Here is a 62,879-nt window from a genome sequence, read left to right on the forward strand (position 1 = left end):
AATTTGCTCGATTAACATCGCAATTGCCAGCCGGTCGCCCTATACACTTGGTCAATTAACATCGCAAGTGCCGGGCGGCCCGACTGCCCGCTTGCTCGATCATCATCGCAAGAAATGGCCGGCCGCCCCTACACTTGCTCGATTATCATCGCCAGGACCGGCCGCTCACTACCCTTGCTCGATTATCATCGCGAATACCTGCCGCTCTCTACGCTTGCTCGATTATCATGGCAAGTACCGGCCGCCCACTACACTTGCTCGATTATCGTCGCAAGTACCGGCCGATTACCACCTACACTTGCTCGATTATCATCCCAAGTACCGGTCGACCGCCACCTACACTTGCTCGATTATCATCGCAAGTAATGGCCGACCGGCCACTACATTTCCTCGATTATCATCGCAAGTACCGGCCGCTCACTACGCTTACTCGATTAAGATCGCAAGTGCCGGCCGCCCAACGCCGGCTTTCTCGATTAAGAACGCAAGTGCCGGCCGCCCAACGCCCGCTTGGTCGATTAAGATCGCAAGTGCCGGCTGCCCAACGCCCGCTTGCTCGATTAACATCGCAAGTTCCAGCCGAACTCTCACCAAATTTTCTCGATTAACATCGCAATTGCCGGCCGGCCCTTGCGATGTTAATCGAGCAAGCGGGCGTTGGGCAGCCGGCACTTGCGATCTTTATCGAGCAAGCGGGCGTTGGGCGGCCGGCACTTGTGATCTTAATCGAGCAAGTGTAGGTGGCGGTCGACCGGTACTTGCGATGATAATCGAGCAAGTGTAGGTGGCGGTCGACCGGTACTTGCGATGATAATCGAGCAAGTGTAGGTGGTGATCGGCCGGTACTTGCGATGATAATCGAGCAAGTGTAGTGGGCGGCCGGCAATTACTTGCATGATAACTGAGCAAATTTGGTAAGCGTTCGGCCGGCACTTGCGATGTTAATCGAGCAAGCGGGCGTAGGGCGGCCGGCCCTTGCGATGTTAATCGAGCAAGCGGGCGTTGGGCAGCCGGCACTTGCGATCTTAATCGAGCAAGCGGGCGTTCGGCAAATACTTGCAATGTCATCGAGCAAGTTCGGTGGGTGGTTGGCCGGCACTTGCGATGTTTAATCCAGCAAGCGGGCAGGCGATCGGCCGGCACTTACGATGTTAATCGAGGAAGCGGGCGTTCGGTGGGCCGGCACTTGCGATGCTTAATCGAGCAAGCGGGCAGTCGGTGGGCCGGCACTTTCTGTTATATATTTCCTTTTTAAAATCTGTGATATGAAGCATTCTGAATTATTTTATATCATGAACTATTTTAAAATTTCATGAATTATCCTACATTTTTTGTTGTCATCACTTTCTCGCTCTATCTTTTAGTTTTGTTTTGGTTTTGGTTTTTAAAGTTCCATCGAGTCCCTCAAATATTTATCTGTTTTGGTTCATATTTTAGAAATGACTGAAATCTTTTGGAATTTAGGAAAAAATATTTTTGACACCACAAATAGTAGAAATACGTATTTGATATTACATTATTTTTTTTTTTGATCAGCAACGAATTAATAGAATAAAATGAAACACTTTAGGGGTGTTCCAACCCTTATACATAGACCTCCTAATTAAGCATTTAGCAGTTAAAACAAAGTTAAGCGGCTCCCCACTTAACTCAAAAACTTATAGCTAGGGAACATCATCACGTCTATGTGATAAGCCAGGGGTATCTTTTTTGCCTTTAGCAGTAACATGGCCAGAAACTGGTGGTTGACGATGTTGGACTCGACTTATATTGGATAGAGTACCGAGGTGTCGAGACCCTCGAGGACATGGCCGAACGACAGAGATGTTATTACATTATAATAATATTATAATATTTAAAATTAAAAATAAATAAATATAATTAAAATATTATTTTATTGATTTGTAAATTGTATGTTTTCTACTGTTTGTAATGTTAAAGCCGGTGAGAATTTTGTTTACAATAATAGGATGTAGAGAGAAAAATAAAACAAAATTTTTTATAAGTTAAAATTAATTTATATATTGTACTAATCAGTACTTGACGAGTCAATCACTTGTTCTTGGTAACTGATAGACTCTACCAAAACATATTTAAAGCACTTAATAAATGAGGGATAAATGAAGGTAACGATAGTTATGAGAGTCCTCTATCAGTCTCATTTATGTTTTAAATTGTTCCTGCTAGGGAGATGGGACCTAGAGAACTATTGAAGTCTTCTTCTCCTTCCTTCGGTCGATCAGGTGACTGGGTAGTGAGCTGGACTCAATTAACATCGCAAGTGTCGGCCGGCCCGACTGCCCGCTTGCTCGATTTTTAAACTTTCACACTTAGAATGTGAATTGTGCAGGCAGAAGAAATGCTTTACCATTTCCTTACCCGCCTCAGCCAACGCGGGGTTCCAGCGCCAATGACGTGTCACTCCTACCATGAAAACCCTACAAAAGAGAGAAAATAAATATAAAACAGAAAAAGTAGCGTATTCCATTTTCTATTCGATTCGAAACTAGCACTGGCTTCCTCTTTTCTCTCTCTGCTCCCTTCTTCCGCCCACAACGATCATCGCTCGAATCACTACAACGATATCAAACACGAAAATCTATAACACCATATTCGATTGGTATTTGATTTGAGTGAAATCAAACTAAGATATTAATGTTGCAACTGCGAAGATAATTCTCCAGCGGACTGGTTCATCAGTTGCTTCTGGGTTACTTGGGACGATATTTCAAAGATATCCAGAAAGAGCAGCTAAAGATTAGGCTCGGTACGTGATTTACTCGTTGTGCTTATTCAGTAATTATATTTCCTATGTTTTGATACTAAACTTTTGGGAGTATGTTAGTGCGTGTTGGAATTACCCTAGTGTTACGTTGATTTGATGCCAATGCTGCTTCCCCTCTTTCTTGTGAAGTTGATTTGAGTGCAAACTCAGCTTGGACTTCCAATAATATTTATTTGCTCCTCTAACAATATTTTCAACAAAATATTGCCTCAATGTATAACTTTTACGTCAAATTGCCCTTTTGAATAGCTGAATTTCTGTTAAAAGGATGTTGAAGGACCTATTTGATTTAAAAAATTGGTTTTGAAGAGTCGTTATGATGTGTTGAGCTGTTTGTTGTCAGATGACCAAACTGATAGCACTTGTATCTTTGAAAGGCGTTTACTTGTTAATTCTATTAGTTTGTGCATCAGTGCTAGCGCTATTGCTTCCTGCCAGTCTTTGAGTCTCTAAAGGATGTACAATTTCCTAAATGCAATGCTTTTTTCTGATATTTTTCAACTTCACAAACATTTGAATTTCAGTAGTGATGCATGCTTGATTAAGGATAAAGGTCAACTTACATCTGGAAATTTTGCACCTGGCATCTACCTCAAAACGTGGTTGATTATATGCATAAATACAATTAATTTTGTTTTAGAACTAGTTAAAAGTAAACAAACATGATTGACATATTTGTCAATATATGATTAAGAGTCATGAGGTTATTGAAATATTTAATGGTGGTTGAATTTGTTTCATAAGTGGTTAATAATGCCATGAGGTTATTGACAAAACAAGTGATTGATTTCATGCGTAAATATGGTTAATTTTATCTCATAGTAGTTAATAGTGTTTTGAAGTTATTGACCATCACACGTGGTTGACTACATATGTAAATATGGTTAACTTTGTTTGACAAGTGGCTAAGGGTGAATGAATGTGATTGTATGAAATACCAATATGTGGTTAATAATAGTGACATAGAGGTTATTGAAATGTCTAATGGTGGTTAACTTTACCTTAGAGGTGGTTAACCTAATAGTTTTGCGAGGTTATTAAAATGTCTAATAACAGTTAACCACTTGCCAATCAAAATTAACCATATTGCTGTGTTATTAACCACATGTGCCAGGTGAAATTGGGTGTACGATAATTTGTACTCTTTGTTTAATTCTTTTCAATGTGTACTTTGACTTATAGTATTAGCACCTTTTAAATAGTATGAGTTAATTTGATTCAGCAAGCTATCAATTTTTATTATATGATTAATCACAAATGATTTTTAATCTTACTGTGCATGAATAAATTAGTGTAATTTTGCACCCTTGATACGAATCAGCAATTCATCACCTTTTCTTTTTTACTTTTCTTTCACCAACTGATGAAAGAATTGAATAGTCACATAACCTTAAATTGTTAAGTGAAAAGGAATGGAAGGAGCACAATTAAACTTATCCCATTTGATTAGTCTACTTTCCACTACTTCATTCAATGGTTGCACTTTATTTGGATTTTTCATTGCTTCGTTTCCATTTTTTCAAAATAGAGGATATAAATATAAAAGCTCAAATATAGCTACAATATTTTTTTGTTAGACTTATGGTAAGTATTACGAAGTAGACTTTAAGCCTAACTCAACCCCATAATCTCACATCGACTAGAGATTAGAACATTTCATTCTATATAAGTGGGTGCAAACCTCACCTCATATGTAGATTTGAGAGCATCATGGAAGACCTAGGTAATTTGAAAGGGAAAATGTGCAAAATAAACGTACCGTATCATTCTGCATATCACTGTATAATATATGAAAATTCCTTATGTCTACTTGAATGCTGTCAAGGATCTGAAAGAAAAGCAATAAGGCATAAGCATATTGGGATAAAGCATTAGTCGCACCAAGTATGAGTGTCCTATTTGATAGGACGACAAAATATTTTCCATAAGTACACTACTACAACAGAAAAACCACAAAAACAGAACTCAATAGCAACTAACATGGCACAATGGCACATATCTTCATATAAATTTGAAATTGTAATTTTTCTTCTTTCTTCGTTTTTTTTTTTTAATTATTCTACACCAAGGTCCAGCAAAAGAAACTTAAAAAATGGAATTTACCATCTGTACAACAACAAAAAAAAAAGCAAAACAGTAGTCTCGTCCAATACAGCTATAAGAAGTTTATTAATCCCAAAAGATAAACTTAGAAACCATTTGTATGCCAATTCATAGCAACAATAAAGCTTAAATAGAGGTAGTCATTAGCATGGTACATGTGACCAAGTGTTTTGGTTCTTGCTGCCGACATTATTCTTAAAAAATCAAGTTTAGAAACAGATATAATATATATATGCTCTATTGCAATATTTTGAAAAATTAATCAGACATTTAATTAGTAAAGGCACTAGTTCAAGGTTTAATGGTTCAACCAATCTTGTCAAAATCGCAAGTAAACCCCTAAATTCGCATGATATTGGAGTTTTGGTGACCAAGCAAGCAAACTTGGTAGGCACGGAAATTTCGCAAGCCATTCCTAGATCATGATTTTGCTAGCAAAATTGGATGATCGTCAGACATGTTGATCTTGAACAGAGTCTGTGTGGACTTGGTTTTTCTAACACAATAAATATCAAATCATATTGGCCTTTTCAGGTTGGGTTCATTTACCCAACTTTAGAGTTAAAAAAAGCACAACCATGTTTCCCTTAGGGATCTCAAATGTGAATCAAAACCATATCTCCATCTCCGCAAACACAATCGCGACGAACCCATTGTTCTCCCATTGTTGGCTACCAACGACCCTAATATAACTGTCGGAGGTCATCATCAACCCCCATATCACCAACACTAACCCTCCCATAATTGTCCGACCCTCCCATCATTATTGTTAAACATACCATTACCATCCTCATTGTTGAGCTCCCATCACCATCAATTGAGTAATATATATATTATATCGGGCCGGCCGCCAAGTACACTTGCAGTCGGGCCGGCCGGCACTTGCGATGTTAATTGAGCAAGTGTATTTGGCGACCGGCCGGCAATTGCGATGTTAATCGAGCAAATTTGGTGCGCGTTCGGCCGGCACTTGCGATTTTAGTCGAGCAAGCGGGCTTTGGGCGGCCGGCACTTGCGATGTTAATCGAGCAAGCGTAGTGAGCGGCCGACACTTGCGATCACAAAGTAATATTACTTGTTACCTCTTATTATTGTATTGTCATTTTATCATTATTATCTTATATTATCTTTAATTTCAACTATATGCTAAATATTGTATTTGAGAAGAAAACTTAATGTGTCTAACTTCATTTATAGTTATAATCTCAAAGAAAAATAACACTATTTTTAACATATAAATAAAGTGCAGGAAGTGTTGCCGTTATAGTATAAATGTTGTATTATTAACATTGGAGGAGAAAATTGCTATATGATGAAATAACTGAGTATTGAAAGAAAACAATACAAAAGAAATTCAATTTATTGTTTATGTTTTGAATTTAGTACATACTTATACAAGTAGATTGTGAAACTTATAGATCCTAAAAGTTATCTATTATTTATGTCAATAAATACAATATAAATACATTTGTTCTTTGTATTTTTGTTGTTGTATAAACATATACACCCGTCTACCTTTATATTTTATTATAGTTCCTTTGCCCACAAATAAATAAAAAATTGTAAATATGTTTAAACAAATTATTCAGTATTGTATATAATATTAAAGTAGAGAGTAAAAGTTTTCATATAACATTATAACGTCATATAAAAAAAAGATTAAATACATGTACTAACAATATTATATAATAAAGTTACAAGATAGATCTAAAACAAACCACAAATAGTGTAGTTTGATTAAATAATTCTTATATCCAAAACATATCATTTTTATTCTTAGGGTGGTTCAAAAATCAACTTGTATGGAAGGTAGGAGGCGGTGAAAAAGTGAACTTCTGGGAGGATGTGTGGATTGGTAATATCAACCTCAAAACCCTCTACCCAAGGTTGTTCTCCTTATCCTTGGATCAGGGCCTAATGGTGAGTGAGGTTGGGGAGTGGGACAGTGCTGTTTGGAGGTGGGACTTAAGGTGGAGAAGGGCTAGGTATGAATGGGAATCACCGTTGGAAGCAAACCTTGTCCAATTCCTAACCCGTGTAAGTCCGTCCAGGGGTCACAAAGATGTTCAGACGTGGGGGTGTGATGGCTCGGGGTCCTTCTCTGTCCATTCTGCATATGAATGCTTAGCTAAACAGGATAGTAGTCCGCGCCACGAAGTTTTCGAGCATCTGTGGACAATCAAAGCCTTCCCCAATACAATAACAACTGCTTGGAGAGTCCTCCTAGGTAGGATCCCAACCAGAGTTGATTTGAGGAGGAGAGGAGTGTTGCTTAACACAACCTTATGTGAGCTTTGTCAAACAAAGGAGGAATCCTGCCAACACATCTTCTTAGAATGCCCCTTCGCCCAGAAAGTGTGGAGGTCTTGTTTTATATGGATTGGCATCTCTTTTGTGCAGCACAATGTTCTTACGATGCACTTTGAGAACTTCTCCTTGCCTCATCTGAGTAGCCAACAAAATCTCTTGTGGAAAGGAGTTTGGGCGTGTGTTGTTAGGAGCATTTGGGAGCATAGGAATTCGGTTGTTTTCAAACAAGGTGTTGTTGATGCGGAAGAGACTTTTTCGATGGCTCAACTCAAATCATGGCAATGGCTAAAGCACAGAGGTCACCACTGTGTTTATTCTCTGGCTGATTGGATTCTAAATCCCCTTATCTGTATCAGAAGCTTTAAGTGATGGATGCTGGAAGGTGTTCTTGAGGAGAGGTTTTGAGGCTGCAGGACATTCGGTCGTTCGTCCAAGACTTTTTGGTCGTTTGCCCAAGTCTTCGAAGGTCTCGATTCGTTCGGCTAAGTCCCGAGGGTCTCCACATCTGCACTGCTGTTGAAGGAATCTCCACTGCTGTTTTCTCTCTCAAAATATTACAATAATCCCTCTTGTCAGTGTTTCATCCTCCGAATCTCTAGTGCATATAGTTCATTTGGATGGAGCATACCATTTGCATCTGGTACAAAGGCTAGTGCAGTTTGTGCAGTACCCTGTGGCAACGAGCTGCTGATAGTTGTTCTAGTTTCTGTTATGGTTGTTACCAAGGTAGAGGTACTGGTTTTTGGGAAGATCTACTTAGTCTTGGTTGCTGCAACTTCAAATACACCTGGTGAAGTAATAGAAGTGGTGCAAGGAAGCAGCTTGTATAGAATTTGAATTGGTGTATAGAAGGACTAGTGCTAATGAAGTTGTAGGAAGAAAAACAGTTTTGGGGAATGAAGGTTTGGTGTGGATGACGGTTTGGGATGGTATGCAGGAGTTAAACCAGCATCGTATGATATGATGACTAGGTGTGATTGTTGGTTTGACGTGGAAGCTGGTGTTGAAAGCTGGATGCTGGTTTGTAGGTCAAAGGTGCTCTGAAGTTGTAGGAAGTAAAACAGTTTTGGGGAATGATGGTTTGGTGTGGAAGATGGTTTGGGATGGTATGCAGGAGATAAAACAGCATCGTTTGATATGTTGACTAGGCGAGTTTGTTGGTTTGATGAGGAAGCTGGTGTTGAATGCTGGCTGCTGGTTTGTAGGGTAAAGGTGCTCTAAACCAAAAGCTTCTTTTTACAAACAAAGTTTAAGACAATGCAGGCGTGCAGGTTTTCTTTAAGGAATTTTTCAAATGTGGATCCAAAATGCAGGGAGTTGGTCGTTGATGGAGCTGTAAGGGATTGCCTGACTGTTTAAATCAGTGTAGTGAGGAAAGAGGATGAAGAAGGGTATATGGAGGCTGGTGTTTATGCAGGATTATGCTCCAGTATCTCTGTTCTTCTTAGTAGGAAGCTGTTATGTTTAATGCGTACTGTTCTGTTGTGTGTTGTGAGGTTGCGAGGTAGGAAAGGGGAGGCCTGCATGTCTTATATGTTGATGAGTGCATGATGGCTAGGGAAAGGCAATCTGATGTAACTATAGAAATAGAATGGGGTTGCAGTAGGAATAGCTTCTAGAGGTGTGCTTGGGGCTCTACAAATCATCTCTAGGACTTGTGTCATGCTGGTGTTATGCAGTCTCAGGTTTTGGGACTGCATAAAAGACTTTGTTGGAGGTTCGAGCTTTGGAGAAAAAGAAGAAGGCTGGAAGTTTGCGCAGAAGGTCAAAGCGTAGGTCTTGACATTCGGTCGTACGGGATGGTCTTGACTTCTCGGTCGTTCGTCCAAGCCCTAGAAGGTCTCGACATCTCTGTCGTTCGGCCATGTCTCCGAGGGTCTCGACATCTCGGTCGTTCGGCCATCTCTCCGAAGGTTTCGACCTTTCGGTCGTTCAGCCTCGCCCAGTACTGGTACTCTATCCAATATAAGTCGAGACCAACATTGTCAACCACCAGTTTCTGGCCATGTTACTGCTAAAGGCAAAAAAGATACCCCTGGCTTATCACATAGACGCGATGATGTTCCCTAGCTTTAAGTTTTTGAGTTAAGTGGGGAGCCGCTTAACTTTGTTTTAACTGCTAAATGCTTAATTAGGAGGTCTATGTATAAGGGTTGGAACACCCCTAAAGTGTTTCATTTTATTCTATTAATTCGTTGCTGATCAAAAAAAAAAAAATTCTTAGTTTGTACATATTTTTAATAAGAAATCAAACCAAACAATACAGCCCAGATTAGTTCTATAAGGGGAATAGAGATTAAAACCTGCCGTTCATTTTAAAAAAAAACTAGAACTTTTCCTTTTAAAAGCAGTTTTTTTTTTCTTTTGTGAAAAAATATACTTATACTTTTTAAGAATCTTTCTCTAAAAAAGATTTACCTTTAAAAAATTGCGTAGTAGCTTAGGACAAATCTTCTTAGACAATAAATAATCTTATTGAACCAAGGGAGTTACTAAAAAATCTAAACAATAATATTTACACAATCGTTGGTAATATTAACATCGCCGAAAAAAATGGTAACGGCAAAATATACACAATTCTTTGCTATACAAATGCTTAACTAGGACAAAACATATTAAGTTGTTTGCTCATTGCTTTGATTTTCTACATCAAAATTTCCTTCCTCCTTCCATGTTTCCTTCGTTCTAGACCTGGAAGGTTTTGAGGAAGCAGAACGGCATGGAGGCCAAATGTAGGTAGGTAAGGGGACTCTGAGCCTAAAACTGTAAAGAGCCGCAAACAAATGTATTCGTTTATCAAATGTGAATGAAGACATGTATGTAAGTGCTTATCTTCTTTCCTCCCCAAAGCCAGAAAGCTTGGTGATTCCAATTTATGAAAAAGGCATGCCAATCTAGATTTGAATTTTAGTGGTAGAAACTACATTTCCATAATACAGACATAATAAACCTATTTCATTCTAGCACGATGCAGAATCCGCCCACAGTCCCATGCTTTACCTTTCTCTTTTTCGATAGCAGACAATAAAATCTGTAACAAATTGGCTGCATCTTCCTTACTTGCCAGTTCCAAATTTGTCTGAGGAAATGGAAGATGAGTGGCATATTGGTTCCAACGTACAGATCTTGTTCTGCCACCACTACCTCCCTTGGGAGAATGCTGATTTTGTCTTAATAAGGACTCTGGTCTACTACCAACTATGTGTACAACCCCTTCACTACTGTCCGCATGTATTATATTCTCCAATCCAATCTCCCATTCAACTATCCACTCCAAATCAACAGGGATGCCACAGAATTCAGGCTTGCCTAAGTTCATCAAACTCGCACTGAAAACAATCAGTACAAATCTTTCTGTTAAGACAACAAATTTTCCAGCTTCTTTAAGGGCTTTGCAAGCCACTAGCTTCTCATCTTTGAACTTCAAACCATCATCAGCTTCCACAAGTACGGATGTTCCAACTGCTTCTTCCCACGAATAAGGTTTTAATGGAAATTCACGGCACAGTGGCCTTCGAAGCCGAACCCTATAGTGTTGCTGTCTTAATTGACTGGGTTTACTACGGTTTCTAATACTGAGAGCAGTTTTTCCTGTTACTTCAAGTATACTAGCAGCAGGTTTAGCCACAAGTCCTGTAATCCCTAATGCAACTCCTTCAATAAAGAAAGAAGAAAAAGAAAACACGGTCAGTAGCCAAGCAAAGAGAATACTTCATCTCAAGCAACAATTGCCACTGGCAATTCTTAATGTTACTTTAAATATTTAAGAAACTTATAAACAATTCATTCAAATTGATTCACCAGAGAGGACACCAGGAAGACCATGCCTCTCAGCTCCTGTTACAGGAAACTGGAGAAGACCAGTGAGTCCCTATAAACAACATAGGTGAGCAGAAAAACATCAATATAACAAAATCATATAAAAAACTTCGAATAAATAGAATTAATGACAATAAATGGAAGCAGGAATAGATATAGTGGTGGAAATGCAGAATACCAAAATTGCACAGGCAGAAGACGCTACGTATAATAAGTGTCACTTCCTTATATTAAGTTAAACTGTTAATACATATAATTTAAAATGTCTTACTCAACCCTACAAAACCATATTTTAAGATGGTACCATAACCTACACTAAAGAAGTTTGTTAGATTTGTCTAGTCATTGGAACACTAACTGAATTATCTACAACCATGTCTAGTTTCATGTTAGAAATGTCCTATTATTAATGTGAGGAAATGTATTGGAAATTTTATGTCAACTAGAGATATAACCAAATTACAGAAGATAAGTAGATACTTACATCATCTTATGAACCAGTTTTGTAAGATTGAGTTAGACCTAAACTTAATTTCAAAGAATATGTAATTCACAAGAGATGTTGGCTAGGATAAGCACCATACTAAAATTAAAATGGCTCTTCTCCGAAACCTCAGATTGGAGCCAAGGACGCGAGAAAGAATGAACTTAGAGAGTAGACTGAAGCCAAACAAGTAATGTTTGGTCCTAAACTTCCCATGCTTTATATTCGAGATTAACACAATCAAGTGTACGATTGTTTTCAGTGAGATAACAAGGTGAAACCACAAGATTCACAACAGATCGCTGAAGCAGCTTGTGTGATTTGACTAATGGTTCAACATGTTGTTGCCAATGAAGATAATTCGAGTCATCAAGCTTTTAGCAATGGAGGTTGGAAATGATCACGAAGCGGAAGCCATAGGAACAGAGGAAGACGTCGTGAATGCAAAACCACGAAGAATTACGAGAGTGAAAACACAAGAGTCACGAGAGAAAATCACATGAGACGCAAGAGCAAAATCACAAAAGAAGGCAACAAAGAAAAACCCTAGAGTTGAAGAAGATGGATCCTCGAAAAAACATGTCTAGATATCATCTTAGAGGAAAACGAACAAGAGGAACAAATTGAAACTCTTATTATTTCATGACACTTGTTAATAATAGCTAATGTCTTACAGACTAATATATAAGCACCGCTAACATCATAGCTATTGTTAATAATAGCTAAACAGATGTAAAAGCTAACATCTGTGCAAACTAACTATATTTAATTATACTAAAACTAATAAAATAATAACCACAAATATCTTATTTGCTCAATTACAATAATTATGAAGAATAGGGAGAGATACCGTGTTAGGAACCAAGAATTAAAAAGAGAAGAAAAGAAAGGTTTTTAATGAATAGAAAGAAAAGAACAAGTAACTAACTTGCAAATCAAGTAACTAACTCATGACTATTCTAATTCTAACTAACTCCTCCTCTATGTGTAACCTAACCATACACTCTTCCAAAAAACAACCTTGTCCTCAAGGTTGGAACAGTGGAACCTTGTCTCCGTGGCTCATCTTCAACACCATGATCTTTATCTACGGTTCCTGGAAGTATTTTTTGATATTGTCTATCTTAGGGAGGGAACCCATTGGCTACTGCATGCAAATTCAGGTCTGGACGCTTAGGTGGTGGTGGGAATGAGTGGGGGTTTTGTATAAAAGTCTTTGCACCCAGTAAGTTGAAATTCCAAGATTCTTATGTCATTGATGTTCTACCCACCTTCATTATAAAATCTTGATCCCACAATGATTTCTTATGCATATGAAGTAAATCTGAATTTGGGAAAAAATGATGCTTGGTTGCATCTCCACCTTCAACTTTCTTACTGGTTAGCTCTATAATTGGACTATCAAGAAAAAGATCATTATAGCACATAGTCTTCACTTCCTTTATTGATGCATCCCCTTCTGCCCTTATCATTTCAGTTTCTCTTGTAAATCTCACTTCATTGTTGGTTTTTTCTTCGCTGCAGAGGGTGTGATTCTTCATATCTGGACCTTCTCCCACATCTTGGGTCTTCTTCTCTTCACCATTAACAGATTTCTCTCCTCCCTCCGACATTCTGTCCCTTTTCTTGATGTCCCGAAGCAATTCTTTAATTTCTTTCAAGTCTAGAAGGCTACTTGGTGTCCGTTCTAACAGATTTCTCTCCTCCCTTAGACATTTTGTCTCCTTTCTTGATGTCCTGCAGCATTTCTTTTATCTCTTTCAGGTCCAACATGCCTTCCTTCAACCCCAGAATTTCCGCTCTCATTTACGAATTCCATCTCCCCTGTTCGCTGATAAACTTCTCTACTCCCTCCATTCTCTGTTCCATCTTTTCTTCCTCACTCTCTGTTTTTCAGATCCGGCAAAGTATTATGAAGAGAAGAAAAGAAGGGTTTTTATTGAATAGACAGAAAAGAACAAGAAATAGGAGAGCACTCTCTCCTTCAAGGGCTTTTCCTTCACAAAGAGCTAAAGCTCAATCTACAAAAATATTACACACTGCCCCTCCCCCCTCCTTCTTTCTTATTTATATGTAACTAGCAAATCAAATAACAAACTCGTGACTATTCTAATTCTAACTAACTCCTCTATGTGTAACCTAACAATCCGTAACAAACACTTGGAATTAGTTATTTTCATGTATTTGTTGGGAAATCAATTCTAAATTCCAAATGCTAATTCAAGTGAGTATAAATTTAATAGGTGCATTCGAGGAGGTACTGGAGTGTATCTTGAAGAACTCCACTACAAGTACGAGAGGTTAGATAAGATCATTAAAGCCCGTACTCTCGTTCATAAATGGACACACATTTTTGGGAAAGATTAAACATGAAATAATTGACATACCTCTAAGACTTCATTAATTACACCTTTACTGTCAGAAGCTACAGTTGTCTGGTGTTTTTCCATCCTTGAAACTGCTTGATCATCATATGTAAATGCAACAATACCCTACACAAAATAGACTACCAATGATTTAAAGTAAATAACTAAATCTTACAAGTCAAACATTGATTAAATCAAACCAAGAAACACCTTGCGTGCAGCTTTGCTGAATTGAGAAGCTGCATCACTAATAGCATACACTGTGTTGCTTAAAAGACTAGTGGTGCCTTGAGCCATGCCCATGATAAGTGCAGTAGGGCTCTGTAAATTGATCCAATAGTGCTAGAATAGTTATGCAAGGATATCATAAGTAAATAAAAAGGGGCAGCATATAGGACATTTACCCTCACAATGCTCTTTGCAGGCACAGACAAGAAATCTCTAATGCCAAGGCCCATGCTCCTTGCAAAGCCCAGGGGATTACCAATGACACCAGCCGAACCAAACAACTTCAAATTTAGGAAACAGTGGAAAGTTGTGTTATACAGATATGAAACTGGACTGCTTAATGCAATACATTAAGACATAATAGTAAGTAATAATTTTAAAAAAATTAGCTCATTATGTTTCATTGGAACCTTACAATTCAATTATAAGAAAATTAATCATTCCAATAGGAGCTAAAATATTTTCAACTAAAAAGTTTCAATCCCAATTTAAATTTATCAATATATGAGATACATTAATAGAAAGAATGAACATGTTACAAAAGTTAACAGATAATTGACAAGATTTTAATGATTTTGGGAATTCATGCATAATTAGCATTTCTAATCTGAATAATGAAGATACATGACTTTGAAATATAAATCATTTTTATACCTTGTAAGTCTCATGAAGTAGTTGGCGGTTGTAATGCCTAATTAGAATCTCCTGAATGGATTCCAAACTAGCCATATGATGTGAAATGATTAAATCCTTTAAATAAATATGTGCTCCCTCAACATCAGCAAGAGCCATAAGACCTCTCTGTAATTATTAAAAATAAGCTGTTAAAGAATAACCACTTTATGTGTTAATCACCCCCCCTCATGCCCAGGACTAAATATTTGGTACAAGAAGTTTCCAGAACTAGACATTTCTTGGTGGCCAGAGGAAAGCATTACCCAAATCTAATAAGAACTACTTTGGTCATATATTCTTAACTAGGCCTCAACTCTCATTGGTACTTTAACAGTGCAATATTACTTCAAAAAGAAAAATAGAATACTACTTACATGGATGAGAAATTCCTTGGGTGTCAGGATCCTATTTCGAAGCATCCATGGGGCACTGGAAAAACTGCATTTGTACAATTTATGTCATTTTCTCAGAAATAGTACACGTAGAAACTGAATACTGCAGTTGGAAAAAACCTAAAATGAGCAAGTGACCTTAAAGTCAACTTGATTGGTGATAATTCAAGCATTTCAATATAAATTTTCTTCTGGGTTCTGGCCAACAGATAGATCTCCTGCCATGGGGCTCCAATTGGAACAATGGAAGGCAAAGATGCAATCCTTTTATGCTTTCCATTGAACATCGGAGCAATTCTTGGAGGACATTGGTCAGCACTTAATCTGAATTTCTCACTAGTTTGAACAAATGAGGATGAATTCTCTAGAGATGCTCCATCATAGTGATCTGAAGATGGCATGATTCCATATTGCAGCACTGAACAGACATTTGTGAAAAATTCAAACAAGCTCAATATGACTTCTTGTTCAATCTCAAGACGGAAATCTTCTATTCTGCAAAAATTAAGCATAATATGTAAGAATTGACTTCAAAGTACATAATCAACAAAAAATCAAAGCAGTAACAGTAAACTGTAAACATGCAACAAAGTTAGAAAATAGAAACCTCAATTTTACGTATTCATATGAAATAAATGAAATGTCTTTTTTCCTCCACTTTGATATTTCTAGGCATAACACAGGAACAGAAGAGCTGCTCATTTGACTCAAATTTTTTGTTCTTGTAACATCATCCCTAGACTTCAAATTATCAACTTGGCCAGATCTGTATCCACCATCGAAGGATAGCAATACTGGATATGGAGTAAAGCGCAATTGGTTGTCAATTTGTAAGAATGATATCATCAAGGAAAGACATTGCCTATCCAAACTTTGCAGTAGATTCATTTGAACATCCTTAATGTAGGCAAAAAGCACTTCCTACATAAATAAAAGTATAATTAACAGAGATAGTGGAATAGCAGAGATCCTGAAAAGAAAGTTGTCAGTTCAGTTACCTGTGAGTATGAATCAATCAGTGAAATCCCAATACATGGAACAAAAATTGATATTTTCTCCTTGTATTCTGATGCCCCTACTACATTTTGATCATACAACCTTTTCTCTGTAGCATGCACAACACTTGACTTCTTCACGTCATTAAAGATGTGGTAATTTGAATCAAGAACACTAAGGACCTGAAAATATATGCATAAATAACCATGAGGTCAAGAAATGTATTTTTTAAGGTCGGATAAGATGAAATCTAACTACATTCTAGTCACCTTTGTTGCTCCCTCTGCGTGTACTGATAAATAGAAAGTCCTCTCGGGCTTCTGAAATCAATATTTGCATATGCTAACATTAGAAAATCATATTTATGGAACCTAGACATCAGTGCAAGAATTTTGTATCTGTAAAATTGGTAGAATTCAAATGTGTATTTAGACCAACTACAATATCATTCTTATCAACAAAATAGCTTTGATCAGCTTGTTAAATCAACTTTCAAAAACTCTCCTATAATTATTGAAAACAGGTGTCCTTACGAACAACTCTTTGTGTTGTTTTTTCATTGATAAGAGATGCTGCAAAGTAGGAGAAAAAGACAAAATACTGGTGTTTTAACATGGGCATTGCACCTATTTTAATAGAAATAAAATAAAGATGGGTTATAACTAATTTCCTAGTTACCATAATTATGTAAATTTTAGAATTGCGTAATTACCAAGACTAAAAATATCTAACAATATAAAAAAATCTAAATGTAGAATTTTTCACTATGTAAATCACAAGGAATGAGTGCATTACATATTAAGAGCTGATAAGCACAAAGAGAAAAAAAAAATGATACCATGAAGAGAGAATGAAGCAATGAGTACTATTACTTAGTACCAATTAGCATAATTAGAAAATACGATATTAAAATTTTTGGATGATATCTCATAATATAGGATTATATATTAAAAATATTCTCTATTCTTGTGAATTGTGTGTTTAATCACACATGTAAATCTTTTATTTACAGTCATTCAAAGTATAATAAAGGTAAATCTAATAATGGCTAATGATGGAGAGTATTAAAGGAAAAGAAAGAATAGGATAAATCCCTTGTGCATATTAAACACATAGGATTATGTTTATATAGGAAAAGAAACATATGGGTTAAGCCCATTACATAAATATGAAATATCTAACAATATCTATAATATCTAATAATATCTAACACTTCCCCTCAAGTTGGTGCATATAGATCATATGTACTCAGCTTGTTACAAATGTAATCAATCCTAGGTCCTCGTAAGGGTTTAGTAAAAATATCTGTTAATTGATTATTTAAATTAACAAACCCACTCTTGATATCTCCCAATATAATATTTTCTCGAATGAAATGACAATCAATCTCAACATGTTTGGTCCTTTCGTGAAAAATTAGATTTGAGCTAATACGAAGAGCAGCCTGATTATCACAAAGAAGTGTCATTTAAGTGACCTCTCCAAATTTCAATTCTTTAAGTAACTGTTTAAGCCAAATAAGCTCACAGGTAGCTGAGGCCATAACTCTATATTCTGCTTCTGCACTAGATCTCGCCACAACACTTTGTTTCTTCCTCTTCCAAGAGATCAAATTATCACCAATGGAGACACAATAACCGGAAGTTGATCTTCTATCAGATGGAGATCCAACCCAATTAGCATTTGAATAACAAACGACTTTAGTATGGTTATTATGACCATATAACAAACCTTTTCCAGGAGTGTCTTTAATGTACTTCAGTATACGAATGACTGCATTCCAATGATCTTCACATGGAAAATTAAGAAATTGATTCACCACACTGACTGCAAAGGAAATCTCAGGACAAGTAACAGTGAGATAGTTCAATTTTCCAACTAATCTCCTGTACTTCTCAGGATCTGAAAGAGTCTCCTCCTGATTGGGTAGAAGCTTGACATTGGGATCCATGGGAGTATCAACAGATATCGAATTCATTAACCCAATTTCCTCCAAAATATCCAATGCATATTTTCTTTGAAAGATAACAATACCAGTATTGGATTGTGCTACCTAAATCCCGAAGAAATATCTGAGTTTGCCAAGATCTTTGGTCCGAAAGTGTTGACAAAGGTGTTCTTTTATTTGTGAGATGCCATGGTGATCACTGCCTTTAAGAACAATGTCTTTAACATATACTACAAGATAGATACATGCAGCACTTCAGTGACGATAAAAAACTTAATGATCTGCTTCACTGCGAGTCATACCAAACTATTGAAGAACATTGCTAAATTTTCGAAACCAAGCACTAGGAGACTACTTCAGGCCATATAAGGATTTACGAAGACTACATACCAATCTAGAAGACTCCTCCTGAGAAACAAAACCGGGAGGTTACTCCATATAAATTTCTTCTTGCAAATCCCCATTAAGAAAGACATTTTTGACACCCAGTTGATAAAGAGGTCATTGTCGAAAAGCAACCATAGCTATGAATAAGAAAACAAAAGCCATTTTTGCTACTGGAGAAAAAGTATCACCATAGTCTAAACCAAAAATTTGGTATAACCCTTAGCCTCATGACGAGCTTTGAGACGATCAATAGTATCATCAGGACCAACAGATTTCCTAGATGGTAAAGGAACAAGTTTCCAAGTTCCATTATTCTGAAGCACATTCATTTCATCAAGCATGGTATGATGCCAACCAGGATGAGCTAAGGCATCACTTAGAAATTTTGGAATGGAGACAGAAGAAATAGACAAAAGGCAGGTATAAAAGTGTTGAGATAGTCTATGGTAACTCAACAAATCAATATAATGGGGAAAGGGATTACGGGTAGAATGTATACCTTTATAGATAGCAATAGGAAGATTAGGGTTCAACTGTTGGAAGTGGAGGGGGATGAGGTGTTGGCACTAGAAGAGTCATCTGATGGACGATAAGACGTTTGACGATGACTATACACCTGAAGAGTTGGTGGCGGTGGTGAATCTTTAGATGCACTAGGCACAACAAGAAGAATATTAACTTAATTAGATGAAGGCATACAACGAGATGGGCAGGACTAAAAGTAAAGGGAAGATTCATTGAAGGTGACATCTGCTGAAATAAAATAACGGTTTAGAGAAGGTGAGAAACATTTATATCCTTTTTGTGATCTAGTGAACCCTAAAAAGACACATTTGTGTGACGTAGGAGATAATTTATCAAGACTAGGACTAAAATTATGAACAAAGCATGTGGACCCAAAAACTTTAGAAGGTAAAGACTAGAGAGAGTCGTGTGGAAATAAAATAGAATGAGGAATTTTGTCATCTAAAATTGAAGATGACATGCGATTAATGAGATAACATGCACTAAGAACAACATCACCCCAAAAACGCTGAGGAACATCACCATGGATTAAAATAGTACGAGTTGTTTCAACATGTCTATTCTTGCACTCAGCTACCCCATTTTGTTGAGGTTTATAAGCACTTGAAGTTTGATGAAGAATATCATGAGAAGACATAAATTTTTTAAAAGAACGAGAAAGATACCCACGTCCATTATCACTACGCAAAATTTGAATGAAAATTCCAAATTGATTTTTAATTTCATTGTAAAATATTTGAAATATAGGAAACAACTCAGAACGGTTTTTCATTTATAAAAGTAACAAAATACTGAAATCCTAAATTAGACTTAATACGACTTGGTCCCCAAATGTCAAAGTGAACTAGGCACGTTGTGAGACACTACTAGGAAAAGAACTACGAATGTGCTTCCCTAACTTACATGACTCACACGATAAACTAGACACATTAGACAAACTTGGAACAAGTTGCTGCATCTTGGCAAGACTAGGATGACCCAACCGAGCATGAATGAGAGATGGAGAATCCATAACCCTGCCAACATGTACAAAGATCTGTAGTTGATAAAGTACATGAGACTCACATCCAGTGCCAATCATCCGTCCCAAACTCCGGTCCTGTAAAGAAACAAAATCTTTGGTAAAAGAAATAACACAATAAAGGGAACGAGTGAGACGATTAATGGATAATAAGTTAAATGGAGACCCAAGGACATAAAGAACATTATCAATAGATAAAGAAGGAAAGAGATTAATAATACCCTATATCCACTGGCCATGGTAACCGAAAGTAAATATTCCGTAGTAGATAGGGAAGAGAAAAAAGATTGATTACCAGTAATGTGATTTGTGGCACCTGAATCTAGAACCCACGGGCCAAGGGAAGTACAGCGAGTGAGGCCAACAAAAGATGTAACTGAATGTGCAACAAAAGTCGTGGAACTAGGGTTCTTACGATCCTCGTACCATTTAAGAAATTCATTGAAAATAGCAGGCTGGCTTGGGGTATCAATTGAAGTATGGTCCACTGTAGAAGGTTGCACAGGAGCAAGCACAACAGATTTAGGAGGACGACCATGTAAGGCATAACATATGTCAATTTTGTGCCCAAGTGAACATCAATTTTCAACCAACGGGAAACCTCATTTTCAGCAACATTGGGATGGGTAAGATGATCAACATAACCTAGACTCTTAAGCCATAATTTAATATCTGAGGCCCAAGATTCATAATTTGTTCTATCCAATTTGTCAATGGAGAGATGAACATTGACATAATTAGTATAAATAGACGGATCCGAAATAATGGGAAGAAGCCATAGTGGCAGCAACAGTGGAAGAAGCCACAGTGGCAACGGAAGCGGAAGAAGCCATAGAGGATAAGGACAAATTCAGTCACCAGTCAATTGGCGGCAGTAGTTCTAGCTAGGGTCCGGCATCGGTTCCCACAAGGGTTCGATGGCAGATCCGGCGAGGAGGTGGTGGATCCGGCGAGGCGGTGGTTGGAAAATTCCAATGAACAGTGGGTTCACCAATAAAAATTGAACCTTAACCCTATGTTCTAGATACCATATTAAAGGAAAAGGAAAAAACTACCCCTTCTACACCTAAAATATTTTCAATATTAATGAGCATGTAACATGTTAAAATCATTCAACATAAAGGAAATAAAACACTCTTACTATTTAGATATTAAAAGAGATCATCACCAAAGATTTGTAACATGCACTGAATAAATGATGCACAAAAAGAACATATTGTCAAAAGAAAAACGACTTAGAAAATGTTAAATGGTTTACCTCAGAGGTTGATGGTAGGTAGACAGGCATATATTGTTTAACATCATAAAGGTCGTATGATCCCAAAACACGCTCTCCAGGTACCTTCAATTGTGGTTATCATTTTTAGGGTCAAGTAATTTGAAGTTTCTTTTTTGTGAAAAAAAAATTACCTCCACAATAAGTCGACGAGGATGGCAGGGTTCATCCCAAGTGTACTGGCAAGAAGTGTAGGAGTGAATGACTGTGTCAAACATTTCACACCTCTGTTGATATATTCGCAATCTCTAAAAAGTACCAAAATAACAAAAAGATTTCAATTGACACCAAAATAAGATTTTTTTTTGGTGCATATCTTTAGTAAGTGCACAAATACAACCAATACATTCATACTATTTCCTCCATTAATGCAATGTAAAGTGTTCTAAATTATGCAGAATGACTTCTGAAATTGTTTGTAAATTAAAAAATAATACATTTAATGTGTAATAATAATCTGATAGTGACATTTGTATTAATTCGTGAATTTTTTTTCTAAAATTAACCATTTATTTTATATTTCAAGAAGCATATTTCATTGAAATGATCAATTATTTCTACTAAACATGCCTCAATGAACTGATATAGAATAATAAATTTCTTAGGTTGAAAATCACAATACAAAAACATTTTGTATTTATTGAAATAATAATTTAGACGAAACAAAATATTATCTATTTATGCATCATTAACACAATAAAATAATGCTCCTTGGGAGTGTCACTTGGGTGACAATCAAGCATGCCCAATTAAGCAAAGATGTGAAAGGCATACTTTCGCTAAGAAACGACAATGTCAAGTGATGATTAGGCAACACCTCTAAAGAAGAAACACCTAAGCAAACTGAAACCCTTAGTTTGTAGTTGTTGTGATTGTTATAGGTAAAATTAGTTTTTGTTTCCTACGTATTTCAAGTTGGTTTCAGAGCTCCTGATCTTGGGAGTTAAGTTTTTGGTGCCCGCAAACAACAAACAAGAACATGTTATCGTTGCTACCATTGAGGTAGAGGTCAGGCCAAAGAGGTGACCCCAATGTTGGCAATCACACTATAGACGAAGATGTGTCATTGACATGTGAGTAGTGGAGGATGTCTGGGAATAAAAGGTGTTGTTGCAACCTGAGCAACAAGTTAGGCTAAAAGTACATGTGGAACATCTAGAGAAATATCTTTAACAGTGAAAAAAGAGAGAATATTTTAATAGAAAGAAACATCAATATAGGGATCAAATACAATTGAAGTTGTGGAGCGAAACATTTGTAGTCCTTATTGCTACAAGAGTAACCAAGAAAAATACATATTAGGGATTTTTGCACATGAAGCATGATGAAGAATATTGTGAGCTTAGAAAAACACTAAAATTGGGACAAATCTTCTTTTGCATTGTAAAATTTTAATTGATGAGTCAATTGTTTTATACGAGTATATTTACCTAAATGAAAAACATACACTAAAAGGACTTTGAAGCAAGCACAATCAAGGATCCAAGGTCCAAAAAATGAGGCATTGGATATGAAGGCTTGAGGATTATCAGACCATACCACTATAATTACTAGTCAAGAAACTCCATATATTTAGTGTTATCGATAGGTTGTGTTCCTTTTTCTTACATGAGATTTGGTTTGGTCCCCCATGTTTTGTATTCCTCTCTTTTCTCTTTTCTGTTATGTTTCATGTAATGACAAATGATTGGTGGATTTTAAGGTGTCAAACTAGCTCAGATGACAAAATTAATAGTGATGCTTAGCATAAGTTATTTTTTAAAACAAAGATAGGAGTGTTGAGTTGGGCCCATACTGATGGCTACTCCCTAGCTTCAATTTGACAGTCTTCTTCAACGTGTCCCCAATTCTTATAGTAGTTGCAATGAAAACTACCTTAACAACCACCATGTCCTCCAAGATAGGATGATTGTCAGACAAGGGCACTAGAATCCGAAAATATGTGGAGTTTCTTGGATTATGTCACAATTAGGAGCAATGTGTCTTGATAAAATCTAATTTTGAACTATAGCAAGGTTAGTTGTGAAATGTCTCTTTATCAAGGTGGAATATTTTGCAATAAGGTGTGAAGTTTATCGAGATACATTCGCATGTCCATGTTTTCAAATTTAATGCTTGTTTAGCTAGTGATGACATTATAGAAATGAACATCATTAGAATATGTCGAATTCGTGCCACTCATCACTGAAGTTTTTTGTTTTTTCTTGTAATTTTATTCTTTATTATAGGTGTATCTTGCTATTAATAATACTAGGATTATGTATTTAAAAACAATCCCATAATTATAGGGATTTGTTTCCTTAGATTATCTCTCTATATTTCCTAAAATAACCAACAGGCTCACGTATTTATAGGTCCAATTGCCTCATTATTGAAATACAAAAGAAATATATTATTCTTAATAAATGAGAGAGAATATAGTTTATCGGCCTTTGTCCATGCATCAACAAGAGTATTAAAAGCCTAGAACTATGTTTGGAGGTTGGGAGCAACACAAAAAAAAAAAGAATATTACATAGAGAGGCATTAGTCCACTTCCAACATTCATGATTTTGGTGGTCAAGCGGGCATCGCAGCCTTGTCCTTAAAACCACAATTGAACAGAAGCAGCAGCCCAAGTGGTGTAGCTGGCTTTTCCAGTGATTTTTCATAAAAAATAAGAGGAACACTGGTGAACATCAAAACAAAGACAACAAAAGTGGGGAGTAGCCATTAAACACACCAAAACAAACACAAATAGCCAAGGGAAACCACATTGAACCTAACAGCAACCAAACAGCCACAAAACAAATTCGTTAGAGAAAGGTGCATGTTGGAAAAGAAGCAGTGAACCAATATATTGGGTGTGTGAATTACATGTATCAGTTAGTAGCCGTGTGTAAGGCGATTTGGGAATAAAATTGGTCACTGGAGGGTGAAAGTTTTGGTTGTGTGGCTTATCAGCAGTAAGTCACACCGAAGAAGGGAAAAAAATCCAAGGAATTTGATACCATAGAGAGGATTGCTTGTAATTGTGTGATCTATACACAAATAAGTACTCTTATTTAGAATGAAGAAGAAATACAATAATAATGAACAAAATCAATACCTAATAATGGGAAAGATTTGTAAGATATTTCCCTATTAAACTAAATCATATCTCCCTATGTTATGTAATCACATCATATATCTAACATAATCAAGTCATATCTCTAACACAAACAAAAAGAGATTGATGTAGCATTTGGTCATACTACATGGTTAATGTGGTTTGGACACGTATGGAGAAGAGTAGATTGCATGGCTTTTTTAAACTGGACTAAATGGCATTGTGTGATCCATGTAACTAACCAAGAATGACTTTAGAGGAAGTTGAATAGAGAGACCACTTAGTCAATAATATTCCTAAAGCAGTGATTTTTAACAAAACCAAATGGCCCGTGTGATATATGTACCTCATGTCACCTGGTAGGTTAACACTATGCTGTTATATTAAGATAGACGCATTCAGATGAAAATCTAGAGAAGACTCAACAAACTCAACAGCATGCATATAAAAAGGGCAAACACCCTGATCTTATTATAAAAATGGTAATCCTTTAGTAATCATATAAAACAGTTCAACTATTTGAGAATTCCAACTACAGCAGTAATGCAACTTAAAAATTAGAGACAGACCTCTTTTGAGAAATTATCAATTCTGTATGGCATATACCCAGTGTCATCATCTGACAAAAGAATCAAGTTGGTCCCTGAGTTTCCCTTGATGTTTCCAACTATTTTTTCATCTCCCATGGATATGTCAGCATTCTGCACTTCAACCCGTATCATGTTTGATGTTCCATAAACAAAGTTCCTCATTTTCAGTTGTGTATCACCCAGATGATCTGGTAAAAAGCTTCCAGACCACTGCCATCCAGATTCAGCATAACAAATTGAAACAAGCAGTTCCCTGTGTCACATGTTAGAAGTTGAAGAATGAAATAAATAGAAGACAAAGTAAAAGTGTGCCAGTCTTATAAAGTGCTTTAGGCCTAAGTAAAGATTCAAAACCAGCTTATAAAATTTGTTTCACTTATATACTGTATTTTAACACTCTGTAGTATGTGGGGCTTCAGTTTTTCCCATTACACTCTCTCACTTCCAGCACTATTGGGCTGTATAACATGATGAGTGATCCTTTTAATGAATCTAAGATAAGTTATGATACCATCTTATGAAGTGGTTTAAACCTAACTCAATCCTGCAAAAATCAGTCTATAAGGTGAGGATTGCCCTCACTTATTTATTGTATTTTGAAACTACCTGTAGTCGTCAGTGTGGGACTTCGGTTTTTCACAAATACCCTCTCTTACATCCAGCACTACTGAGCTTGGTATGTGTATAACATCTTGAAAAGAACCTTCTTTTCTAGTGGAAACAAACAACTACACTTGTCCTAAATAAAGACACAATACAAACTATCCAATATACATACCTGGTTGTATCTGTCCAGTGAAGATGATCATGTTTTCCTATTCCTAAATAAAACATAACATCAGTGCCTTTCTGCTTGTAAGATATTTCCTTGCTACATGCGTTGCTGATTACATATCTGCACATTTAGATAACAACGATTACAAGAAAAGACACTAATATAAACAATTATGTATATTGTCTACAACTAAAGGTATTCACAACACGGCAACATAATGGTTTTCAACTACAACACAGATCCTAGCATGAACATCCTTTTTGAAATAAAGGGTGAATAATGCTGGTCAATACGATTTTTCTATACTAGTTTAAAAAAATCAAGAGTAAGATCAGACTCTTGAGCATTTAATCAAAGAGGCTTTACTGCCATGTCTAGGAACCAACCACATTCAAAGCCTGCACCGTCAATGGTAGGTCCACTAACGGATTTCATCAATAACAATATAAATGAAGATCAATATGTACCTAGGCTGGAAAGTGATTGCATTTGTCCTCCCAGCATATTGTTCAGCAACTGAGCTAGATGTCATAGCTAGAATGAATGCAGAATTTGAAGTCAACTGAGGAACAAGGATAGTGCTTGAACCACTTGGTGGTAGCAGAGAAAATGGATTTGACCAGAAGGAATGAGGCAACTGTTGCTTAACATCTTCAGCAAAACATCTACTGACTTTAACAAAAGCATCGCTTGCAGAGGATTCAGGGCTTGGAGAATAAATGCAGGGCCGAACCTTTTCATGATCATGATTACCAGAACCTGAATCCTTCCAAGTGGACTGGATCCTTGAGCTCAGTGTACTCTTCAATCTTCCCGAAGAAGGATTTCGAAATATAGAATCAAATTTTCTTTGATGCCTTCCCAAATCCTTATGGTAATTGCCAATAGAATTTGCACTACCATCCTCTCTGCAAGAAATGGTATTATTCTTCATATAACTCCTTGGATTATGAGGTAATTCCGCAGATAATTCATGGTTGGATGTAAGCAAAGAAAGGCCATCCTTTTTATAAGATAACATTTCCTTTCTACCCCTGTCACAATATGAAGGGATGACAAATCCCCTTTCATTCGTTTCACCAGTGGGTTCCATGACACACAGGGGAAATCCCATACAGTTATATAAAATAAAGGGAACGAAAAAGATGAGTTCCCTACAACCAGAATATGCATCCATCACTTTCTCTACAGTAACATATACTGGACCTACAAGGGCAAGAAAATACTTTTAAGCGTGAACTAACAAAACTAATACCAGACAAAAATTTACAGATAAATCAATTACCATCCGAATTATTTGGTTCAAATTTAAGGGTTTCAGAAAATGTAAACTTGGTTTCAGTGAGCTTTGCCATTGTGCAGAAAGTTTCTAAACGAGGAAATTTAAAATTAGAACATTTAAATCCATCAATGCAGATCTCCAGTCCAAGGTCATGAGAAGGATCAATATGATATACAGAAGTTCCCACCTACAAAAAAGATATGTTAAGTCTTTTAGACTGTTGCACCCCTGTAATGAAGATGAAATACACAGACACAAAGAAATTAAATGAACAAATAAAATGAAAACAACAATCACAAACCTCTGAAACTCTCACAGTATAGTCTACACCACCACTCTCACTTATCAACAAAATATCCTTAGGCAGGTAATTGTTAATTATTAGTGGAGCACTTAAGATCAAATGATGAATATAGTGCTTCTTTACATCATCGTCAGGGAACTTAGTTTTCAGCCAGCCAGATGAAGTCAAGCTAATATTCTTGAAAGATAGACAACACCGAAATGGTAGACTACTTGGATGAGATGGATAGCAGATGAAAGACTTAAAATTTCCAACTTTGCTGTTAACTGAAAGAAGATTGGAGAGATTATGAGCTTCACTCCACAAGTAAGAGTTCCCCATTGGTCGCCACCTTACACAGCCAGCTTCAGCCAAATGAAGTGGAAGTGGAAACTGCTGCCCAGGTTGTATTGGACCTAATATCTGAAGTAATGAAATGATACATCATAAAGTAACATTATATAAATATAACAAACCACTAACTGTGGAAATTGTTAAATAGCAGGAGAAAATTGTGTACCGTTGGTGATACACCAAATGGAATATCAAACCGCAGCTCAAGAGCTGTTGAGGTTGCATTTAGAAGTACAACCTGTATAATAAAAAGCTAATTAATAAGGATGGCAAAATGGATGAATCCTCGTAAACAGAAAAATTAGGCTCTAGAGAAAACGTTTAACCAATTAGTACATACAGTGGAGTATATTCGTATTAATTTGCTATGGCGCAACACCGAAACATCAAATACTACCGGAACAACGAAAGTTGGGGCTGTATTCAGACTACTATCCTCGGCAGTTTCATTATATGACTCGGAAAAATTAACCTCAAAGCATGTTAATCCCACTAAATCCATTGAAATTGGATCAGATGACCTTGAAGTTCCTTCAAGCTGTACAGTAATATAATGATGAGCAAATCCATTTGACCTTTGCTCATTTAAACTATCAGAAGAATGAGAAGGCCTGAAACGAGAAAGTTTCTTTTCTGTATTTTCATCCATGTATATCGGAATTGAAGAACCTGGTTGCACATATTTTGCATGAGTCTCATTAGAACCACGAACCCCATCAGCATTGCCAAGCCCATGATATACATGATATAAAAGAGGCACTGAAGTTAAGTTTTGCAAAACATAAGGAGCACCACATTTTCTAGCAGACATATATTCTGCACATGGTGAATGCAAAAGTTTGTTGCCTTTATGTTCATCCAATCTGACTAGACCTGGAGCATCAAAGAACATCTCTGTAGCACGTGAAAGACACTGCAAAAAGAAACACTCAAAGGCTAAATTTGCACCTTTTTTTATTGACAAATACAAGATATTAAAAACTACCAGACAAAACAATAATTGAAGATTATCAAGATTGCTATCTTACTTTTTCACTCTAGACCAAAAAACCATGCAAGCCAAAAGTCTAAATTAAATATGAAAATCAAAATTCCCATAAACAGCATATAATAAACAGTAGAATGTAGACTATCCTTTCAAGTCAAAATTGATCAGTCATTCAAAGGAATCAAATTAGTTGGAGTAAACAAGAATAGAAACATGACCAACCAGAACTGGAATCTTCACTATAAATTTGATATGCTAAGAAAATATATTTATATTTGTGGACAGAATTACATATTATAACTACAGGGCGAATGGATGGACTGATACTTCAAATTAGTTTTCCACTATCATAGAAAAAATAATAATAATTACATTGTAAGGCTATTAAAATGATCAGTCACCAAAAACAAAGAACCTGAACTACTTATTTCCTTAGTTTCCCCTAAACTGACTGGAAAGAAATGATTTAGAAAGACAAAATAACAGGTTTCTACAAAAACTGATAAAAAGGGACAATTTTATATACCTCAACTAAGGATTCTGTGATATTAATATTCAGCTGAGTTGTAGATTTGAGAACGATATTTGTCAAAACAGACCTGTTCGGCAGAACACTCATTTCTTGTTCCCTGACCAAAGTCAACAAAAACTGCCAAGGCTCAATAAAAGGCTCCCATGACACCTTCAATTTAGCAGAACACAACCACAAGCAAATAGTTAATGCAAAATAATTTAAACAATAACGAAGGTATGTATCAAGAGAGAATTTTTATTCAATACACCTTTTCTATGTTATTGTAGTTTACTTGAAGGTCCCCATTCACAGAACATTCCATCTGCTTTCCACTTGCAATTATATGAAAAAAGATGTTTCTGACAAGAACTTCAAGCTCAGGCCCATTATAGCTCCACTACAAGGAACACAAAACACTTAATAAGGTTTTTTGCCCAACATCAACTGTATTTGGATCCATGGTCCAATTTCAGTAAGTATAAGTCAGCGAATGTTAAAAAACTGTTTGAATATATAGGAACTAAAATTTTAGACTCTAAACCCTAAACCAAAATACGAATCAAACAATTAGTATTTAATGAACCAAATGTGAGTAAAATGAAATACAAAGTAGCATAAGGTGATATCAACATACCCTTCCATCAGTTATAAGAATAGAAACCTTCCTCATGCGAAATTTGAAAGTAATGCCACTAATTGAATTTTGAGAAGATCCTGATTCCAGAACATCAAATTTTACAGCACCCCATGAATGAATTGCAGGATGTGAAATCCATATATTGGCATTATCACATATAATCTCCACATTGAGTTTGCTGCTGTTTGGATGATTCTTACAGAGTACAGCGACCACATCAACCTCAATTACATCAAGAAGTGGCCAAGATGTATGCCTTCCATTCTCAACTATAATTATTACACTGCTTAGTTTATCAATTTTGGACTTCAGTTGAATACCTATGCTTCTTATGACTAATTCAAAAACATTCATGTTTAAAGAAACAGTAAGAAGCTTTGCATCTTTTGCTTCAGAATATACACTTGAAGGTTTCACATTGAGACCTTCAGCATGCTGTAATTCCACACAAGCTTCTTCGCCAACCCAAACAGGGATGTGAAATGTAATACACACTTTTTCTGACTTAATTATTAAGACATCATTCTTAATCTCTTGTGAGGTAAAAGGTACTGAGGTGCTTTCAGAAGCATTCACAGTCAAACTACTTGTTATTGCTTGCCCTGGAATTTTTTCAAAATTTGCATGAAAATCATTAAGGAATTTAACAACCTCGGTCCACTCAGGCAAATGAAGCCAAAAATCAGCAGAAGAAAGACAAAGGCCCAGTTCATTTTTCCCATCACTAGATTGAGAAAAAGAAATACCAAGTACGGACATGGCAGAGGAGGTTTGGTTGCATTTTGCTAAAACAGAATCATGTGGAGAGTAAAACACTAAGGTAGAGAAACGCAAGTCTAAGTATGCCAAGGAATCATTCAATATGCATGCAGAACAAGTGAACCCCAAGTCACACTTGGCTATTAACACCATAAAATCTTCTTTTCTGTGATAGAAGCTTATAAATAAAGATTGTGTGCAACATTTAACTTCTGTTGATATAGTTGAGGCCATCATGATTGGAGAAATAGTTTGAGTTGCCCCCATGCTTCTCTTTGAATGAAGGAATTGCAGAACATCTGATTTAAAATATTTGGATTGATCATCAATTGAGGAAAACTCATCAACAACATCACGTATTGCCATACATCCAGCAAAAAAATGGTCATCTGTTAATGAAGGAAAGTTCCTTTATTACAATTTCATGATCTAACAAATATAGTAGTGAAGTAAATGAATAAGAAAGTAGGAGGGAACGCAAAATAAGTAGAAAAAAAATACCTTCTGCAACAACATGACAACTGCTGATGCTTGTCATGAAACATATTGATGAAGTGCTTTTCAAGTCAGATTTGCTTTCATAAGGAATTCTAACCCAAACATCAGCATTTATGGGTGCAATTAAAGCACTTGTTAGAAATTCTGTATTCCGCTCAATTGTTCCTAAGCCAGGCAAATCATTCTTGTAAAGAAGGAATAATACAATCAAGTCTCGTCCAAACACATTTAAACAATCATTTCTTTTGGCAAGCTTATGAATAGGAACTGAACATTCAGGAGGAATGCTTTTTAAAACATCATCAACACCAGAACTCTCAGTGAAACTACAATAAAGCTGTGGCATTTCAATCTTTATAAACTGATGGTCATTACTTTCCACTGGAAAAATTATATTAGAGTCCAAGATTTCAAATTTATACATAATCTTCATTTCACTTTCAACATCTATATCACTGTGCTCTCCAGAGGAATACTGTTCACAAGAAGCACCATTCCAATCAGATAATGAGAAGTAACCAATAATAATGGAGAGATATTCAGAAGGTAACATGCAGTAGACATGCTGGATGCCAATGGTTATTTCCAAATCAGAAGTTGAAGAGATATTCTGTCCTTTCCTGATTCGTATATTTAAAATAGGAGACAAATTGGGTGAAGAGGGACCCCATAGATAATCTTGAAAATTTAGTGGGCCCCAAGATGATGTAAGAACCAATCCTTCACAAGAAGACACTATATCCATACTGTCTTCACAAAATAATAAAGAAGACTTACATGTAGGCACATTGATTGTCCCAATAATGCATGATGAGTCATGAAAATGTGTTCTTATTCCAGATAGGTGTAATTCAGTATGGAAAATATCACAGTTGCTCACAATCTCCGGTTCATGAGCAGATCCAAAATCAGATTTGGATTTTGAGGGAAAGACTTGGAACATTTTGGACCCTACCCTCATATTTATGTTGGAATTTTCTACTTTTCTGTCCCTCGCGGTAAAACAATTTCTCCAGTCACCACTGCCATGTATAAGTGCGCTCTCTAGATTACCAAGAGAACCAGAATTGTGAATTGTTACAAAAGGAAAGGAATCCATTGGAATGCAAGCAGAATCAGTGGAACCAGAATTAAAATAATTTGAGAAGCCAAACTTCTGTAACCCTAAACCCGCAAATTTTTTTGAAAAGTCAACAGTATTTCTGCCACAGGATTTCTCAAAACTGCTAGTATAGGCAGACAACCTATGAAAGAATCCAATGAGCAGTCCAGTAATAAGAGGGTAGCAGTGGATATCAGTATTACTTAAGTACATAAAAGTCCTATGACTAACCACATCAGTTCTGGAAGATTTATAATGCATAATAAAACAAGAATCAGCAAGCAAAGCCATATCAGAATGTTGATCAAATTCAATATTTGGTCCAGGAACACAGTCTTCTCCAACTGTAGAACCAGGCGATAATAAATTCCCAGATAAAAGCACATGGCTGTCTTCTTTCATTTTGTTAGCACCGATAACTACAGACTTCGTACTGACAAAAAACTCTTCAAATTCTGTAGAAACATACCTGCAAACAGTAAAGCAAAATGTGAAGATTTGAATTTTGAAAATATCTATAATTTGCTTCGTCGGGGCTATAATGGTTAAGACAAATTTCCAAATGCATTCAGATATCATAGATATACATAAACCAATCTAAAGCAACAAGAAAACAGAACACTGTCGTGACACTCAAACATTCTTAGAGCTGATTTACAAATCCAAGTATTAGGAGTTCAACTCTGCTTTCAGAGAGGACGAATTCATCCACCAGGCAATGCACCCGTCATTTGGAATCCTTTGCATGCTCTCTTCATTACTTTTTGCACAAAAAGGTATCAAAAGTTTCACAACAAAAAACACGAATATCCCGATATAAATAGTGAAGGTGAACAGTTTAAATTGATGATGGATGCTGTGTTACTCATTACCACAGTCAAAATGAAAAGTCTAGCTAGATATTGACAAAGTTCTAATCAAATGTAATTCACATAAAACAAGCACAAAAATGACATACAAGAATGGCCCCTCCATAGAGATTAAATAACAAAGTAAAAGTTTCAACAATCACAATTTAATATAAAAATATGGAGAAAATGGCAGTCAAATGCATTATGTTGAACGTACCTTACGACCAAATTTTGTAAGGAAACCATGAGCTCTGAGTGGCTATCTCCATCATATTCAAGGTGAACTTCCAAATCAACCAATTCAATTTTTGAAACAATAGATATGCCAAAAGTAGAATATGCTGGCACAACTGAAACAATATTGGGAGGATGTGAGGAGTTTAAGACTCCAAATTCACCCATTAAATGCAATGTGGCCATATGGTTCATCAATTCTATGAATGCACCATATATTGAAGGAGAGAAGTGTGCTTTAAGTGATTCAATAGATACATAAACCTGAAATTAGGAAGTATAAGGTATCCAGAGATGGGGAAAGAACACAGAAAAAGAACAGAAAATTACTGCATGGGAGACAAGATTGTATTAAGTACATGTTCAAGTTATTTTACTCCATATCACAAAAAGTAATCACCTCTAATTGCTTCAAAATGGTCTCCTCTGGGATCAAGCAAAATGCCAAGAAGAACGAAACACTAAATTTCTCAAGAATAGAAATTCTTTTTGACTGGTCAGAATTTATCGCGGTGATCTGAAGTATTTAGAAGCAATTCAATAGTTACCAAAATAAAAAACGATGGATAACAAATGTAAAAAAAAAAAAAAAACCGCAAGAACATGTAGACTAACAGCCTTACCATAAAATCATCTAGTGTAACATCAAAAAACTGATATAGATCTTGAAGTTGGATGCCCATACAAAGCCCAAATGTGGATAATGAATTTAAAAATTTCTTCACAGAATAGGGTTGCTCCTCAACTTTTGAAGAAAAATATTCAAGACCATTTGTGGACTTAAAACATATAGATCTTGAATTCATTACCTGCTCAAAAACATCATCAATAAGAAGCATAAAATGAAAAATAATTATGAACCGAAGTGCAAGTAAAAAATTACTGATGATAAAACTTTCAGAGTTAGTATGGTGAAAAAAAAACAATTGTTGTTAGATTTCAACTTAAAATTAATTAACATTAACAGATGTTGTCCAATAGATCTTCTATCCAAATGGAAAAAGGAACTAACTTCCATGTATCATTATGTTCAAGTGTATGTATTTCAACATTCGTGACTTGTTGCCATTCAATATGATCAAACGCCTCTTTCACATTTTTAAGAAGGAGACAAACTGATGGCAGAGCCTCCAGCCACACACAACCACATGATAAGGAGGATGAAGACCTAGAGGTTGTTTATTGATTTAATTGCAAATATGGGTCTAATTGGGCTTTTGTTTATTTTTGTAGACCCAATCAAGAGGACAACTCTAGGATGAAGGAATGTACAAACATATCCAAGAAGATATGAGCCATCCAAGAAGTGACGCAGTGGGATACATGAGCCAAGAAGATATGAGTCATCCAAGAAGTGAAGAAGATCAAGGCTGCGGAGAGTTGTAGTGACTTGTTGTCTCCAGACCAAGAAATTATCTGAATCAAGCTTCAGGGGTATGGGTTTATGAAAAATGTGAGGAAGAAGAGTCTCGGGTTTTGAAGAAAAATTTTAAGAATTGTTTGCAGTGGTTGATGATGAAGCCATAGCTTGCTCTTGATACCATAAAAGATTGGAGAGAGAAAGGAAAGATTGAAAGAGAGTTTGGCATATTGTGTTACATGTTTCATTTCATAATTTTTCTTTTTTTCTTATCTCATGGCATAGTTTGAGAGCTCTTATATTTTAATCCCTTTCTATCTTGATTTATTATTACTTTGGATAAAGAAAAGAAGAGGATTACAGAGCCTACCAAGAATGTCTAGGGAAATAATGACAACTGAATCAGAACTTAAACAAAATTTTAATAAGAATAAGAATATGCAACTATGAATTAATGAAATATAAGAACTGGGATGAAAACAAAGAAAACAGTGGCAAAAAGAAGATCAGCCTTTAGACATTCCATATTTATTCTCTGCAGACTACATTTGCTCAGATATCTCGCAGTTGACATTTTTGTTTGAATATACACTCTCAACATAACTGATCCCTTCAATAGCTAACAGCAGGCCATTAATACTCAACCAAATTGTTGAAACTCAGTGCAAATTTTTGTTTCAATATACACTATCAACATAAATGATCCCTTCAGTAGCTAACAGCAGGCCAGTGATACTGAACTACAGATGAAATAAGTTTTTTTTTTTTGCAATTCTATGATTGCTAGTGATATGAAGTATTTAGAAGTGAACTTTAAGCGAAAATCAACCTTAAAAAATCGGCTTCGAAGATAAGGATTGCACCCACTTATATACTATGAAATATCCTTATCTCTAGTCAATGTCGGATCTCAAACACACACCCCTCACGCCAAGACCTATCAACTCGTGCGTAGGACTATATATTTATGGGTGGTCCGATGACGACCCGATAGCGGGTGGCCTAATAAGCCCTACAGACTCTTGCTAGGATAGGCTCTAAATGATTGTGAAACCATATTAAGAAGTGAACTTTAAACCTAACTACATCTTACAAAACCAACTTATAAGGTGAAGTTTGCACCCAATTATATTATGAAATATCAATATCTTTAGTCGATGTGGCATCTCTAACAAAATATACCATCTATCCTCCAAAACTATTATATGATAAATAGAAAAACAAAGGTCATATTTAAGAAATATCAATGAAATCATTTCATTCCAACAAAATTGCCTGACAACATAAACAACAAAATACACTGAATCACTATTTCATGATAAAATGTATTACGAAACCAAGAAAAGTGCCTCAAAGTTGAAGAACATCCATTGCTTACCATAACCAAAAAAAATGTTCAAAAATGCAGAGTAGTTTAACCATAGGGATGTAAAATTTACAAGGTTTAGATAATAAATAAACCATTAGTCCAATTATTATGTTAAAAACATATTATAAAATAATCCTATCCATCAATGACAAAAAAGAAAAAACCAAAATGCTTCCATTAAAAATATAGTTTTTTTCTTTACTACTTGTTAACAAAAATTTCCTCTCTATAAGTTCTCTCCTCATATAACTATTTTTGGATGAAAATGCAACAAGCCATTACTCCTATAACACCATTTTTTGTCCGATATCTTGACGTGTTGTTCTAACGAACATTATGGAGGGTTTACAGAGAAATGGAAGAGTTATGTGATAGAATCCCCTTGTATTGTATGTATGTTAGTAGACCAAACCTGAAATATAATATACCATACATCACATTACATAGGGATCAATTTTGTCAAAATCGCGAGTAAACTCACAAACTTGCTCGAACCCACAAGTATAGAGGAGGGGTCGAGCTAACATAGATGCCAAATTGAAAAGTTGGCGAGATTGCAATATTGCTATCCAAATCTAGGGATCATGCGCCAAATCGATCCTTCCCATCTCGAGAAGCTAGGTTTGACGATTGTGAACACCAATTTGTGGGGTCAAGCACCTCATGACGTTGACACTACCGCTGCCACAGTTGTCGAACAACCATCATCATTGCGACTAGCTTTTTGCCCTCTTTTTGCACTCATGTTGTTTTGCTCTCACTTTTGTTCTTCTGTTGTTTTGTTCACTATGTATTTCCTTGAAATTCTACACAGAAGATGACCTATTTGTAGTTTTGAACGGGATCTTACTAAACAACTTATTATGTTATTTTTATAATCTATATTAATTTTATTTTTAACTTGTTCATCTATATTCTTTTTCACACATGCACAAGTTTATGAATAGAACTTTTCTAACTCTTCCGAGTCGAGTTACAATCCTTATTGCCTTTATGATCCTCTTAAGATTCTTGAATTTGACAACATTGATAGGATGGGCCCAAACCCATACACAAAATATCTATAAAGCATCCAACAAATACACATATTGGAGGAAAGTTTTGTTCTGCACTTTTCCTTTATTAGTATAGCAGTAGTTCAGTAGGACATCTGTAATTAATCACTTACCAACTTAATGTTAGTTAGAGGTCTTGAAAGCTTCTGCTAGAAGCTAGTGCTTCTAATCTCTGAAACAGTATATACCTAATGACACTTAATTGTACATGGGTTGAATCATTTACACTAATTTCATAAACTTATATCAAATGTCTTCTCCTTCTCCCTTTGAAACTCAATAATAAATCATCTACTAGTAATTGTCGATCCAATCTATTAAGTTATATTGTTATGATTGCAAAGATTTGTTGGATTTATGTTGATTTGAAGGTTAGTGAATAAATGGATACAATTTTCACTACTACTCACAGTGTAATATCGCATGCCTTTTTATTCCACAGTTAAACTAATTAGTTCACTGATGTCATCAAACAATATTGGACACAATATATCTAGTTTGGTAATATACAGTAGTTACCAAGTTGCTATACTCCGATGTTGTATTCCTCCAAGGAAAATAAACAGAAACATCACCAATAGTAACATCCCACACAACTTTGTTATGGTTTACAGAAATATATCTGCAAATTGAAAGAAACCCAAATGTTACCATCATTGTTTGAGAGATGATTTCACATAAAAGTGTAACCTGACACTACAACTTACTCTGCTTTGGATAAGAGTCTAATATTGTCATTTTCAATTCCATTCAGTGACAACAACACCTGCTTTTCAACATAAACAACAGAAATTTATCACCAAAATACAAATAAAAATATATATCATCCTCAACATGAACTACTATTTGTCAACAAGGAATCAAACTAGGAAAAAGTCTCTATTTGATCCTCAGAAATATTTCTGTTAATATTTCGTTTGTGTTGGTTGATTTGTTTCCCTATATAGTTGGTAAATATGCAATTTTCTGTATGAATACTCAATTACCGTTTTTGTTTAGCTAATTTTTAGATAATTCATTATGGCAATAATTTCTTTCCTATTTAGGATTTAGTTTCCTACTTAATGATGGATGACCTAAACAAAGCTGGCGTGACCAGATTTATTTCTTTATTAGAGAGTTGTTTCTGACATCAAAGACAAGAAGTCGACTCTTAGAGCTACGCGACTTGTTAGCGTCCTCTGAAAGGTAGAGCCCCTTGTCTTGCTTAGCAAGTCCAATTACCTTGCACGTTTCCTAATCTTGAAATTGGAAAGTTGTAGGATTCAAAAGCCCCAAACAATATAAATCCACTATGAGCTTGTGAACAGAAATCAAATTGGCAAACAATTTGGGCACATGCAAAACAGCCTTCAGAATAAGATTCTTAGTGAAAGTTCCATCACCAAGTGCAATTTTTTGTTGCTTGGACAGGGTTTATATATAAACCCAATATATGATTGAGTCATATGGTCTATGGCTCCAGAATCAGCTACCCATACATCTTTAGAGGAGTTTTAGGCATTTTGAGTGCATAGGAGTAAGCAATATTACCTGTGAATGCTAAAGAGGAGTTGCTTCTGTTTGCAGGTTTTGTTAATGTGCAGAAATCCCTTAATTTTAGAAGCTCCTCTATTCTGAACTTTGTAGTGGATGAGGTTTTTGAGTATCGGGCAGTTTTTAGGTTTGAAGTATGCTAATGCAAGCCTAGAAGGAATACAGTGGAAGAAAGGAAGGGTTGTGGTGTTGCAACAATGTAGACTACGCAAATGAATACAACAAAAGAAAGAAAGGGGTGTGGCTTTACAGCAATGCTGCACATTTGATTATATGTGGTTCCCAAGGATTTTTTATCGTGGATACCATGTCAGAAAAAACTATTTTTGATATTATTCATAGAAGTGCAATTGCTCTTAAATAGAATACAAAGATTTAATAACGGAAAAAATCTTAATTTATGATGAATATCTACCCTACAGTTCAGCATCAATGATATTGTACAATAAATATAAAATATACTGTCAGCCTATTAATCCTCCTAATTATGAAATGTAATTAAATCACATAATTATGTAATTAAAATTGTACAAGGAAATATTCACTGCAGCATAAATTATGGGATTTTGACGCTCATAAACAACTAAACACACAGAAGTCAGTTGCCTCTTAATTCATGAAAATATTCAAGGACTGATACACAATGGACATTAGTAAAGAATAAACAGCTCACTTTCAAAAAGACACTTGATGGGAGTAGGGTTTAAGAGCTTGTTAACGTATACACAATTAACAATGATGATCCAACTTGAGAGGGTGTATTACGCATGTGATTAATGTGCCAATACCATCTACATTGCATTAATAGCCTAATTTACTAAATGCAAATAGAGACCTGAACCTACAATGGGTACAGTTTCCCCCAAACCACTTCCTATCTTACAAAGGCAAAGAGCATAAAACAATCCCATGTTCAAATTTTAAAAATATTTTTCTGTCAGAACTCTAGCAATATTAGAAACAAGGAATAAGGAAAATAATACTGATAACAGGACATCAATAAAAATAGTTCATACCCTTTCATTATGAAATTTGAAGGACGTAAAGACATCATAAAACTCGAACAAATTTGATAAAATGTTTGTATCAACTGTCACTTCAAGTTGTTTGACTACTCCCTGTTAACACAATTGGAAAAGAAAATTATATAACAGGACATTTCAGCTTTGAATATGCATACATACACAAGCATATCAATGCTCGCAACTTACTACACAGTGTTGGATACCTTCACTGACATGTCCATATCTCCCTGAGATGAAAATTTTACTCGAATGCTGCAAGAATTATCCAAATTGTCCAATAAATGATTTTCAACAGGCTGCAAATCAAAGTATATAACCATCGGTGTCAACAGAATTGAAATTGAAATAGTATAAGTAGAATAACTATTGGTTGAAGTTCCTAGCATTCTGTTCTATCTTTTTTACATTGAAATGAAATAATCTTAGGAATCCAGTAAAATAAAATTGGGAATAACACAATGTGTGTTAAATGGAAAATTGTCACAGCAAGGTTTATATCAAACTGGGGAAAACTCTATCAAATGGCCATAAAAGTAACACTACTCTCTGGCAATGAGTGTCGATCAGTAAAAATGCCAAGAGCAAAAAATATCTGTTAAAGAAACTGGAAGCTTACAAAGGTTCGGTGGATATAGAAAAAATTATAAATATTAATAACCACTGGATGCAGAAAGAAGTTGCAATACCACCAATTAAGGAAAGAAGAAACAAAATACCCAAATTGTTTTACTTGTTTATTCAATATACAGAAAAAATTATAAGAATGATACCCCTTGAATATGTACAACAACTTTCTTGTTGCTTAGATCAACCATTTTCCCAGATTTGAATTTGGATATAACAATTCCATGATCTTTGTAGATCTTAGACTCGATGGTTCCACCTTCAACAATTATTTCTGCAATTCCTTTAGCATGCCACCTTAGAAAATGAAAGAAAGATTGGGAAAAAAACATATTAGTTGACTACTAAAGAGTCCTAGTACATAGCAACATGTTCTATTTCATATCACACATAACAATCATCTCAAAGAGACGGAGTTTAGTAAATGAAAAACTGAGTAGCATTCTAAAATTGAGATTATGTTCTAATTCTTTTAAATAAAAAAATCATAAAGTGCTGAATTGATAAAAATCAAGGAGAAAGTGAGGGAAAACGAGTTTGGGGAGTTAAAACACAGATTTCACCATTTTGAAATTAGAAGGAATGAACCTCTAACAGGTTCCTTTAAATACAGTAAGTGATCTCACTCATATACTCCAGACTGAGTTCTAACTACAAGGCTAACAGCTGGGAAAGAAACATTAAATTAAACAGTATAAACAGTATGACACGTACTTCAGAACAAAGCATTACTCTAACATGAATGATGTGAGAAAAGTATCTTAAAATGCTTGTGAACAACGAATAGAGCACCATACTTGCTACATAACGTAGCAGAAATCTCATCAATCTTAAACATCATTGAAAAAATGTATAATTCATGCTTTACAGCAGCATCAGAGCTAGACGAAACTAGAGGATGAAATTCAGTTGCTTCAGACATATCCTGCAAAAATACAGAAAGCAACTGATAAGGGCCGTACTGTAAGATAAAAAAAATGGAATTTTTGGTTTAAGTGTTGGTGATGTCAAACAGAAATTACACAATGCAGTATGTGATTCTGATGTTCAAAATTCATTTGCATACAGAAATGTTCTGAGCTAACAGAAAAGCAAAAAAAAAATCAATTCTCTCACCAACAAATATAGCCAGCTTCTCATTGTTTAGAATTATGATTGATTATTTGAGATATTTATTTTAATCAGTTAGTCGTCACCCAACCTAAATAACATACTATTAAGGGGGGTGACAAAACACTTCAATACTCTACCAAGCATCTTATACAACTAGAAGTAACATTAGGTACCCAACAGTACTCAAGTCCCTATCATATTTTTTTAGTATTTATTTCTACTAGTTTCAGCCAAACAACAGCAAGTGCATTGACACATGCATGTACCTTAACATCATATGACACAACTCCAGAAAATTGACTTGAATCATCAGTTCCCCCTGCACCAAGCATACCACGAGAAAGCCAATTTAACCATCCCCGAGATTTAACTGTATGTTCATCATTGCAAGACTTCTCTGTAGGAATATCAGTGTTAAACTTGCCATCGTTAGGAGTAGAACACCTTGAAAGAAATTCCTGTAAACATTAAAGGAGAACATTTGAAAACAAATCACACATCTCAAAATGTCTTGAAGAAAATGAAAGATAGAAAACTTCGTTAACAAACTGAACTATTTACGATTTTCACTCTTATGAAATAAGAATCTTACAAGATTATTTATAGGCAACCGCTCACAACAAAAGCTATTGCCAGTAATAACTGACAGCTATAAAAGCTAACAGTAAAACACTCTTCAAGTGGAGATTTCCTTTAAGAAAATCAAAACAAGAGGAAGATATAGGTTAGGTCAGCACATCTGCCCATTGATAAAGAATGGGAATATGATAGAGTTGTTTGACCATAATCTTTTCTCACACAAAGAAAACATCAATATCCATGTGTTTAATGCCACTGTGAAGCACCGGATTGTGAGCAATAGAAAGCACTTTGATTATCACAAAGTAGAATAGGATTAGTTAATGAAACTTGCAATTCAGTGAACGAAGTAGGAAGCCATCTTAATTCAGTAGAACTTCGAGCCAAACTTTTGTACTCATTCTTTGTGCTAAAACGAGCAGTGACTTGCTGTTTGCGGAACCACCAAGATATTAAATTGGAACCCAGAAAAAATGGTCGCTCTCGAGGTAGAACGTCTATCATCAATATCACATGCCTAATCAACATTACAAAATGCTTTCAATGACAAAGGTTTGGCAAGAGATGTAAGCTAAAAATATCGTCCATGGAATGCGGGACAAGATAGACTTAGACATTGTTGATTGAAGCCAAAAAAGCAATATTTGATCTTGGACTTCCCATTCTTCATAGGTCAGATTCATTGTTCCAGAGGCACAGTCATCATCATAAAGGAAACGCGGAGGAATCACAGGATTTACAACAAATTTGTGAAGTCTGAGTGACTTTATGATAGGTTCAACTTGTTGTTTCCAAGAGTCATATGCATTTTCCTTGAATCTAAAAACCCACTTACAGCCAACAGCTTGTCTATTAGGAGGTAGAGATACTAAGTCCCGTATATTTTGTTGCATAAGTGCATCCTATTACTACTTCATAAGTGCATTGTATACATGCTGCATCGCAGCCAACCGATTAGCATCCTCATGTGCTTGCTTAAAATTTTTAGGTACGGAATGAGAGAGAAACAATGAGGGATGAATTCTGGACTACAGAATACCAGATTTAGATCTATTATGCTTAAGATGAGTGTTAACCATTGTAGTTATATTACGAACAGAAACAAACTCAGAAGATAATAGGTTAGAGGTGATAGATGGCATATTAATAGACTCAAGTGTAACAGAAGTTATTGGCAAAGGAGCTCGACTTATACTAAAATACAAATTAAGATCTTTGACAGATTTGGGAGCATTAGGAAAGGAATCAGTACAAGGAAACCTATGTTCATCAAACAGAACATCTTTGGAGTTATATACTTAGCCACTTCATGATAGACACTTAAAACCCTTGTGTAATAGAGAATATCCCAAAAACAAACATTTCTCGGATTTCAAAGTTGAATAAAATATGCATGTCAAATAAGGAATATAACAGCAACAAATGAACACTGATTTTTCAATAAATAACTTGGAGCATACCTGCATCTCAGATTCTGCAGCAGATCGATAATTCAATATATCATCTAAATCTGATTCTTTCTCCATTTGCTCCAAATCTTGAAGAACGTCATCATCAACTATCTAATAAACAAAAATCTAATCGTCATTAACAGGACACATTACAAAATAAATATTCTAAACCATGTGTGTTGAAAAGAGAAAATGAGAAATGTAATGAAAACCGTGTGTGGCTAAACTACATGCCAAAACTGAATTAATAGAGAAAAAACTATATGGCACATATCAAACGTATCCTAATTACCAAAATTAAATCATTCAATAGTTTGGTTATATTATAACATATATTTTGGTTCCTATCAATATTTTTCAAAGAAAGAAGAAGGAAAAGAAACCACCTGTTCTTGTTGGAGAAAATCCAACTTAGTCTTGTACAAATTCATATATTTCCGTCGAAAACTTCTGCATCCAGGAAACATAAAGAATTACTAAGACAAGGTAGATGAATGTGAAGGAGAGACTGCATAACAACACAAATCATAAGGAAATCAAGTATACTACTACATTTCTCTTTCTTTTGGTGCCCTAAAAGTAAGAAAAGGAAGACAAAAATTTAAAGATACAAGTACTATACATAATAAGTACAACAAACAAACTTGACAGACAATGTTGTCCAGAGCTATAGAAAGGGGTTTAATCAAGGTCCTAACTATAAGAACTGAGGAAGTTACTTTTTCACACTTATAATTTGCAAATGATACAATGTTGGTCTATTTCAAGGTATCAGTACAGCTGATATGCAAAGTGACCAGCCCTTTTACAGATATGTTTTAAAGTTTTGCTTTTGCAAACTCTTTTGACTTTCCTTTTACTAGTCCAATGATTCCTTTTTCTCCATCATAGTGCACTCTTCTCTCTTTCTATTCCTAGAACAACTTTTATCAAAATAAGGACATAATTTATCACAGAAGACAGATGCAGTTTCAGTTTTATAGATAACAGAACATATTCTATGCAATATAAAGTCAATACAAAGAATATAAAAATTGAGATGCAGAAATCTGTCCTGTTTAACCAAGTATCAGAATGTCCTATGAGCAGAACACCAATGAAAAGCCACAAAAACATTCCTTTTCCATAACAAAATGAAGGTGCAAAAGACTCCCTCAAAATATTAATCTTCCTCTCTAACTATATAACAGAATTGCCTAAACTATTCACTAACTCCACAAAATTTAAACCACCAACCCACCTTCATAAAATCATTAGAGTAAGCCCTCAATTTAGTCCCCGTAGATTTTTGTCACCAAATTAAATAGTCACAAAAATGACGAGTGAAGTAAAGATGGTTCATATTTTTTAGACTAACTCGCCCACAAAAATCCGGGGCAGATTAATGTGGTACTGCTGATACAGTAATCTTCAAACTGACTAATTTTGGAAACCAAAACTTTAGAAGAACTTATAATTTGGTAAACCCAATACCCAATACTACGAGAGACGGTTCACCCCATCAACCTTAGAACAGATTGTAATGCCCATCAAATTCTCACCCCATCAACCTTCGAACATAAAGCCCATCAAAAGGAATAGTGGATCTTTACCATTGCATACTTCAAAGGGATCTTAGTAGCAGAACTGTAATTAGTGTTGAATCAAAATACCATCCAAAGTTTCCTCAATGATTTGGATCCAATAACACATGTGAGCATAACATACAAAATTAAAGATTGAGTCAAGAAAGTAAGAGCTGGCTCATTGTCCCAAGAAAAATCAAAATTGGATGCGCAATATGCATCAAGACTAGCAATCTTTAGATACTTCGAAGGAATTTCGAAGTTAACAAGATCATGATGCAACAATGTCGCTTGATAACTGATTCCTCCAGTGAAACCAGAGGAGGTAGTTCTTCTAATCAACCCTGATAGACAACTATCCTTGTGCAGGATTATTTCCCACAATTTCCACCAAACTAAGGGTTGGGATACCCCTTTTGTATCCCTCTTAATTTAATTTTATTCTTTGCTGATCAAAAAAAAAAATAGACAAAACAGAAAATGTGGAAGGAATAAAAGATAAAGAAACTCCAATATAAGGCTTATATAGTAGGGACCTTGTACTCATGGGCCCAAACACTACTAGACCCATCTAACAAACCTCTTAAAACTAAAGCAATTGCTTCCTACACCCAAAGTTTTTGAACCTGCAGTTAATGCTAAATGTGAAATTACAAAAATGCCCTTTTAGTTTTTAAATAATAGGGGTGCAGATCAAAATACATTCTGGATTTGGATTTCAAGAACACTTTTCTAGATTCTGGAATCCATTTTCCGAAATACGTTTCCAGAATCTATTTTCCTAATAAACACAAAAAACTATTCCAAATTTTCTTTTCTGAAATGTACTTTTTATTTCTGGATTTTCAATTCCAGAATGAAGGGCAATTTTGAAAATTCAAAAGTTGATTGGATGCAGGTCAAAAATCATTGGGTGCAGGAAACAATGGCCTAAAATTAAAAAAAAAAGTCCGTAATTACAAAAAAAAATAAAAACATATACAAGGTCTAATAAAGGCTCAATACAAACAAATTTAAAAAAAGGCTTTTTCCTCCACTCACCTAATTTCCAACAACACCCCCATAATTTTTAAAATGACCAGGGTCTCCTTCATATAGTGACTTTTGGAATACCTGTTCTGGAAATCTTCCGGAACAAGCTTTCTAGAATTTCCAGAACATGATTTTCGGATCAGGATTTTCATAACAGAATTTCAAGAACAGTAGAATTTCAAGAAAAGAATCTGAGACATAAAATGCATTCAAGAACAAGATTTCCAAAACAGAATTTCCAGATCAAGTTTTATGGATCATAAACTATACCTTCATGAATGAGCTTTTCCCAAACGTGCTTTTCTAGGTTTGTCGATGACGATGACAATGACACCTATGGATTAAGGCTTGTCAATGACAAGGTGCATCGGCAACAATAGGGTGCAAAGAAGGAAAATCTAGCAGTGGAGGAGAGATTTGTGGGAGAAATCAAACCCATACAATAACAACCACTTTGTAGTCAAGTTTAGCCGCTAAATTCAAATAATAATTGAACTAAATTAAACGCATCCAATGACAACCCGCACAACTTTCACCTACTTCTAAGACAACCAAGTCACTTATTATTCTTCAAAGAAAACCAGAATGCCTTACTCTACCTCGACTAAACATAGACACCTCAAATAAACTCTTCCTTGGTGCACTAGCCTATAGATACACAACAAACATCATTAGATTTGGTGGGATGAAATGAAGGCAACAAGAGAGAAGGAATTGAGATGGTAAGAGATATTGAGGGAGAAAGAGAGAGGATAAGATGGAAAGGGAAGGGAAGAGAAACGCAAGTGACATAGAAAGGCACTAAAAGGAAAAGAGTGTTAGTTATAGCAATTAAAAGTGCTTTACCCGCATCTTATGCAGTATTGGGTATTATAAATACCCACTTTCTTCTGTTTTTTGATATAGAGCAATACTAAATAATACATTCTTCTCTCGTATCTTTCTCTTTCTCTTTCTCTCTTCAATCTTTTCTTTCTCTCTTCAATCTTTTAGAGAGTAATGAGAATGGGAATGAGATAAAAGAGGACAATTTGGAAATTCGATCTTAAACCAAAAATCGTCATTTAAAATCATTAATTTAAGGGGGAACAAAGTAATGTTAATAAAACAAAGTGGTATTCAATGTAATGTGATCAAGGTTGTCAAACTCGCGAGTCTACGTAGACTCGTGGGAGCTCCGTAGACTCGACTCGTAGACTCGACTCATAAACTCGTAAGAGTCTACTTTCATATTATAAAAAAATTAATAGTCTTCTAGAGCATTTTTACTTCTATTAGAAGATGCAGTTCTATTGACCTCACTTGAATTTGATCCACTCCCTCCCAGACATTCCTTAAAAAATATACTGCTCCTCCAAATTCAACTTCTGCCCAAAAAAACTAATGTGCAGCAAGCCCAACTAAAAAAACAGATTTCATTCTGCAGCAGCCCAATAAAAAAACAGAACCCTAATCCCTTCCCTACCCTAATTTCACACCACCCATCTCTAACCTTAAATGATAAGCCACCACCAGCGACCACCGCGACGCCACCACCTGCAACCCGCGATTATGGCACACTCTGCTCGATCTACTGCCGCACTCCACAGAAGAACACGAAGAAGACGCAGTCCACATGCAAACACAAACGACACCGTTTTGGGGTTTAAAAAGAACCCAGTTGGACTCGCCAACTCGGACCAGAGTCGCAAGTCCACTGCAATTTCACCGAGTCCGTGCCGAGTCCACCGAGTTTACCCCTAAAACGAGTTTAGTACCGAGTTAACTCGGTAAGGCAAAGTGGACATGTAAACTCGGACAAGTCAACGAGTTGACTCGCGAGTTCGATAACCATGAATGTGATCAACATTGCAAAAACGTTTGGTGGGGCCATGGCCCCCTTCCGACCCTACCAAGCTCCACCACTGCTAACAAAACCCTATACATCATATTAGGAGACAAGGACTAAGCATATGGAACTTCCTTTCCTTTCATAAAAGAAAATCCTAGCTAACACACTCCTTGTTAAACACATCCTAATCTTAATCAATGGGCTGACCTTGTCAAAAAAAAAATATCTCCTACTAGATTTCTGTCTTTGAGATTCAGAGTTTATGTAGTTAAGTTACCCTTGGTCTTTCACCTATCTTCAACTGCCATTCAACTGCCACAGGGAGAGAATACTGGTCTCCAAGGCTATCTCCTCTGTATATACTTCATATATTTGAGTTTCTACCAGAGTCAGCTATAACTAATAACTGTCCTCACATTTTGGTTTTAGCTTAAACAGTATGTATGTTGTAAGCTGAAGTTTTTCATTGTTCAATTTTACCTTTCACTGCAGATTACATTTTAGTTTTCTGCCTATTGCTTCTAAATAAAACATGTGAAGGAATACTTCACAACCACAAGCAACCAAAAGGGTAAGCATATACTGAATATTACACAACAAAAAATTTGCAGTTTCATGTACTGACTGTGTTTTACACAAATCCCACTTTCACATTGAACACGAATCCCTCCCTCGCATGTCATTGGCGTCCATGACACAAAACGAAATCAAACACAACCTTTATTGAGAGCGAAATTATATTACAAGAACTTACAATCGAACTTACAATCGATCGCCAAAATATCTCCATGATGTTTTCTTCAACTTCCTACGAACATCGGAAAGAACTGATTGTTGTGCATAGTGCCACCAAAATATTTGCCAACCTTCACATTTTCTTGGTAAAAGACAATGCCAGGGGCGAAAGCGTCCATACCTATATAATATAATGATAAAAATTTCAAAAACCTAAAGCTATACTTTTAACATAAAAGAGACAATTTCATTCAAAAAGCAAGAATTGACCAAAAGGCAGCATACAATTAGAATAATAGCTATCAAGCTGATCGTAGAAAGATAATTTTCACCAGTTAATTCTCATGGAAGGAAAAAGAAGAAATTAATTACATTAGGATAACCAACGATTTGAAGGAGCTATAGAGTAATTGATGCAAGTACCAAGTATTTACACAATCCTTCTGTTATCAAATGTAACAACTGAAAGTCTGAATCCAGTTTTGCTCTGTCAATGAATTACAAAATCCTGAGACACTGAAAAAGTATTCAGTTTTGATCCTTCTTTTATACTATTCAGCATAAGAACTGGATGTCTGAAACCAGTTTTAGCTTCAACTCAGATAACTAATGTGTATAATGAAGTTGTGCATGGTTTGTGCTGAAGTTAGATCTAGCTTTTGTGCAGAAGACGAGAATTATACAACTGGTGGAACCATGTATTCCTAGATAAACCTTTTCGCAATTTACAATAGATGAAAAGCATAAATCAATGAATATACTAGGAATTCATAAAAGAGCTTTGTACTGTTGATATTATATTAGAATAACTGAGCAGTCAATAACTGGAAATATTTTTCACATCTACTGGTCTAACTACTGCAATAAGCAAAAGTGACACAGACTGACATTTTTTTATTTTTAATAGTAGATTGGCGAACTTATCTGAGCAGCTGAAGAGTTTCTACAATTTTTTTTCTAGAATCAAAATTGTCAGAAAAATAATTAGGTGAACAATAAATAACTGTCAGTGTTTTAACCTTGCTTCGTGTTTCACTTTATATATATCAATATTTTGTTTCTATACAAAAAAATATTTATACATCATGTGAAAGTATATCCAGAAGGTACTTCTTTAACAGTACAAAAACTGTTACAAGCTGTTGTAACATGTGCAGCATGAGCTTAATGTGTTTATTTCCTCTTTCCTTTTTGCGATTGATTTTCCTTATTAAAATTGATTAGTCGAGATTTTCTTATTTGTTGTAATCAGACTCAATTATGCCATAGTTCCAATAAATTGTTGCACACTCTGAAAATACAAAGTGTATTTAATTGTTTTTCCTCATATTTCAAGTCAAGCTTCTGGCAAGGAACTTACTTTTCTCTTAATCTACAAGTGCAAATATAGTCCCACACAAGACACATGTGCTGTAACTGAACCTCGTCTAAGGATATAACCTGATAAATGAAGACAAAATTAGAACTACTATAAACAATGTAGGTCAAACCCAAAAAAGATAAATACCAACATATTAGTTAAATTGTCAAAGTCCATAAAATGAGTACCAACCAAACCACTCAATTCGGCAGTGACAGAATACTGAGGAGCACTGCCATCAAGCTTTTGCAACCTGTTGTCCTTGAAAAGAGAATAAAAAGCAACGTGTAAGTAGGAAGAAAATCTTCTCATGGCCTTAATATTAATTTAAAAGAATACTGACCAGAAGGTTATACATAAAAATAATATAACAGAAGGAAATATGCAGTAAATATAAAAGAAAGCTGGAGTGTTTGCAAAAATTTGCAACAAATGAAGTTACTGGTTGTCAAAATTGTGGCTAAGATCATAAAACTGCATAATCTTAGGTGTCTTGGAGGACTGTCCATGCTGGATCAGAGTGAAATCACTGATCTTGCTTGTTGGAACATGGAGTCAGCAAGTTTTTCTTTACAATTTTGGTTGGTGTAACTTGGTTTTATGGTTTGGTTTTTGACAATTCAGGTTGTGAAAAAAAAAACTAAATTTCTACTTCCGTTACACATAAAGCTCCCTACACTCTGTTTCTTCATGCATCTAATCTATCCCACTCCCCCCCCCCCCCCTCTTGATCTCTCCACTGCCTGCCTTCTGTTGTTGCACCTCTATATTCTGAGTTAACTTGTCATGCCAAAAATGTCTTCAAGTTTTGATGCTTGGGTTACATTGGGACAATTTTTTTGTTTTAGTATTATAATTTTGTTATCACAAAACAAAATTATGTTGTGCGATGCATGAGATCTTTCTATAATGAATTTTAAATTTTAGTTAAATGTTGTGATTTAGATATTTTTTGTTAACTCCATTGTTTTTTATCCATATGTATAAATTTGCATTTTCAGTAGGTCTTGCAATCTATGAGTTACAATTCTGTGATTTACAATATTTCACCCCCTTCTCAGTCCTTGGTAGGATCTCCATATAAACAACATTGATTACAAATACTATAAAATAGGAAATTTTAATGACAGAAAAGTATAATGGGAGGAAACGTCATGACAAGTAAATTACAAAAGAAAACATCTAGAACCTAAGATATTCAATCCTGTAATAGAGCATGCCAACTACTTTGCATGTCTAACAAAGAAACACCACTAAAGAGACCATAAGCAGGACATCATACACATTGTCTCTCTCTCTCTCTCTCCAATAGATATAGATAAATAAAGTTGCAGTTCATTTTCTAATAGTGAGTTGAAATCATAAACAAAACAACAATTAGTAAGATGCAAAGTTAAGATGGAATTATGGAGAATGCGGGTTCAACTAAAGATGTCCATACCGAAAGAGTTAAGGTTGCATCACATGGTGCCAATATAGAATAGTAATGTTTTTCTTCCAACCTAATATTGCTTGCTGAGTAGGAGTCACCCTTATTGTTCATAGTTACCAAGTCCATGGAGCCATGAAACAATCTGGAATAAAATTCCAGCCCCTTGATTTCTACTATTTTATGTTCTTGGCCCACTCTCATCCTTCCATTTACAGACCTGAAATACAAGGAGAAAAAATAAGTCAAATCACTTGCATTAATTGGGATTTGCTCGCTTGCAATCTCCTGCAGGGTAAAGATAAAACTTGAAACAGGACTACAACATTTCAAACACAATACCACTAACCATACCAACAGAATGTTACAATTTAATTTGAAATTCAAAGGAGGTTGTTAGAGATATGATTTGATTATATTAGAATTATGATTTGATTAAACTAAAGAGGGAGGTATGATAAGATTTGATAGGGAAATATCTTACCAAATATTTCTCATTATTAGATATTGATTTCATTCATTATCATTGTATGTATCTCTTTTTCATTATAAATAAGAATAGTAGGGTGTACAAAACACATGGAATTCTTTATATCCCTTCCAGGGCTTCTCAACATGGTACTTCTCTAGTACCATCCTTTGTATTTCTTTTGTCACTAATCCTTTCAACATGATATCAAGAGCCTAATGAGAAGGGAATCCTCATTTGTGCTTTCTCGATGAGCCCGCCGCTCATATTTCTATAGAAACTTTATATTTTACATGTTTCAGTTTTTTTCATAGTAGTCAACCTAGTGTTAACCACCATATGAAAGTAGAAGAAAACTAATTGTTGCATAATCAGGAGAATTATTCCGTAATTAAGTGCAAATTCCGTTCTCTATTTATTAGGACAGATTTGTTAGTGATTTGATTTGATCTGTACAGTTTTAATCACCCATTATTTCTGGTTTTCATTACCTATTATTTCTTTCCTTAATTAGGTTGTAAACAGTCTATAAATAGAGACTGTAATCACATTTGTAAATTAGATCAGAAATATATTTCACCTATTTCTTTCAACTCTAGCTATAGGGTTAATTTTCCTTGTGCATAATGAACACATAGGATTATGTTTATATAGACATTAATCATATAAAAATATGGGTTAGGCTCATTATATTGGAAGTTACATTTAACACTCCACCTCGAGCTGGTGCAAATATATTGTACGTAACAATCCTAAATCCTTAGTAAAAATATTTATTAATTGAACATTTGAATTAACAAACTCAGTGTTGATGTCTACAGATACAATCTTTTCACGAAAAAATTACAATCAATCTCAATATGTTTGGTCCTTTCATGAAAGACGAGATTACAGTTAATATGAAGAGCACTTTGATTGTCACATATAAGTGTCATTTGAGTGACCTCTCCAAATTGTAACTCTTTAAGTAGTTGTTTAAGCCATATAAGTTCATAAGTAACAAAGGTAACCGCTCTAAATTCTGCGTTTGCACTAGATCTCGCTACAACATTTTGTCTTTTGCTCTTCCAAGAGACCAAATTATAACCGTTGTAGACACAATATCCAGAAGTGGATCTTCTATCAAATGGAGATCATGCCCAAGCAGCATCTCAATAACAGACAACTTTAGTATGGTTATTGTGGCTATATCGCAAACTTTTCCCAAGAGATCCTTTAATGTAATTCCATATACGAATGATTGCATTCCAATGATTTGCATTTGGAGAATTAAGAAATTGACTCATCACATTGACTACAAAAAAAATATCAAGACGAGTAACAGCAAGATGGTTCAATTTTCCAACTAATCTACACTTCTCACAATCAGGAGCTCTCCCTAATTCGGTAGGAGTTTGGCAATAGGATTCATGGGTGTGTCAGCAGAATTTTAATTTATTTGCCCAATTTCCCCAAAAATATCCAATGCATACATCCTTTGAGAGATAACAATATCATTGTTGGATTTTGCTACCTCAATCCTCAAGAAATATCTGAGTTTGTCAAGATCTTTTATCCGAAAGTGGTGACAAAGGAGTTGTTTTACCTATGAGATGCCAAGGTACTATTTGTAAGAACAATGTCATCAACATAGACTACTAGATAAATACACCTAGCACCCGAGTGATGGTAAAAAACTGAATGACCTGTCTCACTGCGAGTAATACCAAATTGTTGAACAACATTACTAACCTTTCCAAACTAAGCTCTAGGAGACTGTTTAAGGACATATAAAGATTTGCAAAGACAACACACCAATCCAAAAGACTCTCCCACAGCAACAAAATATGGAGGTTGCTCCATACAAAATTTCTTTCTGCAAATCTCCATTAAGAAAGGCATATTTTACATCCAATTGATAAAGGGGCCATCGTTGAAGAGCGACCAGGGCTATGAATAACCAAACAAAAGGGATTTTTGGCACTAAAGAAAAAGTATCACCATAGTCCAAATAAAAAATTTGTATATACCCTTTTACCAAAAGCCGAATTTTGAGACAATCAATAATACCATCAGAACCAACTTTGAAAGGAAAATTCCACAACCAACAAACACCAGATTTCTCAAGCAAAAATGAAACAAGCTCCCAAGTTCCACTATTATGAAAAGCACTTATTACATTAATCATGACCTAACGCCACCTAGGATGGGCTAAGGCATCACCAACAAATTTTGGAATGGACACAAGAAATAGATGAAAGGCAAATATACAAAGGTTGAGATAGTCTATCATAACTCAAAGGAGTGTAATTAAGAGAGGGACTACGGGTAGAGCATATACCTTTACGGAGGGCTATAAGAAGGTAAGATGGGGGCAATCGCCGCTACAAAAGTCATCGGACAAGCCACCACACACGGTGAGAAGTAGCGGTAACAGAAAGGAAAACATTGCGCATGTCGGGGCGTGGAAGCCCCAATTGTCGCGATCTCTTATTCATTGGAGTCATCTAGTCTGGACGAGCACAATGGTGGTCTCATCAGACCAAACAATGGTGCCGACGAGATGGCGACAGCAGCAAGACGAAGGCGGTGGAGAGTGACAGCATTGAAAAGAAAAAAAAATCCCTATGAGTAATGGATTCAACAGGAAACCTTGGCTCTCGATACCATGTGAAAATAAAAGAAAACTAGGTATAGGATTAATTCCCCTTGTGTATAATGAACACATAGAATTATGTTTATACAGAGATTTATCATGCAAAAAATATGGGCCAAGCCCACTAAATTGGTAGTTACATCTAACATATCATACAGCATTTTTTCTTCCTACCAACCACCATACACTCTAAACATTTTTTATTTTCAATAGAAATCATGTTATCTACATATTTTTTGTCTTCTTGTAGTCGTTGTGTCTTTTGAACAATTTTGCTTTCCAACAATCATTGTGCTCCCAAGCATTTTTGCTTTACCACAATAGTCATGTCCATTACACAATTTTTTGGCTTTCCAACAATCAAAGTGCACTCTCACCATTTTTGTTCTTCGACAATCATTGCACTATCCACGCAGGTTTTGCTCAATAGCAATCGTCGTGCTCTCCAACATTTGCAATAAACTTGACTTATAATACATATGTTCCAACTTGAGGCAGGAGTATTAAACACATCATTTGTCATTATTTACTTTATAAGCTCGAATGACCAAATGGCTTACATGATTCTCTTAATAAGTCTTATGTTAATGACATTTATAACAAGCTTGTCTTACGGTACATTTTCTCCAACTTGAATAGGAGTGTTAGAGATATGATTTGATTATGCTACTAGATATGGCTTGATTACATTAAATAGAAAGATATGGTATGATTTGAAGATAACCAAGTAAATTTATCTCTACAGCAGTTGTCATGCACTTCCACATATGTAACAAGTTTGACTAATATGATACATACCCTCCACTTGAGGGTGGAGTAAAGATATTATTTGTCATTATTTACTTTATTAGCTCTAACAACCAAATGGCTTAACTGATTCTCCCAAGGCCTCTCATGTTAATGACATTTGTAACAAGCTTGTATCATATGATACATATGCACCAGCGTGATAGGAAGTGTTAAGAGATATGATTTGATTGTGTTAGTAGATATGATTTGATTACATTAAATAGGAAGATATGAGATGATTTTAAAGGGAAATATCTTACCAAATATTTCCTATAATTAGCTATTGATTTTATTCCTCTTTTTCATTATAGATAACAATAATCATGTGTACAACAAATAAATTCTTTATATCCCTTCTTGATTTCTCTCTTCCGAACATGGCACCAGAGCCGTATCATCCTCAATGATTTGTTTTGTCACTAATCCTTTAAACAAAGGTAAAATGATGAACATTTACAGAAAAAAGAGGGGGAGGTGATGTGAGATAAAATGTAATAAAAACAAGACATGAGAAGATATAACGATAAGCACCCACAAAATAGGCACATTGGTACATTTTGTATGGCACGGTAGATGAAGCCAACTCTCAAACCAAATATTTCAGAAATCATTAACAACTCGAGAATACAATGATGAAAACATTCATATCAAATATTCTGCATCCCCAAAATAGATCCAAAAAAAAGAATTACAAAACTTAAACAAGAAAAAAGGTCTAATTATAGAAGACGAAAATAAGAGAGCATTACCCAATAAGATTTTGCTTCATGGTCAACCTAGTAAACTTTAAACCAAACATAACATGCCCCTGAAAAACATTAAAAATAAACAATTGTCAATCAAAGTTAGTTGTTAATAAGCAAATCCTTAAAATATGTAGATTTGAGAGCATCATGGAAGACCTAGGTAATTTGAAAGGGAAAATGTGCAAAATAAACGTACCGTATCATTCTGCATATCACTGTATAATATATGAAAATTCCTTATGTCTACTTGAATGCTGTCAAGGATCTGAAAGAAAAGCAATAAGGCATAAGCATATTGGGATAAAGCATTAGTCGCACCAAGTATGAGTGTCCTATTTGGTAGGACGAACAAATAGGACGACAAAATATTTTCCATAAGTACACTACTACAACAGAAAAACCACAAAAACAGAACTCAATAGCAACTAACATGGCACAATGGCACATATCTTCATATAAATTTGAAATTGTAATTTTTCTTCTTTCTTCGTTTTTTTTTTTTAATTATTCTACACCAAGGTCCAGCAAAAGAAACTTAAAAAATGGAATTTACCATCTGTACAACAACAAAAAAAAAAGCAAAACAGTAGTCTCGTCCAATACAGCTATAAGAAGTTTATTAATCCCAAAAGATAAACTTAGAAACCATTTGTATGCCAATTCATAGCAACAATAAAGCTTAAATAGAGGTAGTCATTAGCATGGTACATGTGACCAAGTGTTTTGGTTCTTGCTGCCGACATTATTCTTAAAAAATCAAGTTTAGAAACAGATATAATATATATATGCTCTATTGCAATATTTTGAAAAATTAATCAGACATTTAATTAGTAAAGGCACTAGTTCAAGGTTTAATGGTTCAACCAATCTTGTCAAAATCGCAAGTAAACCCCTAAATTCGCATGATATTGGAGTTTTGGTGACCAAGCAAGCAAACTTGGTAGGCACGGAAATTTCGCAAGCCATTCCTAGATCATGATTTTGCTAGCAAAATTGGATGATCGTCAGACATGTTGATCTTGAACAGAGTCTGTGTGGACTTGGTTTTTCTAACACAATAAATATCAAATCATATTGGCCTTTTCAGGTTGGGTTCATTTACCCAACTTTAGAGTTAAAAAAAGCACAACCATGTTTCCCTTAGGGATCTCAAATGTGAATCAAAACCATATCTCCATCTCCGCAAACACAATCGCGACGAACCCATTGTTCTCCCATTGTTGGCTACCAACGACCCTAATATAACTGTCGCAGGTCATCATCAACCCCCATATCACCAACACTAACCCTCCCATAATTGTCCGACCCTCCCATCATTATTGTTAAACATCCCATTACCATCCTCATTGTTGAGCTCCCATCACCATCAACATCATTGAAGCTCCCATCAACGTAACCAAAGCTCCAATTGCCACCGCCAACACTCCTTCATCGTCACCAATTGTTGAGGGTATAACCAAACTGGTTCCTAGTTTGACTGGTTGAGCTAGCCCAATACGGTTTAAAAAAATGCACTATTAACACTTTTAAGTAGATTGAATGAGGGCACATTACAAATGAAAATCATTCTTGAGCATTTACCAAATAAGACAAGCTTACAGGACCATGGTCCTTGACACCTAGGACAAACTAGACTAGATTGTCAAGAACACACTAGCCTAGGCATAAACAACAATAATACCTAGTGAAAAAATAAATAATCCTACCTTTGTAGTGACATGAGAAATGAACGATTGCCCAGCTTGACTACCTGCAGAAAAAAACCATTAATAAAAACCAAATATACAATTATTTCACCTTGACAATAGGTTGACCAACACATGGATTAGCACAAGAAAACAGGTCAAAAATTGAAATTTAATCTTGTGGAAGATTATTAAATTCTCAAAAGTTTGTTAGAAAGAGGAGAGGAAAGTAAAAAGCCATTGGAGGATAATGTATCCTACTGTTCTCTATAGCAAAGCATGTAACAACATAAAAAACATTTTCTCCCAAATCATTGTTTTATAGGGATTGAAAACCGAACAAACCGACTAGCCAGTAAATAATAAAGATTATTGGTCCCCATCTTGTCTTTGAAAACATATGGATTGATCACTACACATTCCTCCCCCGTTAAGAAGAGAAGGAATTGACTAGGACCTACTAAGTTTAGGGCTAAGCAATTAGAATTGAATTGAATTATTATGAAATTGAATTTTAAAGGTGATTCAACAGAACTGAACTAAATAGTATAATGGTAACAGCATCACGGTTTTAGTGAATTGAATCAAATTAAATTATTCTAAATTTAGAATTGCTTGAACTATATGAATGGATTGAATTACTACCAATGGACATTTCATTTTAGAATATTTTCCAATTTCATAAGTTATAGTCCAGATTAGTTCAAACAGTTTTATATAAGAACAATTCAGTCTTCAAAAATTAAACTAATACAACAATTCAGTTTAATTTTTTTATACAATTCAATTTAGAATCAATTTAGTTCAGTTCAAATATTTTTGAAAGCCCTAGATAAGTTTCGTATAAATGAAGAAATTGAAATTCATACACTGACACGAGAACCTAAGGTTAATAAAAGTCCTTAAAAAAGATTCATTGATAAGATATACTGGAATTGAGAAGAAAACCTACCATGGAAAAATGGAAAAGGATGTCAATGTTAATTGTCATTTAATAAGTAAAGAATAAAAAAGAACCCAGTGTACGAGGCTCCTGATAGTAAGGGTTGAGGATGGTAGATGTAAATAACCTTAGCCCAAAGAGCAGAAAGGCTGTTTACAGGATTTGAACACATGAGTCAGGTCACAAAGCAGTAACTTTATTGTTGCACCAAGGCTCGTCCTAATTTATGTTAAGTAATGAATATAAAATATTTTTTTAAAACAGATAAAAAAACAAGGTTTCAATATGTCAAGGCAGTGTAGCCACAGGTACAGGGCGAAGGTGCTTTATCAAGAAGTTAGACCTCAAGAATTGACATCATACAGAAGAAAATTTTAGTTTTTACTTTTTTGGAATAAGAGGTAAACCCTTCTTCAGGCCTTCCATTGAAGTTATAAATAAATTCCCTATCACTCAAATCAAGGTTCGATACAATCCAAAGCCTTATTTGGAGCTTGACAAGGAAATTTAATTTTTCTTCTTACATATAAAATAAATAAAATATATCTGAACATAAACTCTTCGAATCGAAGTTAAATGGCTTACCACACACCCGTCTGGATAATTTCCCCAACTCTGCTGCTGCTAGCTTGGCCTTTTTTCCAGCAAATTCTCTTTTTTCAACAGCATCAGAACTCCACTATAACAACACGTATAAACTCTACAATAAATATAGTACTTACTACAAATGATACAACTGAGAATCTAAAATTTCTTTACTATTTTTTTCATTAATGGTTACAAGTATTGGTTATAGGTTGCTTTTGAAAGACAAGCTTAGACACAGAATGCTGGAATTAAGAAGTACCTCTTGATCACCTCGCTGTGATGCAGAAATTAAGACATCCTCTAAAATTATTATAATGGGGTCCCAAGGCTTTTTCCATGGAATTTTTATGCTTAACTTTCCAACTCGACCTAGCCAAATTTTCAAGCTGTTAGGAAAGAAAAAATAGGAGTTCCAAAGAATTTTCCAGTACACTTCTTTCAATCAACCACTTTATCAGAAAAAATTAAAAACAGAACAGAATAGTTATAAATAGAATACAAAGCGTATGGAGTAGAAAAACAGGTCCAGATTTTTTATGGAAATGAGCTGCATTTGTTAGTTATATTTTGTAGGAGGAGGAATTTGCTATACCTTGTTTTAGTGCAAAGGGAAGCTGGAGATAATCAAATGCGTCAAGTATTACCTCCACATTTTCCAATAGTACTTCCTCTGTGAAATAATAAATGTCTCAAAAATCAGTTCGCCAAGAAAGAGGGGAAGCAGCATTGGCATCAAATCAACGTAACACTAGGGTAATTCCAACACGCACTAACATACTCCCAAAAGTTTAGTATCAAAACATAGGAAATATAATTACTGAATAAGCACAACGAGTAAATCACGTACCGAGCCTAATCTTCAGCTGCTCTTTCTGGATATCTTTGAAATATCGTCCCAAGTAACCCAGAAGCAACTGATGAACCAGTCCTTCAAACATTGCTGAAGAATTATCTTCGCAGTTGCAACATTAATATCTTAGATTGATTTCACTCAAATCAAATACCAATCGAATATGGTGTTATAGATTTTCGTGTTTGATATCGTTGTAGTGATTCGAGCGATGATCGTTGTGGGCGGAAGAAGGGAGCAGAGAGAGAAAAGAGGAAGCCAGTGCTAGTTTCGAATCGAATAGAAAATGGAATATGCTACTTTTTCTGTTTTATATTTATTTTCTCTCTTTTGTAGGGTTTTTTCGGGTTTTCATGGTAGGAGTGACACGTCATTGGCACTGGAACCCCGCGTTGGCCGAGGCGGGTAAGGAAATGGTAAAGCATTTCTTCTGCCTGCACAATTCACATTCTAAGTGTGAAAGTTTAAAAAGTTCTTTTATTCCATAATGATTTTACTTTTTAATCTAATTTGTATTGAAATTCATACAAATATCTTTTGCTCTATTAAAAATAAACTTATTAGTACGGCAACATAATTTTGTAACAATTTGTGTGGTCTCTTTATTAAACTTCAACTTTCACTATTTTTTATTATTAGACAGTTTGATTAAGTTTTAATATAAGATTTAAACTATTTTTACGCAATATAAGAGTTATATTACATAAATAGGTTTGATAAAATGATGGTTTTATCAATTTTTTTAATGATTTTATTACTGTACCGGTATGGGGCGAGACGACCGAGATGCCGAGAGCTTGGAAGACTTGGCCGCGAGGCCGAGACCTTTGGAGACTTAACCGAACGACCGAGAGTTTTGTAGACTTGGCCGAACGACAGAGATGTCGAGACCTTTGGAGACTTAACCAAACGACCGATAGGTTTGTAGACTTGGCCGAACGACAGAGATATCGAGACCTTTGGAGACTTGGCCGAACGACGGCCGACGGCCGAACCCCATTTCAATTTTTTATTTTTTTTTTGATCAGCAACGAATTAATAGAATTAAAAGAAACACTTTAGGGGTGTTCCAACCCTTATACATAGACCTCCTAGTTAAGCATTGAACGATTAAAACAAAGTTAAGCGGCTCACCACTTAGAACCCCATTTCAATTAACGCTCAAACCGAGATCAGTGAAGTTAATCCATCATTAAGAATTAGGTAATGCAACCCTAAGCGGTACCCACCTCGATAAACAAGCGGTACCCACTAGAATACTATAAATAGCGCACATCCCAGGGAGTAAGGTATGTCATTTATCACCCGCTTTACTGACTTGAGCGTCGGAGAACCTTCGCAGGTACCCCCACCATCCGGTGTTCAGCCGAGGCCGAGGGCCGAAGGAGAAGCAGGAGGGCGAAGAGAACCCCAGCTCACTACCCAGTCACCTGATCGACCGAAGGAAGGAGAAGAAGACTTCAATAGTTCTCTAGGTCCCATCTCCCTAGCAGGAACAATTACTATTTTAAGTCTTAATAGTGTTGGAAATTTCTTTTTTGTAATTTTTCATTTTTAAAACTTATAAACATAATATTTTGTATGTGTATGTTTCCTTCAATATTTTAATGTATTTTTTAAGTTAATGTTTCTATTCATTATTTTATATTTATAAATCTTCAAAATAGTATATTTTTAATAAATTAAAACAATGACCTTTTTTAAAAGATATTATGAAATTTATCATGGTAAACAGGTATTTCTTTCTTTGAAGGTTAAGAACTCAATGGTCATGATTTGCCACTAGGAATTGGCAAGGTATTTCACCTTCATTTGATGAAGCCATGACTATAATAATGGTATGTGTACCTGTATGGATATTGGGGACTGAGTAATGTTGATCCACGTCGATACAAGGTGTCTTCTTCACTCTTGGTTGTCCTATTCTTAAAGTCTTCTTTCTCTTCGCGTGCTGCGGTCTGCCGGCGGGGGTACCTGCGATTGCACTCCGACGCTCAAGTCAGCGATGGTGCTCAAGTGAGAATTCTCTGATAGTATGGAAACGTACCTTTCCCCCCTTTTCAGAATTCCTTTAGTAGGTTGACCTGGGCCTTTGCCATGTGTGCCAATCAGTTGATGGTTAGAGACATGCTTAGTGGTCTCTGGGTCGTGCCTGGTGGTTTCCTGAAAACCAGGAGAGTGGTCTAGAGAACGTGTTTTAACTTCGTCAATGGTTGTTATAACTGCTCTCTTCTACACGTGTAACCACGTTCTGGATTAAATTAGATTTATTCGACATAAACCATTCGAGGTCATGGAAGGACGAAGAGTCGTATGAGACGCAGGGGTTTTTGTGATAATTTTACTATGAGTATCCTGCGGTCGTCCGGTACCGACCGGTACACTTGCTCCCCAGGCTCGAGGTCATGGAAGGACGAAGAGTCGTATGAGACGCAGGGGTGTTTGTGATAATTTTACCATGAGTATCCTACGGATACTCAATGTCGCACCGATACAACTGCACACTAACTCGAGGGCGATTTAACAAGCCTTTCGAGTTATTTGTCAGATATTTGGACTCGTGTCGACTGCCGAAACATTTTTATATTATTGAAACACGTACCTGAGTATCCCGGTAGGTTGGTTGTCGTTATCCAGTCGTCCGGAGAACGTACGCTTTGCTGCTTTTACTGCCTTTTATAAGAATTTTAAGGATTACTTTTTTAAAGTGTTTGTCGAGCCGGACGGCCGGAAACTATTCTATAATGCCGCTGGAAGCACAAAATTTCCATTCTACTGGACGGAGAATTCGGATAATAGCGTATCTGTTTCTTACTTTCGTGTTTATGTTGCAGTTGTGA

General features: G+C 35.5%; 1 protein-coding gene and 1 pseudogene across 13 annotated transcripts; both read right to left on the minus strand.

Moving 5' to 3' along the window:
- Window positions 1-9,656: 9,656 nt before the first annotated feature.
- LOC137813029 (uncharacterized) lies at window positions 9,657-60,486 on the minus strand. Of its 13 annotated transcripts, XR_016518977.1 has the most exons (48): window positions 60,037-60,486; window positions 59,782-59,859; window positions 59,449-59,558; window positions 59,187-59,280; window positions 57,680-57,723; window positions 56,170-56,238; window positions 55,977-56,035; window positions 51,347-51,554; window positions 50,098-50,166; window positions 49,906-49,985; window positions 48,577-48,726; window positions 43,769-43,832; window positions 43,392-43,493; window positions 41,619-41,810; window positions 41,037-41,164; window positions 40,386-40,536; window positions 39,819-39,911; window positions 39,607-39,708; window positions 37,762-37,823; window positions 37,574-37,676; window positions 33,894-34,079; window positions 33,671-33,787; window positions 33,254-33,534; window positions 31,087-32,654; window positions 29,824-30,974; window positions 29,458-29,586; window positions 29,202-29,357; window positions 28,028-28,600; window positions 27,854-27,925; window positions 27,352-27,756; window positions 27,054-27,237; window positions 26,236-26,974; window positions 25,772-25,888; window positions 24,973-25,246; window positions 21,450-21,563; window positions 21,298-21,381; window positions 20,084-20,117; window positions 16,428-16,478; window positions 16,161-16,340; window positions 15,770-16,083; window positions 15,301-15,657; window positions 15,145-15,208; window positions 14,750-14,896; window positions 14,272-14,376; window positions 14,078-14,188; window positions 13,889-13,993; window positions 11,000-11,069; window positions 9,657-10,852 (listed from the first exon to the last, which is right to left on the minus strand). XR_016518977.1 is itself a non-coding variant. In XM_090299317.1 (47 exons), the coding sequence occupies exons 1-47, from the start codon at window positions 60,125-60,127 to the stop codon at window positions 10,149-10,151; spliced, it is 10,404 nt and encodes a 3,467-aa protein (XP_090155443.1). In that variant the 5' UTR covers window positions 60,128-60,486; the 3' UTR covers window positions 9,657-10,148. The 13 variants fall into 13 exon arrangements, 11 of the variants coding, with proteins under 11 accessions (XP_090155443.1, XP_090155442.1, XP_090155444.1 ...); XM_090299317.1 differs by lacking the exon at window positions 20,084-20,117 and having other exon boundaries at window positions 37,762-37,820; XM_090299316.1 differs by lacking the exon at window positions 20,084-20,117.
- On the minus strand, window positions 17,255-18,284 carry LOC150029273 (secreted RxLR effector protein 161 pseudogene; annotated as a pseudogene).
- Window positions 60,487-62,879: the final 2,393 nt, after the last annotated feature.

This window comes from Phaseolus vulgaris, chromosome 2 (assembly GCF_051622355.1).
Source record: "Phaseolus vulgaris cultivar YP4 chromosome 2, ASM5162235v1, whole genome shotgun sequence".
Classification (NCBI taxonomy): Eukaryota; Viridiplantae; Streptophyta; class Magnoliopsida; order Fabales; family Fabaceae; genus Phaseolus; species Phaseolus vulgaris.

Bases quoted from the DNA above. Each gene is read 5' to 3' on its own strand.
- LOC137813029 (XM_090299316.1), bottom strand. From the start codon at position 60,127: ATGTTTGAAGGACTGGTTCATCAGTTGCTTCTGGGTTACTTGGGACGA. The intron at 34,080-37,573 runs GTAACTACTGTA...GTTTTTGAGCAG, and splicing joins CATCGGAGTATAGCAACTTG to GTAATGAATTCAAGATCTAT. The intron at 32,655-33,253 runs GTACGTTCAACA...TACTGTTTGCAG, and splicing joins TTACAAAATTTGGTCGTAAG to GTATGTTTCTACAGAATTTG.